Consider the following 72,089-nt stretch of genomic DNA (forward strand, 5'->3'; position numbering starts at 1 on the left):
AGCGGCTGTGGAGAGAGAACTTGGACAAGCATTGGTATGTTTAAGGTCAGATCGAGGAGGAGAGTATAACTCTAAGGAGTTTGAAACTTACTGCAAAGAAAAGGGAATCAAGAGACAACTAACAACTGCATACACACCACACCAAAATGGCATAGCAGAAAGGAAAAACAGAACAGTCATGAACATGACAAGGTGTATGCTTGTAGGTATGTCGGTACCAAGGAAGTTCTGGGCTGAAGCAGCTCAGTATGCTGTTCATATTCTGAACAGGAGTCCATCAAATGCACTAGGAGATGTGACACCAGAAGAACGATGGAGCGGTCACAAACCTTCAGTCGCTCACATCAGAACCTTCGGCTGCATTGTTTATGCAATGGTACCTTATGAGAGAAGGACCAAGTTAGATGAAAAAGGCATAAAATGTATCCTGCTGGGAGTAAGCAAGGAGTCAAAGGGTTATCGTCTCTACAATCCAGAGACACAGAAAGTTATAATAAGCAAAGATGTGAAGTTTGATGAAGATCATGGATGGGAATGGGAGGAGAATCAACAAGAGAATGGCTACGTATGGGAGAAACTAATGACTGAATCAGATGATGAAGAAGGTGAAACAAAAGCTACCCCACCTGAAGAGGAAGTGAATACTGAGACAGAGGTTTCAGATACGCTTAGACAAGAAGAAGAAAGTGAGCCTGAGCTAGGAGACACAAGTGGAACAGCTCAGAGAGATTCTAGTAGAAGAAGAAAGCAAGTCCCTGTTTGGATGAAGGATTATGTGGGGCTCTTTGTCGAGGAAGATGAGGAAGAATACGTTATGGTAGCCCACCCAGAGGATGAATACGTTATAGTAGCTCACCCGGAAGATCCTGAGAGCTTCAGAGAAGCAGTCAAGACAAAAGATGGAGAGAAGCGATGGAAACAGAGATAAAATCCACGAAGAAAATGACACATGGGAGTTGGTAGAACTACCTATGGGAGCCAAAGTGATTGGAGTAAAGTGGATCTTCAAGACGAAGTACAATGAAAAAGGAGAAGTAGACAAGCTTAAAGCAAGATTGGTGGCCAAAGGATATCATCAAAGACAAGGTATTGATTTTCATGAAGTGTTCGCACCAGTTGCGAGGTGGGACACGATACGTGTTATCTTGGCCATAGCAGCTCGAAGAGGTTGGGAGATGTTCCAGTTAGACGTAAAAAGTGCTTTCCTGCACGGTGAGTTAAGTGAAGACGTCTATGTAGATCAACCAGAAGGATTTAAAGATCAACAGGACACAAGGAAGGTCTTCAAGCTAAGGAAGGCTCTTTACGGCTTGAAACAAGCCCCTAGGGCCTGGTACACTCGCATTGAAGGCTATTTCTCAAGAGAGGGCTTTGAGAAGTGTTATTGTGAGCACACCCTGTTTGTGAAGCGGAATGGAGCAGAGATCTTGATAGTAAGCCTGTACGTTGATGATCTGATATACACTGGTAACTCAGCCACATTACGTGAAAGGTTCAAGGCGTCGATGATGGAGGAGTTCTCAATGACAGACCTTGGAAGAATGAGATACTTCCTAGGAGTTGAGGTGATTCAAGATCAAGAAGGAATCTTCATCAATCAACACAAACATGCTTTGGATGTCTTAAAAAGATTTGGAATGGAGAGCTGTAATCCAGTGATGAATCCAATTGTTCCAGGACAGAAACTATCTAAGGAAGGTGAAGGTGCTGCAGTTGATCCAACATTGTTCAAGCAGCTCATTGGGAGTCTCAGGTACCTCACTGTTACCAGACCTGACTTAACCTTTTCAGTAAATCTTGTGAGTAGATACATTGAAGAACCGAAGGAGATACATATGTTGGGGCTAAGCGAATCCTGAGGTATGTGCAAGGCACAAGAGAGTATGGAATTCAGTACAAGAAAGGAGGAGAAGATAAACTGATTGGCTATACAGACAGTGATTATGCGGGAGATGTAGACGATAGAAGAAGCACATCTGGCTATGTCTTCATGCTGAGTGGCGGAGCTGTCTCGTGGGCGTCAAAGAAACAGCCCATAGTAACCTTGTCAACAACTGAGGCTGAGTTTGTGGCTGCTGCGTATGGAGCTTGTCAGGGAGTATGGCTCAGGAACATTTTAGAAGAGATTGGAGTTAAACAAGCTGAAGGGACTGTAATGTTCTGTGACAACAGCTCAACCATCAAGCTGTCAAAGAACCTGGTGCTACATGGAAGGAGCAAGCATATACATGTCAGGTATCACTTCCTACGCGAGCTAGTGAATGATGGGATTATTCAACTTGAGTATTGTCCGACATTGGAGCAGCTCTCGGATTTCATGACCAAAGCAGTAAAACGAGACACATTTGAGAAACAAAGGAAGAGCCTGGGAATTGAAACTAAAGAAGGTTAAACTGGAAGGGAGGAGTTCCAGTTTAGGGGAAGAAATGAAGAATAAAACGGCTATGCATGAGAGGCAAGTCATCGAGTTAGATATAGTTTGTTGAAGCTTTCTTATCTTTAGGAGATTGAATAAGTCATTAGACTGAGTCAGTTTGTTGGCATCATTTTAGGAGTCAGTTTCGTTTGTGTTAGTTGTGCTTTCATGATCTATTTAAATGATCATTGTACGTCAGTTCAATAAGATATAAGAAATCTTCAGTACAGACTAGTGATCTTGTCTCTGATATACCAACAAGTTCGGGCTTGGTCTTTACCCATTTCGCTTAGAGCATCCACAGTGGGCGAGTATAACCAAAAATTTGGGATGAGATCGTAACACAGTGGGACGGAGTAAAGATCAAATCCCAACCAAAGATCAAATTCCAGACCAAATATGGTCATGACCAAATCCCAAATTCTAATATAGTCGGGCGTAAATTTAAAGTACACTTGTTGCTGGGCGTAAATTTAAAGTACGCTTGTTAACGGGCGGAGATTTAAATTACGCCCGATGAAAATTCAAATTAAATAAAAAAGAAAAAGAATGAGGCGGACTTTTAAGTCCGCCTGATGAAAGTTACGCCCGACTATAATAAAAAGAAAAAGATTTAAGTCCGCCTGATGAAAGTTACCAAAAATGGGGCGGACTTTTAAAGTCCGCCTGATGAAATTTTAATGGGGCGGACTTTTAAAGTCCGCCTGATGAAAGTTACAAAAAATGGGGCGGACTTTTAAAGTCCGCCTGATGAAATTTTACGAAAAAAAAAATGGGGCGGACTTTTAAAGTCCGCCTGACGAAATTTTAATCATGTACCGTTGCGTCACAACACGGACTAAACCCAAAATTTGATCTTTTTTTTAATCTTTGATCTTTGGTTTTGATCGCACCACTGCAGTTGCTCTTAGCTTTTACACCCATTTGGACTTGGTCTTTTTCACCCATTTGGGATTAGTATTTTACACCCATTTTGTTTGGGCTAAACCTTTTACTCACTTTTTGTTAACTAATTCCATAACCCCATAGGAGTGTTCCAGAAATGTATGGAATACTTCGCGGACAAGTCTCCAACTACCAGAAAATCAACCTATTGCTACACTATGTATTATCATACCTTCAGTATATATATGTGTTGTAAAAGAAATTTTCTAATCACGATATTTTTCTGGTGCAGCTAAAAGGTATAATTTATTGTTGAAAATGAAACTTTTGTCACACAACTGTAGCAACAATATAAAAAGAGTGTAGCAAAAAAAGTATAATCTCTTGCTGCAACAATAGAGAGTGGGTGCAGCAATAGACGTCTTGCTACATAGGTTATCCCGGCACTAGTAGGGGCTTATCCCACAACCATGGGGTGCTACAATAGGTTAAGTTTCTTGTAGTGCGCGCATGTAATATTCTGGAATGTTTCAGATGGCTTACCGAGAAAGATAACACATGCCATGTTTATCTCGGAATTAGGGTTGCAACCCTAATTTGAAACATATAAATACAGAGATTCACAATCCTTGAAGGTACGCAATCTTCTCTATATAATCTCCCGTGAAAAACTCTAGTTTACTTAAACATCAATGAATTTTTTGCAGATACCCTCCCAACACTGTTCACGTGGAGAGGAAGGTTGCAGTTTGATCAACAACTTAATTATCATCGGATTTGTGATTGAGATAAAAATATTTTACTATACAAAATATTGGCACCGTTCCAAGGGGATTCGAGAAAACAGATCGTGTTTTGCTGAATCGATATTATGGAAAAAGTGAAACAAACTTCACGAAAGGTCATTTCTGCTAGCAACACCCGGCAATCAAGGATTAAACAATATGAGGTCCAGTCAGCACCCGCAGTGCCTACTGGAAACAGACGGTATCGTGTTCGTGACAGTACCCCAGATCCATATAATCGGAGAAGCGGGAAATGACCGTTGATCGAGAATAAAGAAATGGCCGTTGATTCCATACCCGATGGAGAAAACCCGCCAGTTCGAGTAAACAAAGAACTTGCATTCGCCTTTTCCCCAAGGAGAAATGATGGTCGACATGATCTGATAGATGGAAGAACTGTGACTCCCAGTACTGAGACAGAACTATTGTGCTACCATCTGAACGAGATGGAGAAAGAGAAATCTCGCCTAAGATTAGAACGTGAGAACCAGTCTCGATCAAGGACTGTTGATATGAACATCCTAGATCGATCGACAAACTTTATTCGGAACCAGAAGGGTCGGTCTATGTTGGAGCACCTTGGAAGTGGAGTTAACCTACAAGGTGCTAACCACCCCACATAAATGATCGATCTAGATGAACCATAGAAAACCTATTAGGATATATATGACCAGGTGGTAACTGGAGATCTACTTAACCAAAAGCGTATCCGTGTTAGGCGAGCAGGCGTCCGAGCACAGCCAGCTGTAACTCAACTGAGTATGAACAGAACCACCTCGGCTCAAAATGCCCCAGGAATGAAGAAGACGTGGTTTGAGATTGGTATGATGAAAGAGAATTGTCGCATGAATACTACGCTCGTTTGGAGCGAAGAAGCAGAATCAGAAGTGAATCTACAGATCCTCAAAGAAAAAGAATAAAATCTAAAATTGATTTTCCAGAGGATCGGAAGTACGAGCGGAAAGATAATTCCTCTGACGGTGATGTTAAAGAGATAACCGATGCTCGTCTCTGCAAGATGATCAAGAAACTAATTTTGAAGAAGCACTTCGAAGAGGACAAGCTAGACATACTTTATCGATATGCATGAGTATGGAGTAAGATTATTTTATATCCGCTCAATAGGGTTTTCTTCCAAGTACTTCTTTAATGTTGCATCTTGTTTGGCTTCCCTCTTTTTATATTCGCTCCTTCCTTTATCTATCAACTTTCATGTCCCATCTGATATTTGAGATTTTGCTATTTTTTATTTTAGTCTTTGTTTTGCTTCAGCTTTTGATCTTCTGATTTCTTCCTCAACGAAAATCTGAAATTCCTTACTATCCAGTGGCAATTTCTTCAAAATTTCCATTCTTTGATTGAAATCGGCCAACTCGTCGTTACTGGCATCACAAGGAGCTGATGGGCCGATCTGTTTATCTTTCTCACTAGTCAACTTTTGTGAATCTTGTTTGTTTAGCTGTGTTGCATCCTGTTCTTCATTTGCCACCATCTCGCTGCTCACCCGTGCATGTTTCGCAGGTTTCCTCATCTTGTACAGAAAACGATTTCAGTTCTACTTTTGAAGAATTTGTTTGTTGAATTATGGGTATATATTGTGAAAAGGAACGTGGAGGGCAAGTAACAACCTTTGCTAAGAGCAGGCCCTTTGGGGTTTCCATATTCAATCAAATTCCAATTAGGAAACTCCAATTAAGAATCCGCTTTGCCCAGTGATTTTCTTGCTTTCCACCTCTCTCACAAACAGTTTCCAAACGATCTTGACTTGAGTGACGGCCTAAAACTAACGCGCATTTGATCTCTATTCCCTTGTCTATAAACCATTGCTTTGCATCATCCCTTTCTTTCCATTCCAAATCGGTGTAATAGTGGGCAGAGGTATCAACACCTACGGGTTTGGGCTGATCTTCGTCGAACGTCGCAACAATCTACAACAAGTATCAACAAGTTGAGGATTTAAAATCGGTTTATATGTTACAGTCGATACAACCGATTATATATAATCGGTTTATATGTGCAACTAGAAAGTCCGATTAAGGAATTAAGGAAAAAATTTCAAAGTCTACAATCAGTTCATGTCTCGTATCATGTAATCCGATTTTCGTTCACATTTTTCCTGTAACTTTTTTCCCATAATCGGATTACATATACACGTAAATAAACCGATTGTCAACTTCGGGTATTCTGCGTGATTATTCAAGTTAAAGAATCGGCATATGCACATCACCAACATAAACCGGTTTTGGTCACGTACTGATAGACGCATTTATGTGTCTATTTTGTTCTCAATGTTTTGTATTGTTAGTGCTCAATATTGTACTAATTATGGTTTTTTGTGTGTTTGTAGGTATTTTTGAGCAATAAACATTTTTGAAAAATTCGGCTCGAATAGTTATCTAAAGCACCCGGAGGAACGTGTTATTCAGACTCTCTCTTTTGGATAAGGGGCACTCCAGTTACTAAGGGGTGCCCAAATTGATATTCACACCCCAAGCAGCTGGATAAGGGGAAACCCATTCTTCTTCATTTGAATTTTCATGTTTTGGCGGGAATGAAATTTGCAGCGAGAACATCATTAGGGTTGGATTTTTGGGGTATCTCGAGAGTGATTCAATCGCTGGAATCCGTTTCGATCAACCTGTTTGGACTTAACAAGCTTGGTATGTCTCTTTGTTTCGACGAAAATTGGCTAGATGATCTAGTTAGAGATTAAACAGTCTCTCGGAGTTTTGGTTTGAAACAAGGAAAGATATGGACGAGATTTAGTTGGATTCTTTCTTGGATTTGGATTGGGTTCTATTGATTTTGTCTAAACAGGACTGTAAGTCCTTTGGATTCGATATTTCAGGGCTGAATACGTGGATTTGAAGAGACAGCAAAGCACGATAATATCTCGGATATTCTTCTGTCCCGTGTTTACTGTGTGACTTATGGAAGCTGGTGTGTGTTGACTGAATCAAGGGATGAGGTATCACGTGTAGAAGATAAATAAGAAGATTCCAAAGTAACAGGAGCGCGTGAAAGAGAAAGAAATTAAAATTATTTCTGTTTTTGGCAGCAGAAAATAAGAAGTGATTAATGAAGATTATATGGAGTTACTGTCGACTATTTTCGATTCTGAAGACTATATAAAGAGTTCTGAGGGTTTAGATAAGGGGATGGAGAGTTAGGGGACGAAATAGGGAGAGAAATCAGAGTTGCAGAGATGAACCAGTTCTGCTGGTGAAGAAGAACACGAAGAACATTAGAGAACAGAAGACATTCGTATTGCTACAGTGCCAGCGACACTTTATACCCATCGTTCCCTGTAACACTTTGGTTTGTAACAAATATAATTGTTACAAATCCGGTTTTAATTGTTTTTCTCCCATTCATTATTGTGAACACCTTTTGAGCAATAAAAATGAATTTCGAGTGTGTTTCCAACCTAATGAGCTAAACCCCAACATTATGACGACGGAGGAAGACAAATTTCATACATGGATAAAATTATTTAATTCTTTTTAAGACTTTTGCATTAGTTTTAATTGAAATATGATTTGAATTAATTGGTTGTCAATTAATTTGATGAAATATGCTTAGCTTAAATGTTTTGATACATCATGCTTAGGATTTACAACTAATCTTTTGCGAATCTACCTTGGAAAAATCAGAGTCCATATTAATTTTATTGAGCTTTAATTGTTGAGAATAAATAAATTGAACCCTATGTTATGAATTCGACGAAATCCTAGTCCCAGTAACTCTCTTCATCTTGTGACAATATTTTATATATATTTTTCTTTTATTATCGCTTATTAATCTAAAATCAATCTCATCAAGTCCGAGTGAACGACAACCTTTCTTACTACAACATCATTGAAAATAACCACCAATTTTTGGCGCCGCCGACGCGGACTTGTTTATAGATTTATTTTTAGGCTTTATTTTTAGGCTTTATTTTTGTGTTTTTTATGCGTTTTGGTATTTTTGTTTGCTTTCAGACTTGGAGCTAAGCTAAAGAAAAAGAGAAAAAGTACTGAAAAGAAAAGCAAAACCAAAGAAGGAAAGAAAATAGAGATCCAAAAGGAGTGAAGGAGAATATTTTTGTATACAATTATTTTATTTTTATTAGATTTTATTTCTTTTTATTTTTAGAAATTGTAAATAGGATTTTATTTTTGTAATTTTTTTTTTTTGGATTTTTTGGACTTTATTTTTGGGACATTATTTTGGAATTTATTATTTTAAACCCTAAGGAAGGGATGATTTAAATAAAACTGCTGCAGGGAAGGACGATAGTTACAATACTGTCTCGGCCCCTCGGGTTCGTACACGACATCGGAGTCGTGGCCCGAGTCGACTTCAACGGTTCATCCTCCGTCTGGCATAGGAGGTAAGTTCTTCTTAACACCCGCGAATACCCTGTCAGTGGGTTTATTTTGTGTTGAGAATGTCGAACTGGTATTACAATAGCCAGTACAACGAATATAAGACTGATTTTCAAAATGGACATTACTTTGACCATAGTGTGAATAATGGTTGGGAACGCCAATATTTTGAAGGTTATGGTTCATACCATGGTGATCCCAATTACTATCCACATGCCAACCGGTCATACGAGCAAAATTCCTCTCTACTAGAGTGTACACGTAAGTTAGCTGAGTCAACACGTAAGTTAGCAGAAATGAATAACTTAGTTATGGATGAAAGAAATGCAACGAGTGAACTTTCTTTTTTAGATTCAATCAGGAAGTCATGTGAGTCGACTCAAAATATTTTTTTAGAGGCCCAGAACATAACTACTCGAAATAATCTTAATTTCCAATATAGTATTTCCAATAGTACCTTTGAAAATGAAGATAGGTATTTACATAATCAAGATGACGAGGTTAGAATTGGTAACACTACTTGTTTAGATGAGGTTCAACCATTTTCATGTTATTATAATGATGATTATGATGAGGATAGTGTTGATGAAGAATCAGATGCATATATGCATGGTGATCAGGAATTTATTACTCCAATTGAGCTTTACAATGATAATATTATTTCTAGTTCGAATACAAATAATTTTAATAATTATTTACCTATTCAAAAGGAAGAGGATTTGACTAGAAATACCCCCATTTTAGACGATGCAGTATTTCCTTTTTACGAAGCCGATGATAGTTTTGAGGAACGAGTTTATTCTGAGAATATTGTTTTAGAGTCTAGCGATTTAGAAACATTAGACTTATAAAAAGAAAATGAACTCGTAGAGATGAGTGAGGATGAACCCGACATAGAAGAATCAATTGACCATTTTCAGGAAGCTGATGACCTAGAAATTAGGGAAGTTGTGACTAGTCTTCCTAGAGACACTGGAAACTCTAAGTTTGGGAGTGATTATCATTCTCCATGTGCTTCAACTCTTAGAAAGGTCCCTTACTTGGGACTTGACATATGTGCCTAAACCATTTTACAAGATTATCTTCATACACGTTTTCATGAACCTAATGATGTCCAAAAATAAGTTCAGTAGAAACCCATCCTATGGTTGATGTGGTTAGACCAGGCTATGATACCTCGATTGCCTTTGTTTTCCCACCAAAAACCTTCCTTCCAATTGTGGGAACTTATGAAATTCAAATGTGTCAGATATTAAGTTTTGAGACTAAACCTAAGTACTTTAGTTGGGTAGAATCGACACATTTGCTTAAGATTGACCACCACTTTTATCGTGGTCAATTGTGTGAGTCAAAAATGATTGGCTTTAAGGATCCGCAATTGTTTAGGTTATTATTATGTGCTTCTAAGTTTTTATTTGAGTTTGTCCAGACTCTAGAACCTGAACATTCAGATCCAACTTATGAGGAAATGCAACCATGAAAATGTTTTATCTAGACCCAGTTATAGAGCCTGAACCTGAACCACAACTAGATGTAGTTGTTTTAAACAGGAAACTAGACAAGGGTGTGCTTTATCTATTAATTTTCTTGGCATGTTGCAGATTCCTTTTACTTGTGATAGTCTTATTTGGTTTTGGTGATCCGCGGTTATTCCGGCTATTACTTTATGATTCTTTAAGGTGACTAATCCTTTCTTAGTCTGGCTGAAGACTTTAAACTTATCACTTCTTGGGAGGTAACCCATGCTCATGCAACACGGTAATATCTTTCCTTAACTATTTTCTTCAAGTGGTAACAATTTCTCTTTGTTTATGCTTTTAATTTCATCTTTAGAACATTGAGGACAATGTTAGATTTAAGTTTGGGGGTATGGAGAAACTTTTAGTTGCAGTATAAATAAATAAACTCCAGAACCTAGAAATTTATGCTTATTAAAGTTGGCACTAACCAATCTAAGTGGATGGGAACATCTTGGTTGTAGGAGTTGAGGAACCAATATGATTAGATGGAAACATCTATAGAGTCTATTCATAAAAGCACAGAGCTCAGGTGTTAGGAAAAAAAAACATGGTAGTTTTACCATATCTCTTTGAATCCTTTTCACCTTCTGTTTTTATTTTTATTTTCTTATAAGTGATTGGGTGAATTAGAGTGATTGAGATACGACCAAAAAAAAAATGAGACCGGGCCATCAGATCAACAAGAATAAATTCAATAAATTCGGCCGCTGGTTCCCTTGTATATACCAGTTGTGTTGACCTAGAGTTAGGATTATCGACCACTGGTCCCCCTGTATATGCCAGTTGTGTTGATATTAGTCAGACCGGTATCTCAATCCATTAGGATAGGTTCATCCTAGTCAACATCAAAACCATCTCTACTTCCATATTCTTAATCTTTCCATGTGATTGGTTGACTCCGGTTATGATGTCCAGAAACTATCTGAGTAGAGCTCTGTCACTTATATATGAATTTTAGTATGCTTGAGTGCAAACTCGTGTATAGTAATTGGAATTTCGCATAAGGGTACTTCCTCATGTAGTCAATGAGAGTATGCCAACCAAGGAGATTCTTTAGTGCCTTCCAAGGTTCTGCGTAGATAGCTAGGGCCTGGAGTAAAGGTTTTGTGGGTACACCTCTGGTAAACCCTCCCGAGACTATAACTCGGGTACTAGGGACACCTAGTGAGTTTCATTTTTTAGATTTAATTTGCTCGAGACTAGCTAATAATAAGTTTGAGGGTATTTGATAGACGCATTTATGTGTCTATTTTGTTCTCAATGTTCTGTATTGTTAGTGCTCGATATTGTACTAATTATGGTTTTTTGTGTGTTTGTAGGTATTTTTTAGCGATAAACAATTTTGGAAAATTCGGCTCGAATAGTTGTATAAAGCACCCGGAGGAACGTGTTATTCGGACTCTCTCTTTTGGATAAGGGGCACTCCAGTTACTAAGGGGTGCCCCAATTGATATTCACACCCCAAGCAGCTGGATAAGGGGAAACCTGTTCTTCTTCATTTGAATTTTCATGTTTTGGCGGGAATGAAGTTTGCAGCGAGAACATCATTAGGGTTGGATTTTTGGGGTATCTCGAGAGTGATTCAATCGCTGGAATCCCGTTTCGATCAACCTGTTTGGGCTTAACAAGCTTGGTATGTCTCTTTGTTTCGACGGAAATTGGCTAGATGATCTAGTTAGAGATTAAACAGTCTCTCGGAGTTTTGGTTTGAAACATGGAAAGATATGGACGAGATTTAGTTGGATTCTTTCTTGGATTTGGATTGGGTTCGATTGATTTCGTCTAAACAGGACTGTAAGTCCTTTGGATTCGATATTTCAGGGATGGATACGTGGATTTGAAGAGACAGCAAAGCACGGTAATATCTCGGATATTCTTCCGTCCCGTGTTTACTGTGTGACTTATGGAAGCTGGTGTGTGTTGACTGAATCAAGGGATGAGGTATCACGTGTAGAAGATAAATAAGAAGATTCCAAAGTAACATGAGCGTGTGAAAGAGAAAGAAATTAAAATTATTTCTGTTTTTGGCAGCAGAAAATAAGAAGTGATTAATGAAGATTATATGGAGTTACTGTCGACTATTTTCGATTCTGAAGACTATATAAAGGGTTCCGAGGGTTTTGAGAAGGGGATGGAGAGTTTGGGGACGAAATAGGGCGAGAAATCAGAGTTGCAGAGATGAACCAGTTCTGCTGGTGAAGAAGAACACGAAGAACATTAGACAACAGAAGACATTTGTATTGCTACAGTGCCAACGACACTTTATACCCATCGTTCCCTGTAACACTTTGGTTTGTAACAAATATAATTGTTACAAATCCGGTTTTAATAGTTTTTCTCCCATTCATTATTGTCAACACCTTTTGAGCAATAAAAATTAATTTCGAGTGTGTTTCCAACCTAATGAGCTAAACCCCAACACTGTGACGACGGAGGAAGACGAATTTCATACATGGGTAAAATTAATTAATTCTTTTTAAGACTTTTGCATTAGTTTTAATTGAAATATGATTTGAATTAATTGGTTGTCATTTAATTTGATGAAATATGCTTAGCTTAAATGTTTTGATACATCACGCTTAGGATTTACAACTAATCTTTTGCGAATATACCTTGGCAAAATCAGAGTCCATATTAATTTTATTGAGCTTTAATTGTTGAGAATAAATAAATTAACCCTATGTTATGAATTCGAAGAAATCCTAGTCCCAGTAACTCTCTTCATCTTGTGACAATATTTTGTATATATTTTTCTTTTATTATCGCTTATTAATCTAAAATCAATCTCATCAAGTCCGAGTGAACGACAACCTTTCTTACTACAACATCATTGAAAATAACCACCAATTTTTGGCGCCGCCGACGCGGGCTTGTTTATAGATTTATTTTTAGGCTTTATTTTTATTTTTATTATTTTTGTGCTTTTTTATGCGTTTTGGTATTTCTGTTTGCTTCCAGACTTGGAGCTAAGCTAAAGAAAAAGAGAAAAAGTACTGAAAAGAAAAGCAAAACCAAAGAAGGAAAGAAAATAGAGATCCAAAAGGAGTGAAGGAGAATATTTTTGTATACAGTTATTTTATTTTTATTAGATTTTATTTTTCTAGATTTTATTTCTTTTTATTTTTAGAAATTGTAAATAGAATTTTATTTTTGTAATTTTTATTTTTATTTTTGGACTTTTTGGACTTTATATTTGGGACGTTTTTTTGGACTTTTTTATTTTAAACCCTAAAGAAGGGATGATTTAAATAAAACTGCTGCAGGGAAGGACGACATTTACAATACTGTCTCGGCCCCTCGGGTTCGTACACGACATCAGAGTCGTGGCCCGAGTCGACTTCAACGGTTCATCCTCCGTCTGGAAAGGGAGGTAAGTTCTTATGAACACCCGAGAATCCCCTGTCAGTGGGTTTATTTTGTGTTGAGAATGTCGAACTGGTATTACAATATCCAGTACAACGAATATAAGACTGATTTTCAAAATGGACATTACTTTGACCATAGTGTGAATAGTGGTTGGGAACGCCAATATTTTGGAGGTTATGGTTCATACCATGGTGATCCCAATTACTATCCACATGCCAACCGGTCGTACGAGCAAAATTCCTCTCTACTAGAGTCTACACGTAAGTTAGCTGAGTCAACACGTAAGTTAGCAAAAATGAATAACTTAGTTATGGACGAAAGCAATGCAACGAGTGAACTTTCTTTCCTAGATTCAATCAGGAAGTCATGTGAGTCGACTCAAAATATTTTTTTAGAGGCCCAGAACATAACTACTCGAAATAATCTTAATTTCCAATATAGTGTTTCCAATAGTACCTTTGAAAATGAAGATAGGTATTCACATAATCAAGATGACGAGGTTAGAATTGGTAACACTACTTGTTTAGATGAGGTTCAACCATTTTCATGTTATTATAATGCTGATTATGGTGAGGATAGTGTTGATGAAGAATCAGATACATATATGCATAGTGATCAAGAATTTATTACTCCAATTGAGCTTTACAATGATAATATTATTTCTAGTTAGGATACAAATAATTTTAATAATTATTTACCTATTCAAAAGGAAGAGGATTTGACTAGAAATACCCCCGTTTTAGACGATGTAGTATTTCCTTTTTTCGAGGCCGATGATAGTTTTGAGGAACGAGTTTATTCTGAGAATATTGTTTTAGAGTCTAGCGATTTAGAAACATTAGACTTATAAAAAGAAAATGAACTCGTAGAGATGAGTGAGGATGAAACCGACATAGAAGAATCAATTGACCATTTTCAGGAAGTTGATGACCTAGAAATTAGGGAAGTGGTGACTAGTCTTCCTAGAGACACTGAAAACTCTAAGTTTGGGAGTGATTATCATTCTCCATGTGCTTTAACTCTTAGAAAGGTCCCTCTCTTGGGACTTGACATATGTGCCTCAACCATTTTACAAGATTATCTTCAAACACGTTTTCATGAACCTAATGATATCCAAAAAGAAGTTCAGTAGAAACCCATCCTCTGGTTGATGTGGTTAGACCAGGCTATGATACCTCGATTGACTTTGTTTTCCCACCAAAAACCTTCCTTCCAATTGTGGGAACTTATGAAATTCAAATGTGTCAGATATTAAGTTTTGAGACTAAACCTAAGTACTTTAGGAGGGTAGAATCGACACATTTGCTTAAGATTCACCACCACTTTTATCGTGGTCAATTGTGTGAGTCAAAACTGATTGGCTTTAAGGATCCGCAATTGTTTAGGTTATTATTATGTGCTTCTAAGTTTTTATTTGAGTTTTTCCAGACTCTAGAACCTGAACATTCAGATCCAACTTATGAGGAAATGCAACCATGAAAATGTTTATCTAGACCCAGTTATAGAGCCTGAACCTGAACCACAGCTAGATGTAGTTATTTTAAACAGGAAACTAGACAAGGGTGTGCTTTATCTATTAATTTTCTTGGCATGTTGCAGATTCCTTTTACTTGTGATAGTCTTATTTGGTTTTGGTGATCCGCGGTTATTCCGGCTATTACTTTATGATTCTTTAAGGTGACTAATCCTTTCTTAGTCTGGCTGAAGACTTTAAACTTATCACTTCTTGGGAGGTAACCCATGCTCATGCAACACGGTAATATCTTTCCTTAAGTCTTTTATTCAAGTGGTAACAATTTCTCTTCGTTTATGCTTTTAATTTCATCTTTAGAACATTGAGGACAATGTTAGATTTAAGTTTGGGGGCATGGAGAAACTTTTTAGTTGCAGTATAAATATATAAACTCCAGAACCTAGAAATTTATGCTTATTAAGGTTGGAACTAACCAATCTAAGTGGATGGGAACATCTTGGTTGTAGGAGTTGAGGAACCAATATGATTAGATGGAAACATCTATAGAGTCTATTCATAAAAGCACAGAGCTCGGGTGTTAGGAAAAAAAAACATGGTAGTTTTACCATATCTCGTTGAACCCTTTTCACCTTCTGTTTTTATTTTTATTTTCTTATAAGTGATTGGGTGAATTAGAGTGATTGAGATACGACCAAAAAAAAAATGAGACCGGGCCATCAGATCATTATAAATAAATTCAATAAATTCGGCCGCTGGTTCCCTTGTATATACCAGTTGTGTTGACCTAGAGTTAGGATTATCGACCACTGGTCCCCCTGTATATGCCAGTTGTGTTGATATTAGTCAGACCGGTATCTCAATCCATTAGGATAGGTTCATCCTAGTCAACATCAAAACCATCTCTACTTCCATATTCTTAATTCTTCCATGTGATTGGTTGACTCCGGTTATGATGTCCAGAAACTATCTGAGTAGAGCTCTGTCACTTATATATGAATTTTAGTATGCTTGAGTGCAAACTCGTGTATAGTAATTGGAATTTCGCATAAGGGTACTTCCTCATGTAGTCAATGAGAGTATGCCAACCAAGGAGATTCTTTAGTGCCTTCCAAGGTTCTGCGTAGATAGCTAGGGCCTGGAGTAAAGGTTTTGTGGGTACACCTCTGGTAAACCCTCCCGAGACTATAACTCGGTTACTAGGGACACCTAGTGAGTTTCATTTTTTAGATTTAATTTGCTCGAGACTAGCTAATAATAAGTTTGAGGGTATTTGATAGACGCATTTATGTGTCTATTTTGTTCTCAATGTTCTGTATTGTTAGTGCTCGATATTGTACTAATTATGGTTTTTTGTGTGTTTGTAGGTATTTTTTAGCGATAAACATTTTTGGAAAATTCGGCTCGAATAGTTGTATAAAGCACCCGGAGGAACGTGTTATTCGGAGTCTCTCTTTTGGATAAGGGGCACTCCAGTTACTAAGGGGTGCCCCAATTGATATTCACACCCCAAGCAGCTGGATAAGGGGAAACCCGTTCTTCTTCATTTGAATTTTCATGTTTTGGCGGGAATGAAGTTTGCAGCGAGAACATCATTAGGGTTGGATTTTTGGGGTATCTCGAGAGTGATTCAATCGCTGGAATCCCGTTTCGATCAACCTGTTTGGGCTTAACAAGCTTGGTATGTCTCTTTGTTTCGACGAAAATTGGCTAGATGATCTAGTTAGAGATTAAACAGTCTCTCGGAGTTTTGGTTTGAAACATGGAAAGATATGGACGAGATTTAGTTGGATTCTTTCTTGGATTTGGATTGGGTTCGATTGATTTCGTCTAAACAGGACTGTAAGTCCTTTGGATTCGATATTTCAGGGCTGGATACGTGGATTTGAAGAGACAACAAAGCACGGTAATATCTCGGATATTCTTCCGTCCCGTGTTTACTGTGTCACTTATGGAAGCTGGTGTGTGTTGACTGAATCAAGGGATGAGGTATCACGTGTAGAAGATAAATAAGAAGATTCCAAAGTAACAGGAGCGCGTGAAAGAGAAAGAAATTAAAATTATTTCTGTTTTTGGCAGCAGAAAATAAGAAGTGATTAATGAAGATTATATGGAGTTACTGTCGACTATTTTCGATTCTGAAGACTATATAAAGAGTTCCGAGGGTTTTGAGAAGGGGATGGAGAGTTAGGGGACGAAATAGGGCGAGAAATCAGAGTTGCAGAGATGAACCAGTTATGCTGGTGAAGAAGAACACGAAGAACATTAGACAACAGAAGACATTCGTATTGCGACAGTGCCAACGACACTTTATACCCATCGTTCCCTGTAACACTTTGGTTTGTAACAAATATAATTGTTACAAATCCGGTTTTAATTGTTTTTATCCCATTCATTATTGTGAACACCTTTGGAGCAATAAAAATGAATTTCGAGTGTGTTTTCAACCTAATGGGCTAAACCCCAACACTGTGACGACGGAAGAAGACGAATTTCATACATGGGTAAAATTATTTAATTCTTTTTAAGACTTTTCCATTAGTTTTAATTGAAATATGATTTGAATTAATTGGTTGTCATTTAATTTGATGAAATATGCTTAGCTTAAATGTTTTGATACATCACGCTTAGGATTTACAACTAATCTTTTGCGAATCTACCTTGGGAAAATCAGAGTCCATATTAATTTTATTGAGCTTTAATTGTTGAGAATAAATAAATTAACCCTATGTTATGAATTCGACGAAATCCTAGTCCCAGTAACTCTCTTCATCTTGTGACAATATTTTGTATATATTTTTCTTTTATTATCGCTTATTAATCTAAAATCAATCTCATCAAGTCCGAGTGAACGACAACCTTTCTTACTACAACATCATTGAAAATAACCACCAACTTTTGGCGCCGCCGACGCGGACTTGTTTATAGATTTATTTTTAGGTTTTATTTTTATTTTTATTATTTTTGTGCTTTTTTATGCGTTTTGGTATTTCTGTTTGCTTCCAGACTTGGAGCTAAGCTAAAGAAAAAGAGAAAAAGTACTGAAAAGAAAAGCAAAACCAAAGAAGGAAAGAAAATAGAGATCCAAAAGGACTGAAGGAGAATATTTTTGTATACAGTTATTTTATTTTTATTAGATTTTATTTTTCTAGATTTTATTTCTTTTTATTTTTAGAAATTGTAAATAGGATTTTATTTTTGTAATTTTTATTTTTATTTTTGGACTTTTTGGACTTTATTTTTGGGACATTTTTTTGGACTTTATTATTTTAAACCCTAAGGAAGGGATGATTTAAATAAAACTGCTGCAGGGAAGGACGACATTTACAATACTGTCTCGGCCCCTCGGGTTCGTACACGACATCAGAGTCGTGGCCGGAGTCGACTTCAACGGTTCATCCTCCGTCTGGAAAGGGAGGTAAGTTCTTCTGAACACCCGAGAATCCCCTGTCAGTGGGTTTATTTTGTGTTGAGAATGTCGAACTGGTATTATAATAGCCAGTACAACGAATATAAGACTGATTTTCAAAATGGACATTACTTTGACCATAGTGTGAATAGTGGTTGGGAACGCCAATATTTTGAAGGTTATGGTTCATACCATGGTGATCCCAATTACTATCCACATGCCAACCGGTCGTACGAGCAAAATTCCTCTCTACTAGAGTCTACACGTAAGTTAGCTGAGTCAACACGTAAGTTAGCAGAAATGAATAACTTAGTTATGGACGAAAGCAATGCAACGAGTGAACTTTCTTTCCTAGATTCAATCAGGAAGTCATGTGAGTCGACTCAAAATATTTTTTTAGAGGCCCAGAACATAACTACTCGAAATAATCTTAATTTCCAATATAGTGTTTCCAATAATACCTTTGAAAATGAAGATAGGTATTCACATAATCAAGATGACGAGGTTAGAATTGGTAACACTACTTGTTTAGATGAGGCTCAACCATTTTCATGTTATTATAATGATGATTATGGTGAGGATAGTGTTGATGAAGAATCAGATACATATATGCATAGTGATCAGGAATTTATTACTCCAATTGAGCTTTACAATGATAATATTATTTCTAGTTCGAATATAAATAATTTTAATAATTATTTACCTATTCAAAAGGAAGAGGATTTGACTAGAAATACCTCTGTTTTAGACGATGTAGTATTTCCTTTTTACGAAGCCGATGATAGTTTTGAGGAACGAGTTTATTCTGAGAATATTGTTTTAGAGTCTAGCGATTTAGAAACATTAGACTTATAAAAAGAAAATGAACTCGTAGAGATGAGTGAGGATGAACCCGACATAGAAGAATCAATTGACCATTTTCAGGAAGCTGATGACCTAGAAATTAGGGAAGTTGTGACTAGTCTTCCTAGAGACACTGAAAACTCTAAGTTTGGGAGTGATTATCATTCTCCATGTGCTTTAACTCTTAGAAAGGTCCCTCACTTGGGACTTGACATATGTTCCTCAACCATTTTACAAGATTATCTTCATACAAGTTTTCATGAACCTAATGATATCCAAAAAGAAGTTCAGTAGAAACCCATCCTATGGTTGATGTGGTTAGACCAGGCTATGATACCTCGATTGACTTTGTTTTCCCACCAAAAACCTTCCTTCCAATTGTGGGAACTTATGAAATTCAAATGTGTCAGATATTAAGTTTTGAGACTAAACCTAAGTACTTTAGGAGGGTAGAATCGACACATTTGCTTAATATTGACCACCACTTTTATCGTGGTCAATTGTGTGAGTCAAAACTGATTGGCTTTAAGGATCCGCAATTGTTTAGGTTATTATTATGTGCTTCTAAGTTTTTATTTGAGTTTTTCCAGACTCTATAACCTGAACATTCAGATCCAACTTATGAGGAAATGCAACCATGAAAATGTTTTATCTAGACCCAGTTATAGAGCCTGAACCTGAACCACAGCTAGATGTAGTTGTTTTAAACAGGAAACTAGACAAGGGTGTGCTTTATCTATTAATTTTCTTGGTATGTTGCAGATTCCTTTTACTTGTGATAGTCTTATTTGGTTTTGGTGATCCGCGGTTATTCCGGCTATTACTTTATGATTCTTTAAGGTGACTAATCCTTTCTTAGTCTGGCTGAAGACTTTAAACTTATCACTTCTTGGGAGGTAACCCATGCTCATGCAACACGGTAATATCTTTCCTTAACTCTTTTCTTCAAGTGGTAACAATTTCTCTTTGTTTATGCTTTTAATTTCATCTTTAGAATATTGAGGACAATGTTAGATTTAAGTTTGGGGGTATGGAGAAACTTTTTAGTTGCAGTATAAATAAATAAACTCCAGAACCTAGAAATTTATGCTTATTAAGGTTGGCACTAACCAATCTAAGTGGATGGGAACCTCTTGGTTGTAGGAGTTGAGGAACCAATATGATTAGATGGAAACATCTATAGAGTCTATTCATAAAAGCACAGAGCTCAGGTGTTAGGAAAAAAAAAACATGGTAGTTTTACCATATCTCGTTGAATCCTTTTCACCTTCTGTTTTTATTTTTATTTTCTTATAAGTGATTGGGTGAATTAGAGTGATTGAGATACGACAAAAAAAAAATGAGACCGGGCCATCAGATCAACCAGAATAAATTCAATAAATTCGGCCGCTGGTTCCCTTGTATATACCAGTTGTGTTGACCTAGAGTTAGGATTATCGACCACTGGTCCCCCTGTATATGCCAGTTGTGTTGATATTAGTCAGACCGGTATCTCAATCCATTAGGATAGGTTCATCCTAGTCAACATCAAAACCATATCTACTTCCATATTCTTAATCTTTCCATGTGATTGGTTGACTCCGGTTATGATGTCCAAAAACTATCTGAGTAGAGCTCTGTCACTTATATATGAATTTTAGTATGCTTGAGTGCAAACTCGTATATAGTAATTGGAATTTCGCATAATGGTACTTCCTCCTGTAGTCAATGAGAGTATGCCAACTAAGGAGATTCTTTAGTGCCTTCCAAGGTTCTGCGTAGATAGTTAGGGCATGGAGTAAAGGTTTTGTGGGTACACCTCTGGAAAACCCTCCCGAGACTATAACTCGGTTACTAGGGACACCTAGTGAGTTTCATTTTTTAGATTTAATTTGCTCGAGACTAGCTAATAATAAGTTTGAGGGTATTTGATAGACGCATTTATGTGTCTATTTTGTTCTCAATGTTCTGTATTGTTAGTGCTCGATATTGTACTAATTATGGTTTTTTGTGTGTTTGTAGGTATTTTTGAGCAATAAACATTTTTGGAAAATTCGGCTCGAATAGTTGTATAAAGCACCCGGAGGAACGTGTTATTCGGACTCTCTCTTTTGGATAAGGGGCACTCCAGTTACTAAGGGGTGCCCCAATTGATATTCACACCCCAAGCAGCTGGATAAGGGGAAACCCGTTCTTCTTCATTTGAATTTTCATGTTTTGGCGGGAATGAAGTTTGCAGCGAGAACATCATTAGGGTTGGATTTTTGGGGTATCTCGAGAGTGATTCAATCGCTGGAATCCGTTTCGATCAACCTGTTTGGTATTAACAAGCTTGGTATGTCTCTTTGTTTCGACGGAAATTGGCTAGATGATCCAGTTAGAGATTAAACAGTCTCTCGGAGTTTTGGTTTGAAACAGGGAAAGATATGGACGAGATTTAGTTGGATTATTTCTTGGATTTGGATTGGGTTCGATTGATATCGTCTAAACAGGACTATAAGTCCTTTGGATTCGATATTTCAGGGATGGATACGTGGATTTGAAGAGACAGCAAAGCACGGTAATATCTCGGATATTCTTCTGTCCCGTGTTTACTGTGTGACTTATGGAAGCTGGTGTGTGTTGACTGAATCAAGGGATGAGGTATCACGTGTAGAAGATAAATAAGAAGATTCGAAAGTAACAGGAGCGCGTGAAAGAGAAAGAAATAAAAGTTATTTTCGTTTTTGGCATCAGAAAATAAGAAGTGATTAATGAAGATTATATGGAGTTACTGTCGAGTATTTTCGATTATGAAGATTATATGGATAGCATTGGGCTGGACTTCGGTGGAGGATTGGCATCAAAGCAAAGTTCAGGGAGTTGAAAGTGGTGCTTGGCCGGACTTGAGAACGAGTTTGGCAGTTGAACTCGAGCCTGGAATGGAGAATATGAAGATGGATTGTCCTGAAGTGATCTCGATGGGGTCGTGGTTAGCGGAAACAGTTCTTCGTTGCTTTTTGTTTGTTATTTATCGAGCATGTAATTGCAGGAAGTGGCAGGAGTGGTTGCAGTCGGATATTGACCGGAACAAGAATGGATGGACTGATGTCGTGGTGAGCAACTCTGATGGGTTTTTACTGTGTAGAAGATGATGGAGCTCGAGCAGATGCGTGAACTGTAAATGGGAGTTAAGACGTTGGCTGGTGATAATGTTCGAAGGAGAAGAACTAGAGCTCGATGCTGGAAAGAGTTCCAAGAAGCTGCCGTTACCAAATCTTCACGGTGTTGGTCCGTGAAACTGCTGTGACAGATTAATGGTGGTGTAGCCGAGATGAAGAGCAAACCAGCTGGGAGGAACGAAGGTGCTGGAGCTCAGTAAGAAGAGGAGTTCGAAGTTGAGCTTTCTGTGATCGAAGCTGTGGTGAAAAAGACAAGTCGTACTCTGCAGTCAGGGGCTGTGTATGCGAAACAAAGACAAGGAACTGTGGTAGGTGGTGTCTACAGGTACCTACAATGGGTTTTGCTGGCTGAAAGAGAGAAGGTTTGGACAGCTGAGAATGACGAGACCGTGACGTTCAGTTGGTCAGAGAGAAAGCATTGAAAGCGATCGGAGGTGTGGAAGAAGATAGCACAAAGTGAGGCATCCAGAATCATTGAATTGGAGATGTGCGTTGGCAAGGAATGGGCTGCGTTGTTGGAGTTGGATATCGATGGTACTGGACTGGGCCTTGGCTGCTGCTAGGTCTGACTTTTAGACTCTTGGAAGCACTATATAAACGAAGAGAGACGAAAAAGAAAAGGAGGAAGCCGGCTAGAGAGCTGCGGCTACAGACGGAAACCGGAGTAGGGTTTGCATTTCTAATTTCCAATTCCGTTTCGATTTGTTTTGATTTGCTAGTGATTTTCTCTTATTTGTTTATGGATTTTGAGAAAGCCATGTATTGTTAAACTTTGTAACTAAGGTTTATGGTATAAACCACCTTGAGCATAAGAACTATTCGATTTGAAATAGTTATGTTTTGGAGGCTATTATGAATTGAATAAGATTAGTTCTTGGTATTGTTTATTGATTTATTGAAATACGAGTTGTTGCTTCACCGGTTTTGTTTAACCTTTGTGCATAATTTTATAGGATAGCAAATATATTTGTCTACTTATTCGATATTTCATGCTTGGCTTAAATCCTTTGATGGGGTATGTGATGTGATTTTCAATTGAGTTGTAGTAAAAAGTTCGTTGAGACTTGTGGAAGCAAAAGATTTTAGATTTAATGAAATTTAAAAACAAACAAAACTTAATTCAAGATTATTAGGAATAACCAAGACACTGATTCCACTATCACACATGAATAAATTATGGCAAATAATCCAAAACTGCATTCTCAAAAATTCTAATGTTGTCATTCTTGAAATTTCCCCTGACTTCAATTTCATGTTCAGGTGGCCGACAAAAATTCCTCGAAGTAACCTTCAAACTCATCCTTAGGATGTGTTCTTATAATTGGAGTATGAAGATGTGTTTGTATGATCAGACAACCACTAATATGTAATAATCTTCTAAATTAACTCATTTTGTAATAATTTATTTTATTTAGTAGCTTTGAGATCGAGAAAGATGAAAAGTGAGGGTTTCTTAGAAGTAAATGAGATGGGATTTGGTTATATCGATTTATGAATATGTGAGTAAAGTGTTTCCTAGGGTTTCTTAGAAGTAAAATTTGTTGATTGTCTGTAGGTCAATTAAAATTCATGAATATGTGAGTAAAGTGTAATAGTACCGACTCATTGAAATTGATTATGATTCACTCGCTGTGAATCTATAATTTTTCTTATTTTGTCGATTAAATAAAATAAACTTGTTATTCTTTTATTTATCTTTTCAAATGTTAGACATCGAATTAAAAAACCAAGAAAATTCAAACTTTAAACTATGGGAGATACTCTGCAATGTTTGTTGGCCTTATCTCAGGGATATGCTTCCAACTACTTTATTATAAGTTATTTTTATTTTCACTTTTGCATGAACTTCAAATCGTGAGAATAATATTTTTTTTTCTGGACTAGATGTATGTGTAAGTCACAACTTATTACATACTTCAGGTGTTGTTTGTGTAAAAATTTTAATATCTTAGATTATTATTAGAAGCTTATAAGTTGTTTCTGAATATTAAAAAACTACTAGCCGTTTACTCGTTAAATGGCCAATGATGAAATTAGGATCATAAAATAAAAGTATTCCAATTCAATATGATTAGAGGGTGTTTGGGTACCTTTGGTATAAGTTATCTTCAATTTCACTTTCGTATAAGCTTCAAATAGTGAGGAGAATATGTTTCTTTTCTTTTTTGACTAGGTATATATGTAAGTCAAAAATTATTACGTACTTGAGGTGTGTGTAATAATTTACTATCTCGGATTATCATTAAAAGTAGTTGGTTCTTAATATTAAAAAAAAAACACTTGTCACTAACTAGTCAAATGGTCACTCATGAAATTAGGATTAAAAATAAAAGTGTTCCAACATTTCAATATAAATAGAGTGTGCTTGGTACCTAAATCAAAAGTAAACCCAAAAATTCAGAAGTAACGAAAGTTTGATCACAAAAGGATAATTATTTTGCTTTCAGAAGCCAATTTCAAATGTTGTTGTCAACCTAACTTCTGACTTTTTTACTTGTAGAAGTTGAAAAAACATCTTTTAAAAGTGTATCCATGTACCCTTTGGAGGTTGTTTGGATGCCAGAAGTAGAAGTCAGAAGCAAAAACCATTTGTTTTACAAAAGTTAACTTTATTGCATCTAAAAGTCATTCTAAAATGTCTTGCCAAACTGACATCTGATTTTTTTTCTTCTAGAAGTCGAAAAGCAATTTCTTATACTATATCCAAACAAGCTATTAGTCTTTTGCTGTTAGTTCTCCGAATTTGGTGTAGAGTTTACTTTCATGTTATTGATAGCTTTCAAAACCACAATGAAAGGCTATTAAATCCCTAAAAAGACTAGAGAGGAAGCCTAAACGAGTTCAATTGTCCATTATTTAATTGTAAAATTTGAGTTCCACGTTTCAATCCATTTCATCTTTATTTTGATTTACACTTATGTGTTGTTGACACACTCTATAGATTTACAATTATATGTTGAGGATTTATTTCTATTCGATTCACTATTTAATCATACATAAAAAATATGAATCCATTCGGTAGAACTTCAAAGTCAAGACAAACTTCCTCTATGTAGATTAAACTCGATCTTACATAACATAAAACCTCTATATAAGAATGTCCTAGGGATCATAAAATAATATTCTTATATGGAGGTCTACCTTGAACATATCAAAGTAAAAAAATCTATAAATGTACTATGAAAAATACGTACATATGCTTAGAAGAAACATATCTAGGTAAATACAAATCCTATTTAAATGGGGATTTTGTTTTACATGTATGTATAAATATGAAATTTCTTATAACACAATCCACATAAAACTTAACTATGACATCGGAAATTGACAAATGAAATCATATGCATGAGTAGTACATGATATTTGTATTAAGTTGTGCGCAAAAAATCAAAGAATCCACTTTGAAACTATGATCGTGTGAAATGATTAAAAGAATCTTTTCGTCTTAAACTTCGATGTACGACGAGACCTATCTTATTTATATTATAGTGTAGTTATTCTTATTCTAATATGAAGTTTATTCTTAAACATAACTGACCCAAATCGGGACCAATTCTTTTTATTCTTATATAAAGTTTATTCCTATATACAGTATTCTTCGGGAGAGGTTTTACTGTAGTGATAATACATCGATACTCATACAATAGTTATCAAATTTCTACCGTACACAAGTACATGCAAAAAAATCTCTGGTACCAAATTATGGTCGTTGGCGTCCATATTTGTGGATTATGAGTTATCGCTGGAAGATCCATCATTCATATTTGAAGCCGATTCGTAACTCATAACCTAAAAGTTTCTCGATTATATTCTTCTTGAGTCCGTAGATTATTGTGAAAAAATTTAAGAGATTTATCCGTATCATATGATATTCATCATTTTGCCGTTCCGAATATGTGATATTTTGAGGGTTCATTTAATTTTTTGCAAATCCAGGAGACAAAATAAAAGAAGAAAAATGTTATCAAAAACCTAATCTCACCTATCTCTTGAGACTAAATCTACAATATAACAAAATTATTACCGAAACGCGAAAATTATCTTAAAACCCCAAAAAATACGATGCAATTCAAATTTTGTCGTTGTCACCAAAAATTTACCACGTGACTCAAAATCTATATGCATATGTCCCTATAGATAAATTTGTTAACATAAATTTTATGGCTTGACCTAGAATATGTCATTACGACCAAATGGACATTGAGACCCAAAACTTTTCATGTGATCCACTAAAATTACTCGTAATTCAAAATTTACTATTATATTGTATAATTCATTCCCGAATTTACACCTTGTTTGTTTGGATCTAACTCCGCGTGGATCATATATTAAATCGTTCATTTTTCCATCTTTTTCCGGTGTCTGTCTAGAGATCTAACTCAACTCATATATCTGATTCGGGATTATTTGAGTCAGGCGTCATTTTATACGTGACTCGGGGAGCACATATCTGATTGGATTCCAAAAAAACAAAAAACAATTATGACTTTATTAGTTAATAATTTTTGAGACAAACATAAAAACTCAGATTTATTGCGTCTGGAAAAAAAAAAAAAAAAGCCTACCTTTTCTAGACCCCAAATTTCTTGAATCTAACCTCAAGAAATAAAATATGTATTATAATGAAAAATCAGCCAATCTACCCTTGTAAAATAAAAAAATTGCCAAGCTCCCCCTGTACCTACAAAGTAAGCCCTACTATAGCCTTATTTCGTTCAGCCCATGTAAAAGGCACGGCCTCCTGTCCATCAACGGCAACTCAGTAAATCTCCTCTTTACACAGTTAAAATCCAATGGTTAATATTAGCTAGGGTTTGCTCCCTCGCCCATCCTTTTAACTATTTATAGTTATCTCAGTTCATCTATTCCACCACATCTTCAATTTTGCCAGTTTCAAAACCGCCGCATGTACTCTTAGGTTGACCTTCATTTTCAAACTCGTGATGGATCTCAAAACACCGAGTTTCAATCTCTTCAAATCTAATTGGATTGGTTGGTTCTCAAAAGATTGAGTTTCAATTTTTAGGGTTTCTTGTTTCTGTTTTAACGATTTAAAGTTTATAACTGTGGTTTTGATTTCTAAACAGTATTGTGTGTGGATGATGAGAATATGAAATTTACAGTTATCCCTGTCTGAGTAAAGCAGTGCTGATTTTTCCAAATCTCTGACACCAATTTTACTGTGATTTTGATTGTCTTAATCTAATAGCCGGTGATGATAGTTTTAATATGGTTGACAGAAATGCAATATGTTCAGAAAATCATGAACTAGGACGGTCTGAGGCTTTGATTTATTGATGCATTATTCTTTTATCGATTTGATTTGATTGAATAATTTTGATTTGAGATCTTCCCTCTGTGATGAACTATACATAATTAAGTTTCAGCCTTGTCTGAATAAACAATAATGTTGAAATCTAGTATTTGTTCTGAGGGTGAATGAACTGAATCATATACCGATTGATTGAGTTTTACTGTATTGTTTGATCTGTATATTCCACCTTGTTTGATTTATATGGAAGATAGTGCTTTCCTTGTTTGATTATCGATGTTTTATAATGACAATTAAGGTTTTGAGATGCTAAGGAGACGGTGAAAATAGAAATTTTCTAATGTTGGGGAAGAAACTGCACTTGTGATAGAAAGTAATCTGAGGTTAAATTTTGAGATTTGCATTGGCAATTCATAGAGACCCTCCGCAAAGCTGGTTGTGAAGGATTAGCATGAAGCAATGATGTTTGTATTCATAATCTTGTTTTCTTTTTCCTAGACAAAATCTTGATTTATATGGTAATTGTAAATTGGGTTTGCATATTGATGTGTATTTTGTTGGGAAAGAGTAAACAAGTTTGCGAGTATAAACGAAAGAGAAGAAGGCGATACATTTTGATTTAAAATCATGACTAGTTTGATAGACGAGTTTTGTTAATTTTATGTCATGAATCACAGTTCCGTTGTTAATTTTATTTCATTTGCAAAAGATTTCGGATGACTCTCAAAGCCTTCAGATTTCTGTAGAATTTGTTGCTTTAAAATCTATTCTTTTTTTACATTCGACTAGCATTCGACCATCGGCCTCCCTACTAGTGCACAGTGCAGACTTCCCGTAATTGAATTTTCCGTTCCTGGGACTTGAGCTTACTCGTAGTGTAATTTGTCGAAAAAGGACATGACCATCTTGTCTATTTCCCTCTATGTAATGAACCCCCCAGTCATAGGTTAAAAACTTTTGCCACATCGTTTTCTCCGCCAGAAAATTCAAGAAAAATAAAATCTCCGCACCAAAAAAAGAAAAAACTCACTGAAGAAGAAGAAGAGTAAAGCAAGCAGGTAATTTTCAATTTTTGTTCAGTCGCGTTATATACATTTTGATATCAGCCGATTCAAACATGAAATCAGTGACTGTACTAGTAGTTCGATCGGAACCTAAATGGAGTAAACTGAGTCTAGATGCTTCAATTAGGTTTTCATTCTTATGATTGCCTCTTTATAATCTACATTTTTGTTCATCACATTATAGTAGTAGTACATTTCATATCAACTGAAATTAGTTAGTGTTGTTGTTCTGATTGAAACCTAAATAGAGTAAAATGAGTATAGTCGCTTCAATTGATAGTACCAGTACCAAACAATTAGATTCCAATACAGACTTATATGATCTATCAATTATTTTTGATTTTTTTGAGCTCAGTACTGAGATTATTTTGTTTTTTGTTTTCCTTCTGTGAAGGAAATGGAAGAATCTGTCACTAGAGCATTAATGGAGTCTGATTTTGTGGAAACTAAAGTATTAGAAGTGTTGATTGGTGCGTTTAGTTCAACATTCCCTCTTAGGGAGATAGCTTCTGCGTATTGCGAGGCTGGCCGTAATCCAGACATGGCAGCTCAGATTCTTTATGATGGTGCTGGAAAGTTGAAGAAGAACTACTCTAATGCTGCATCTGTCGTTAGTACAACTCAGTGTGAAACAAGTTGTGCAGAGTATAGGAACTCTAAGGCATCAAAGATGGCTGTTTCAATTGGCAGTGTTTCCAGTGTTATTGGTAAGGGGCATGTGATGTCCAACACACCTGTTTCGGGTCCCAGGAGCTGCATATTGTGTGAGAATGTTGCTAACAAGCCAGATTGGGGTGCAAACAAGGGATCGAAACCGAAAAACCTGGCCTTGTCTGTTGGTAGTGCTTCTAGTGAGGTGTGTGCGATGCCCAATACACTTGCCTATGGTCCCGTGACCACAACTGAACCGTTGGAATTGTGTATGAAGGACCTTCGCTTTGATGAACTCATAGATGAAGATGTTTCATCAGATTCAACAGCAAAGGAGGGCCAAATGCATACAGGTATGCGGTATTTCCTTTCTAAATACGGTTCAAGATAGTCTGGTAAACTTAGCTTTGCTTTATCATGTTTATATTGGGTTTATGCTGCTTCGTAAGTTCCTAATTTACAATTTATTTAAGCCAGGACTTGTACCGGTCATTGGAAGTTGATTTCTTGCTAAGATAAGAGGTGCATTTTGTAATTTAACATATAGTATCAGGAACAAGTAAATGATAGGCGCTGAAATGCCCTGTTTCTAATCTATTTTTTGCCTGCTTTACTGTTAATTACAAAATGCACCTCCTAGTTGTGGCATTTTGTCTTACAGTCGGTCAATGCGGCCAAGGTGATGTTTGTTTCTACTGCTTCATCCAATATACCTAGCCTTGGATAATGTGAACTTCTAGAAAGTGACACGAGAGATTTTAGTTGCATAAATAGAATGGTAAAGCAAATACAAGGCAAGAGGGGTAGTCATATTACTAATATACGGTATTTAGAAATCTTCTCTTTCATTGTTCGGTGCCGTGGCTTGTTTATGATAAAGATTTGATTTCTACTGTGATATGCTCATTTCCTGCTTAGTTAATATGTCAAAAAGCTGTTTTTCGCATGTTTTAGTTAAAATGGTCTTCTCTTTTAGGCTAGTCATCAACAAAGGAGTCCCACTCTGGTTAATGTCATTCAGATCTGTGGGATGATTAATAAACATTTCGTAGTCGTCCTTACTGGTTTAGCTAGGATTTTCTGCTCTCAACTCTCAACATAACACACTTGCAGATGCATTGCTATTACAACCTGTCTCAAGAATCAAGTTTTTACGGTGAATCTTATATATATCAGAATTTAGATTATGTATGCGATTAGCTTTCTTACTGTACCAGTTTGTTCATTTAATGTTATTCTGCGACGTCGTATCTTTTGTGTCTTAAACATTATATTATTTTTTCTTGCATTCCTTGTGCGCCAGATGTATCTTCATACCATATGCTATAACTTTTGACATCATAAATTTGCGTTTTTGAATATGGTAAAGTTTTGTCAGGTAACAGCCACTAAATTGAATTTGCAGGTGATTGCTGCCATGATTCGGAATGGTGAAGTAGCTGTTTTCCTTTTAACAAGATCTTCGTAACCTTTCTTGACAACTTCGAAAAATGCTTTTAGAAAAAGTACACGACTTCCTTGTGAAGAGTTTATATGCTTTTAGAAAAATGTACATACCCTCACTTGAAATTTTGTGATTCTACCGTAATATTGGTGTTATGTTAATTGTAATGCCTTATGGTCCCTTGGATCTGAGAGAAACCAAAACTATGACATAGGTAATGGCAGATAGTACTACTACTTTTGGAATCTTTAATGTGCAGTTTGAACACTTTAGTTTTTACCCGTCTTCTTGAGATATTCTTCTTCTCTTCTCTCCCTGTTTCCTTGTTCTAGTGCGCATGAAAATTCGGGCTTCTAGCCAACATTCAAGGTCCTCTCATGCTATTGATGTACCTGATTCCGTATCCACGTCCGCTCATGCTACGCAGGTTTATTGTTGATTTTGCTATCTCAAATCTAGTGCGCATCGATTCCGCATTCGGCCTTGCCAAAACTTCCAATTTCTAAAATCTTCCCTTGTAGTTGAAGTTATTCATGGCAGTTTAGTAGCTCCCGTTTTTGTTTACATTACGGCGGCCAATTCCAGCTATTGCTTTACTAAGTGCATAAGAATGAAATAAAAAAACCAGCACCGGGAATGTAAAAGAGCTACTCCAAATAGATTTTATTGTAAACCAGCCTTACTAACTCAGTTTCTGTTAATTTCACTACTAGCAACTTTATTTTCTGTGAGACATTTCTTCGAACACAAACTATTCACCTATTTCTTTCTTTCTAGATAACACTTTTCCATGTAGTATTAGTAATCCTAATCCCCTTTCTATGACTTGACAATATACCTTCTTCAATCCAAATTACCATCTCTACTGCCTGCTTAATTACGTCTTCGATTAGTCGCCATGGTTTTGGTGCGTTTTGGCTTCGCAGTTGGGCTCTTGAGTGGATTGCTGCTGCTGGGCTGTTTCACTGTCGAGTCTTTCTCTTCCTCTTCTTTGCTGCTGCAGCTGCGCTGTTTCGCTGTTGAGTCGTCTTCTTCTTTTGGTTCTTTCATCAAACAAGTGACGTCAATTGAAATGACACAAGTATCATCAACAATATAGCCTTTAGTACGGTCGTGTAGTTCAACCAGAGGCATGAAAAAAGTCCAACCAAACCCCTGGCTTGTCCCTTCATGGAAATTGTGTTTCAGTTCTGCAAATCAATTAATCAATTAAATTAATCAAAACAACAACAAATCTGTCTATCAATCTGTCCATATATTATTATCAAAATCTTCAATCGTAGATCTGTGTATATATATACCAAATTTGAGAGTGTTGTTTCGATCCTTTTGACTAATAATCGCAAAACTGAACTGGGTGTCGACGGATTTCGTCAAATCGGAACTAGAAATAGTGATATGTGGTCGTACACTTCCTCCCTTCTCTTTGGACAAATACATGCTTTCCTGGATAATCACACAGGAGATTAGATTAATAATCAAAATCTGAAGAAGAAGAAATGAATCGAACTAATAGTATTAAAGATTATATTAAATCAAAATCCATTACCATTTGAAACCATTAACAGAGAAAACATCACTGTAAGTAGACATGGATGTAAATTTCGAAAATTTGTTGATCTTCCAAGTGAATTTTGAGGATGGAGAGGAAGAAGAGATTTTTTCAAGTTCAGTTGTCGCCATTTTTGAGTTCTTTCAGGTTCTCTTCTTCTCTTCGTCTTCTTCTGGTCTTGTTTTATTTGACTTGGTCCAAGAGTACAGTAATAAAGATGGGAGATGCTATTCGACAGGTGGCGTCGCTTCATCTGACACAAAGTATGGCTTAATTTGAATTTTGAATTCCTTAAAAAGGCGCGGGAAATAAAGTTTGTATTTCAACCCCAGATTTGTCCCACCTATCTGTAGGCACCCAAAAATAAAAAGAAAAAAAGGCCTCTTTCCATCCAGGCGAGATCGGGGTAATACCCAGATTTATATGGATATAGTGCCCTTATTAAGGAGAGGCCAAATACGGATGAAGTTGTAATACTACCCTTATCCTTTATAATTCTAATTACCCTAAATCAGTTTTCTTTTATACCATTTCATCTTCTTCTCTTCTTCTTCTCCTCCACCTCTACCTTGCCGGCTCTTCCTTCCTCGCCATTGAAAACTCGTCGATTAATTCGTCGTAATCGTCGGTTCAAAAATTTCGATTAATCTTTAACCATGGAACTGCCGAGGGCTAGTAAGATGAAAAAAACAAATAGAAAGCGCAATGAATTCAACCTTGGAATTCCAAGTTTAGTTCAAAGGAAAGTGAAGAAAAAAACCGTCGAAGAGGAAGAGATCAATGCCGCTGAAACCGAAGAAATGACGCGATTAAGAAAGTTTGGGCCTACTTAAACTCACTGCAGTACTTCAATTTCATGTTCGCATGTCAAATTAGGTCAGAGAAATCGTGTTTTTAAATTTGCAGTTATTTAGCCGGCAAGGTGTTTGTTCCACGACCTTGCCGACTTTTCATATTTAAGGTTGGTCGGCAAGCACTTTGGTTGAAGATCTTGCCGGCTGTTTAGTATCTGTAACTGTTAGTTACAGCGTCGCAAGTTATTCAACCTAGGACCTTGCCGGCGTCAGTTTTTTTAAGCCGGGTCGGTCATAAATTTTTACTCTGCCGGCTGTATATCAATTTTTTGTATCTCCTGATGCCTTGAATTATGAAAGTCAGAATGGTATTTGGATAAAACCATGTCGGCTGTTTGTTAGCCGGCAATGTATGGGTAATGGACCTTGCCGACTGATTATATGGAAAATCCTTGTATCTTCTGTGTTCATATTTGTTATTAGCCGACAAGTTATGTGAATAATACCCTGCCGGTTACAGTTTAGCCGGCATGCATGTTTTAGTCGACCCTTACGACTTTTGTGTAGCCGGCTAGGTTATATTTGCCGACTTATGAATTTTTTCTTAATTTTTTCTTGTTTAGGTCGCTTAAGGGAAAAAAGAAAAATGTTACTCCTCATTCAAGATCTCCTCGCGTAGGCGTCAAACTCTTGACTGCAACACATCGAGGGGCAGTAGTTGAATCGGGGACGCTCAAGATCCGTGTACGGATGATTCTCAACCACCACCGGAACCTAGTGATTCAGACGAGACTCCAGATGAAGACCAAGGGAGTCCATCTGGTAGAAGAGGTAATGATGATGATGATGATGTTGAAAGAACTCCGCTGCTGGAGGAGGCAACAATGATGATGATGATGGTGATCAAGACATGCCACATGTTGGAGGAGGTAATGATGATGATGATGATGATGGTAATGGAGATAAGGATAAGGATAGAGAATATGAAATTATTCAAGAGGAAGAGGAACAGGAAGAGGAACAAGAAGAAGAAGAAGAAGGAGGAGCTGGAGAACAAACTCAAGCTAGTTTTCAACAAACCCAAGCTTCAACTTCAGCTAAAACCGGAAGACCGAAGAGGGTTATCACTAAACCAGCTAATTTCCACATGCCTTCCCCTCACTTGATGGTTAGACTGAAACCAGGTGATCCTCCAAAGGGGACCCCAGCAGATGGTGGAAATGTTCTTTTTGGATACAAAGACTCATGGGCATGTCAAATCCATAATAATGTCCTAAGTAATCTCAATCCGTCTTGGTTTTTATTTAAGTGTATCTATCTTAAATTTGCGTCAAGTGTTTGTATTTCTTTTCATTTTTTTTTTGTATTTAGGATCACAAGCATGCCATCCGTCTCATGAGGCGCCAAGCTTCATGTTCAGTGACTAAGAATTGGGATCTTGAGGATGAATGTGAAGAGGTGAAAGTGATTGTCAAGAACTCCGGGTTGTGGCCTGCGGTGGAGAGTTCGAATATTTAGCATGATAGAGTTACCGTATCTGCATTCTGTGAGAGGTTCTTTGGAGAGACTGATACAATGTTATTCCCATTTGGTGAGATGGCGATAACTCCCGATGATGCTCATCAAATTCTAGGTCTCGAGGTTGAGGGAAAAGGAGTCAGTGACGGGTTCGATAGTAAAATTTCTTGGGAGAAGATCTTTAATTGACCAGAGATTTGTTCGGTTGGAATCAGGTTCGGACGGAGTTTGTACTTGAGATGAAGGATGGTCATCTAGTCAAGAAGTTTAATCTGAGGAAGTTGAAGGCTGTATTATCTGGGACCAAGAAAATCTTTGATGAGGAAGGAAGGGTGGACTTGGTGCAAATCAATGTTACCGCAACAGGTTATTTTCTATACGTCCTGGGAAAATGTATCTTCCCCAACAGTTCCGGAAGCTCGGTCGATGGTAGGTATGTTCAACTATTGCATCCCTTAAACGAGATGCATGAGTATTCTTGGGGTACTGCGGTGGTCGCCTTCTTGAACAATGAGTTGACAAAGGATTCCAGGGCACTCACTGCGCAAGTCAACGGAAATATATGTCTCTTCCAGGTAATTTCATTGTGTAAATCGTTTATATTCGGAAAATGATTGTAAGATAAGATCCCTACTAAAATTCGTGTTTGCATAGGTTTGGATATATGAGCACTTCCCTTTTTTGGTGAAAGCCAACTCCTACATCAAAGTGAATGAGAATGTAGCGATTAATAGGCCAAGAGGACAGAGATACAGTTTTAAGGGTGGTCAAGATAAGGAAATTCCGCAACAGCTTATCAAACTCCGAATCTCCATTGACAATTTGACTGCGGATGAGGTAACATTTGATCCGTATCGAGATGATAGAAATCAAGGTTTAATCCAAAAGAGAGATGATGCTGCATTATACTACGGTCCCTTGATGATCACCTATGGATATCCAATGTACGATCCACATCGGGTTATTTCCAAGAAGAACACCATTTCGATGCTGAGGCGTCTTCTACAGTGCTAAGGGAGGACTGCACCACGTCCCAAAAAACTATTAACGTCGCTAACACTCCAGCTCCAGCTACCGAACATTGGGACGATAGACGTGGCCGTAAAATCGATACGAGTCTTTTGGAGGAGGTGACAGAAGCGCATGAAGCTCATGAGAGATACATGCCGTGGTACTTGGGTTGGGCTCGTCCTACTATGATTAGGGAAATGACTGCTGAAGAACTGGCTCGTAAGAGGAAGATGGCATCGAAAGACCCAGCAACAAGTTTTAAGTTCTTCGTAAGTATTTTAGAGTTTCTCTTATTGTTTTAACATTACATTATCGAATCATTCTATTAATTGTTTGTTGTTTAATTGAAAATAGAAGGAGCATTTGAAGAGCCTTGTGAGGGTGATGTGTTGCGCGAGAGAAAGAGGAGAACCTTTATCGATTGAGGAGCAAAGCAAGCACATTGACTATGCGACCAATGTTGATAATGAGGATGCCTATGAATTGTTCAAGCAAGCTGATGCTGAAGTAAAGAGGGAAGAAAAATCCAGGAGGGAAGCACAAGTCAAGATGAATGCTGACAAAAAGAGGGCTCGTAGTGGTCGTGGTGGTGAAGGTAGTAGTAGTGGTGGTGCTCCTAAACGGGGCCGTGGTCGTGGTGGTGAATGAATGCATTCCTAGTTTATTTCTTTATGTTGTGGTAGATAAATGTTAATGTTTTTTTAAGGTTTACGGGACATGTTTTCGTATTTTGGACAAAAAGTGTTGGATTTCTAGTTATTGAATGAATGGTTTGTTTAGCTACGTAAAGTTTCAATACTTATGCCGGCATGATTTTTTTAAGTTACATTGCCGACTACACCAGGGACGGAAAGGTTGTGAACTGTCAGACTGCCGGATCTGACAACAAAAATTATTTGCATACCAGGGTCGGCAAGGTAATCAGATCAATACCTAGCCGGCTGTTGTACAACCGACAGGGTATTATATTATCGACCCTGCCGGCTATGTGTTGCAGAAAATACCTTCTCCTGATGCCTAAAATCATCATAAGGTCGGCACGGTTATAATTTACGATCTTTCCGACTATATCATAGCCGCCACGCAAGTGACCAAATACCGTTCCGGCGGTTAAACAGAAGAAAATGAACTCTTGATACCTAAAATCATCATAAGGTCGGCACGGTAACAAAATTTCGACCTTGCCGACTTTACCGTAGCCGGCATGCTAATGACCAAATACCTTTCTGGCGGTTACACAAAAGAAAATGAACTCCTGATCCCTAAAATCATCATAAGGTCGGCATGGTAACAGAATTTCGACCTTGCTATAGTCGGCATACTGGGGAAACAAAAGCCTCGCAGGCGAATTCAAAATTCAAATTTTTGGCAAGTAAAATTGCATTGATTGACTTGTACTTAGGCACCATAACGGCCAAATTTGGGTACCATCCTATAAATACACTACTTCTCTCTAGAAAACAACACACAACTATTTGCGTATACTCTCCTAAGCTCATATCATCATACACTCCATTTAACTCACCCAATAGCTCTCTACATAAACAATAGCATCATTTGATTCAAATGAAGATTTGTCAATCACACCAAAGCTTGGTACGCGGAAACTCGAGTTAGACATCAGTCCTCCGTAAGGGTGGATGCCGTAACCTTTTGGACTACGGTACACAACAAATTTAGGCAAGAGTTTGGGAATCCTAATGGAAGAAGTGTTCAACAAGTCCTTGATAAGCACCTAGTCATCGAAAATTCAATACTCTATTTTTTAGCTCTCCAACCCCGGATTTTCAACGCTACCAACTTCAACTTGTCCATTGAACAATTTGTAAGTATGTTTGTGGTTTATTTTATGTGATCCATGTTATTTGATCCATGTTATTTGGTCTTCCAACTAAACACCAATAACAAAGTAAGTTTGTGTTTTGTTTTTGTAGCATGAAGTTGTCAAAGCGCGCTACTTGGAAGAAAAGGGGGAAGCATTCTCATTCGATCCAAGCTATGAATTCATGGTCTCCAAAATCCCGGAGTATACCCCGGACTTCATGCAGGCCAGAGATGAATGGGATTCCTCCAATGAAGATTGATGGTTTTAATGTAGGTTTTGTGGGTAGATCTCTATGTAAACCCTCACGAGACTATAGCTCGTCCACTAGGGTCGCCTAGGGGTTCAAAGGCTTGATGCACATGCTAAGTGCATTCGTTTTTCCGTCGACAAGGAGTTAGGTTTTATGTTTCAATCAATGTAGTAACCAAAATTGCATGAATAAAGTGAGTTACATCTTCCCATATTCTGTTTTATGTTGGGTATAACTACAGGCCGGCAATGTTAGAAATCATTAACATGCCGACTATAGGCCAGCCGGAAGTGTTTTAAATTATGTGCATGCCGACAATATGATAGCTGGCATGGTAGGAAATATTTACATGCCGACCGTAAGATTGCTGGCCCAAGATAGTCGGCATATTCTTCATTCAAAGACCCTTCCGGCCTAAAAATGGTCGGCGTGTTATTCGTTCGCGGACCATGCCGGATATACTTAGTCGGTATCCTATTCAAAGGTCGACCAAGCCGGCGGATCTTGGTCGACACCTTATTCAAACCTGGACCTTGCCGACCTTTCATATTTTCAGAACTAAATTTTTTGATCGAAATCGAACTCATAAGACATATAAAAGGTTTAATCCACTGAATTCTCATTTTCAAAATTTTAATCTAAACTCAATTAATTAACCTAATCAGAATTTTTAGTGTTAATTAAACAAGGGCATATTAGCCATTTAGAAAATACAAGATTAAGGGGTGGCTTCTTTTACTTCAAGATGTCTTGGGTTTTGTCTCATTAGATATATCCCAATTAATTTGGGTATACCCCAATCATGCCAGGCTTTCCATTTCAGGAAAAGTGAAACTTTCATTATTTTTTTTCTGCTTTTTATTATAATTTAGCCTGTTTTCAGTTAGAAATGAAAATACTGAAATGAAGGTAGCAACCCCTGCTCGTAATCCAAAAACATAAACCACGGAAAATGTCTTGAATCCAAAGGAACTTTGTTAACTTTGCACATCTGAGTTAAGAAAATGTTAATTACAAATGACATTCATATGCCGCATCATGCTAGCAGGTCAGCTCAATATATACACAACAGCAAGAACTACAGCAAGAGACACTGTGGAAAAAGTAATTAAAACCTATAAAAAACATTATGGTACACTTACAACAAGAAATTAGACTAGAAGCAGCTTCCAGGAGTGGGTCGTCCTACTGATAACGATGTTCCGAGTTGTCCCGCTGATGATGTTCCGAGGGCGCTGAAACAAAAGGACTTGGCAGGTTGCTTTGAATAAGTGAGATTAACATTGGATAATTTGATTCCATCGCACGGGGTAGTTGCACTACAATGGAAGCTAATGGCAATTGGTGTTGCTGATGTTCCACTTACATTTAAGTACGTTACACCACTGATCTTGAGTCCAGAATTCTGATAAAAAAACAAGTTCAAAAACTTATTCATTTTAAGAATTGAAATCAGAATCTACATCTACCATAACTGAAAATTTCTACTTAAATATTAACATAAAAATTTCAAGCCAATCAATTTAACTAGTTCTTACCTGGTCAGAGCAACCATTGGTACCGGGGCAGTAAATCTGATCAATAATGATAGGATTCCGAACATTATTCATAATGATATTTTGATAAAGAACGTTCTTAACGAAACTATCACTTGGTTTCGGCCATGTTTTAATCCGTAATCCATTATCCGATCCAGTGAAGGTTACATCCTTTACTTTAATTCCTTCCACCCCTGCTTCATTTGGACTTCTAGCCAAGCTTCCAATGCTGCATTCATGAACACTCACTAAGTCAGTTAAGAACAATGACGCATGTGTTTGATTGAATATGTATAATGCTAAACATGCATATTGACATACCTAATTCCGTGTCCAGGTCCACATACTACACGCTGAACCAATAAACTTTTTGTGCCAGGACCTATTGCAATACAATCATCACCTGTTCTGATGCTTGAATCAAGGATTTTTATACCAGTTGATGATTGTATGTCTATACCATCAGTATTGGGGCTTTGAGCAGGTGCAATAAGAGTCACTTTTCTAATCTTCATGCTTTTGCAACCATTGATAGCCATGTGAGCCTTTTGGCTATCAAAAGATACGATACCACTGACTATGCCGTTTTTAACATTGTTGAACGACAGCGACTGCATGTATAAACACCGAAAAAACAAGTCAAGTTTTCTGCACATCATATTCAAATTCGTGACCACTTAATCGAGAATTTTTTGGTACATACCGTAGCGCCTTGCGGGCAATAAGCACTAGCTCTCCTACAAATCCAAAACGGAGATCCGCGTGCATCTAGAATCCCACCGTTAATGGTTAAGCCATTGATGCCTTGAAACAAAATCCAAGTCCCATAATTCCCAATTTCCCAATAACTGCTAGGAGGCGCCTGAATTTTACCATCAATTCGAACTGTGACTCTTGCACTTTTACAAGGACCACTAAAAACTATTGTGTTGACCAAATAAGTTCCACGGGGTATAAACATCATCGCAGGTGCTATAGAACTGCAAGCTAAAGACCATGCTTGCAAGAAAGCTTTGGTCGAATCCGTTCCATTATTTGGTTTTGCTCCAAAATTTTGAACATTATAAATAACTGCGTTTGCGCATAATGGAAATATAGTGAAGAAAACTACGAAATTAAGAGAAAATAAGATGATTGTCTTAGACATTTTGGGTTATACTAAGATTTCAGAGAGAATAGAAGGAGAGAGTGAGTTTGATTTGATGATTGAAGCAGATGAAAGTACTTGTCAATATAGTTAAAGACCGTTGGAAATACTTATATATATCGTTTGTAGAAAGGCATATTTATATAATATATATATATATATATCGTTGGTGAATAGGTTGGTCAGAGTTGAGACATATAACAAATACTAATAATTGTCCCGAACAGATCATGTGGAAGCCGAGAGTATAACTACCATATGAAATGCAATAACAATAACCAAATGCCCTCATCTCCTAGAGTACAACCACCAAATGGTTTCAAGATGCCTGCGATATAGTATTAGAAAGTGACTAATCCATATCTTAGTTCAAGCTAACGTCATTGAACCTATATCAAAGCACTAATTAACGAGCGTTAATTCAGAATTCAGTTGCAGACAGAAAAACCTATTAATTTTACCACTTGAGCTGCGCTATCAAAGGGCATGTCAACTATGTTCTTTTGTCCTGTAACGTAACCTAAGTACCTAACACATGGATAACAGACAATGTAACAACAATGTCAACAAAATAGATAATGTTTTATGGATTCCAACTGAAATTTCTAACAAAATCATTTAAAAAGAAAAATAATAAAGAAAGAAATCTAACAAAGAATGATTATATATCTAGTATTTATCAATCATTGGACTCCTTTCACGGCCCATCTGGTTGTACGTCGACAAAGGTGATAAGGAAACATGATCAGCACATGGCCAAGTGGCTAAACGAGTTTGGTAGTTTTACAAGAAAAAGAACATAAGATTATCGATTACGTGCAGATATGTCTGTAAGTTATGAGTAACACATATCTTGCTAGAGTTTCTCCTAACTACAGTGAATGGATGATGAATGATTCATTTCGTACGTACCTTGCTAGACTGAATGACCGATGATTAACCATAAACTATCACTTCGGAATTGTTGCCAAAAGAAGTCAAGTTATAAGTTTAAACCAGCATCACCTGGAATTTTGACACCGTCAAATGCAACTGTTGAACTGCGGCAAATTGGACAGTTGAACTGCTCAAGTTGGTGGATTTGCAAGAGTGTACTTTTTTTTTTCCTCAACATGTTTCCAGTAGGGGTTGGTGAGACTAAGAGCAAGTACCACTATTGGTTGTCCCGAACAGATCATGTGGAAGTTGAAAGTACAACCACCAGATAGCCTGTTGTTGATAATGGAAATATGAAATGTTAAAACAATCATTAAGAAATCTAACAAACATTCATGAATCGTTATAGGATAACATATCTAGTACTACTACTTATCAGTGATTGGAATCCTTTCATGATTCATTTGGTTGTACGTTGACAAAGGTGATAAGAAAAGTCTACCTATGCACATGATCAGCACATGGTTTAGTGGCTAAACAACTTCGGTAGTTCTACAAGAAAAAGAACATAAGATCTACTATTACGGGCATAACACAAAAAATTATCTTGCTAGACTATGTTCTACGTGCAGTGACTGATATGTCTATTTGAAATAAAAACGTTTGATGGAAGATTCATTTCGTACGTACCTTACTTGACTGAACGCTGGTGGCTCATCGATCTTTGTTTACCAGTCTAACATGAGTGGTGGTGCTGCGCCCACCCATAAACCTGATCTTCAGAGTTGTTGCCCAAAAAGTTCTACGAAGAAATACATAAATTAGTTTAATCGCTTAAAATGGTGACCAAAAACCAAGAATGTCAACAGCCCTATAACATTAAACCAGAGGATCACCTGGAGTTTTGAAACGGTCAGGAGGGCAAATTCGTTGGCATTGGCAGTTTCAGTGTGACTTTTAGACTGGGGAATTGGACAGTTGAACTACTCTTAAGAGCGTATATTTTCTTTCTTCTCAACATGTTATGCGGTAGGGGTACTTGTGGTGGTTTACATATTCCAGGTTGGTTAGAATCAATAATTGTTTTCGAGTATTATGCTTATATGATGAATATATTGTTGGGAATAACAATTAAAGATTGATCAAACAACTAAATAATATAAGAGGCATTTATCTGATTTTTTGTGTCTTCTCCTTAGTCAATTGTTGATGTCTTGAACATCCTGCTAAACACCATAAAAAGAAGAAACCAGTAATGGTGGATTGAGGCGCATGTTCAACATACTGTCCTTAAGACAAGAATGCCCTGCTACACTCCAAAAAAGGATGTTGCTATAGCTCTACTGGACTTCTGCCTCCAAGATACAACAATCTCAATAAAGTTTGAAGAGCACACTCAAACCTTATTTTATCTAGAACTTGGCAGCGGAAAACTCACGAATCGTTAGCACTTAAAACCCTTGTGTCAAACATAGAAAAACGAAAAAGAAGTACTCAACACAGGGGGATATGAGAGAGGTTTTTCTATATATATTAAAACCCTAGTGCAAATCCAAATATATATAAGCTAAACTTACCCCATAAAAACAAGAGATAATTTTGGAAGTTCTTTTAATTATTTTGAAACACCGTTTTATAATAACTTTTTATTCACATAAAACCGTATTTTTCCAACAATCCCCCACATGAATAAAAATACGATAAAACACGGAAAACAGGAAATATCATGAATAGGCATAGGTGTCCATAAGGTCTTTAACCTTTGCTTAGTGAGAGGTTACCTGAATTACTTATTAGTCAGTGTCCATAAGGTCTTGAACTGTCTAACATTTGGTGTAACTCGCGATAAAAACCACACATGATATCTCCAAGGTTGCTGCCAAGCTCCGCCGTTGCGTCCATTTTGGCCCTGGACGTATCTTGTTTCTCAGAATGCTCTAGAGAATTAGCTCATATTCTCATAGGAAGCGACCCACTTCCTCATTCAGATAGGTGAGTTCCATCAAGAGTGTTCACTGCTACAGCCCACTTCAATCTTAAATTGAAACTATGGAACTCATTAAGACTTATTAAAAGTCATCCTTCACATGCAGTCACACTATCACATCTACACCATAGGGAAGGGACAGAGAATATAATTCTCTGATAGTGTTTACCTTTACCCGCCATAAATTAGTTGTCTCATATGAAACCTTGATCTTGAGATCTCCAGTCATCAAGGTTGAGTATCCTTCATGACAAGTTTATTTTATATGAGCTTAAGTCCCATTCCCCCTCGATGTATAATTACAAACTATCTCTTTAGAAAATCCTTTCGTCAAAGGACCACTAATTTTTCTGTTGACTTCCCTAAGTCTGTGAGGTTCTCTTTTGACTTTACATGTCTACTGAGACCTATTTTTGACTTCACGAATCAACTAAAATTACTTCATTAAAGAGTATAGTTGTCTTACCTTCTCCGAGTATGTCTATACTTTGTCATTGCTCATTTACTTTAGACTCACATAGTTAATTGAGTTTCTGCAATGATGGCCACAGGCTTCGTTCACAGAGGAATATCTTCTAAGAATCATCTTAGTAATCATTCGTATTCCTCTTATGCTTGAATTAAAGCACACGAACTTTGATTTCTTCAATATACAAGTTCATCTTGTCTGTTTTAAGGACTTCCTTAGACAGACACTCCTTAAGAGGATACACACATAGGCTAAGATTTTTCATAGACTGAAACAACAACATCTCTTAAGGTCAGTACAATATGTATTACATACACAATTTAAGATGTACCTCAAGTATGACAAGTCATATCGCAAGTCTCTGATCAGATTATCCCACTCTTTTGAGATACTTGTGTATTTGTATACACTTGATATACTGCACATTTACAACACACATTAAACGCATCGAGTTTGACAAAGACCATTTTCTTCAGAATTTCATCTGGTTCCCTTCGATCCTTTAGATCATATCAGCCAACTTGCTTTTTTCAGTCAAATCGTAAATATCACATATTTCATAGGTGGTTGTAAAGCATATAAAAAATACATGTACTATTCAGTAGTACATTCTTTACATCTTCCTCAAGATTAAGGTTAGTGCAATATATATCACATAATTGAAATTAAAATTAAAATATATACCTCATGCATTCCAATCTCTGATCCTTCAGTCAGAGCATCCCTGGGATTTCTCAGAATAAACGCGGATATGCAAATCTGTTTTACAACACATACTAAACACTTTAGACAGAAACTATTTCCTCAAAATTTCTTTTGGTTACCTATTGATCCTTTAGACCACGTCAACCGCATATTAGTTTCCTGTCAAAATCTTAAACAACACTGAGTTATTAGTAGATGTAAAACATGTTTATGATACCACAAGATATTTCATAATAAAGGCATTCTACAAGACTAAATATCTAAGCTTATACATTTATATGTAAAATAAGGTTGCATCAGGTATACTTCATTTTATCCAAACCTTGTAGTTTGTCCCGCATCTGATTAACCTTTTACGAATACTACCACAACCTCTACTTATGTATCGTTACACAGCGACACATACTTAATGCATAAAGTAACATGATCTTACTGAATTATGAAAACATGCTTAGTAATCTCCGTATTACTTATTTTTCTGGACCATGACTACCTGAAATAGTCCATAAACACATATCTACTGTCCAGAACTCACTCTACATGAGCTTATGAAGTCCCAAAATGAATCTAAAGTTCGACTTCAACGATATTCTCTACATAAAATCTTAAATATCAACTTCCTCTCTTCTTTAAAAATACAAAAGAGAGCCAAAACAGGGTTTTCCTGGGGAAACATCTAGGTTTCTCTTGTAAGATCGACACGTTCTCAAAATCTGTTGACAACAAAATGTTGTTAACTCCAAAACCTCCCCTGGATGAGGTGCACCAACTAAAGAACATAGATCTTATCCCCCACATTTAAATACTTCTCTTAAGAATTATTTAAAACTTAGCTCTTGGTTTGAGCAAGTGCAAACCGACAGCAAGTACAAGAATTAAGCATGATTAGATGATGCTTTTCCCCTGTAGTGGAGACTCTCAACACAAATTTAGAATGTTAATGTTCTAAAGAGTATTGTATAAAAGGAATAAAACCTAAATGGTTTTCAACGACAGTTACATACACGACTTGTATTTAGGACTTTTGACCTTAAGTTACTTACTCCAAGAAGAGACTTACACAATATCAAAATAAACATGCAATCACAGACATATATCTAGATGGGGGTTTATACCTGGAACGAGTTCCACTGTACCTTTGCATGATTATTCTAAAGAATGGGCAAATTAACTTGCTCATACGGATGAGTACCGTAGTACCTTTGCATGATTTTATTGGTGGAGAACACACTTTGATTCGCACAATATAGTGTTCCTCAGTTCCCGCATCCACCGTCTCATCCTACCTGTAAGCTGCATATATCGAATATGAGAGTTGACAAACCATTAACATGATATTGATTAGCATTAACTTATACAGGCTCTTGAACATGGGTTGAGCGCCATATGCAAAAATACTTCTGAAGTACGGAACTGGGAAAGGATAAGCTGGTCCCACAGCAAGTCCAACTTCATAGTGAGGAGGCATCATATACTCCATCAAGGATGATGCCACGCCAGGATGTAAGATTCCAGGTGCTTGGGGCTGTTGTTGGTAATGAATTTCAGACTGTTGTTGCTGCATCAGAATGAGCTGACTGATCACGTCCCGAAGAAGTCATGATTCTTTCCTTCCGGCTCTACCTGTCCTACCAACACGATGGATGTAGTCTTCATATTGGTTTGGGACATGGAAGTTGATGACCAGTTCAAGCTCCTTCACATCTAATCCCCTAGCAGCAACGCTTGTGGCAATCAATATCTTACTGACATCATTCCTGAAATCCTTCTCGTACCATTTTCCAAGGAGCTCCAATAACCTTAGAAACCATTCACTCTCTGGTATCACCTCAACCAACTGGATTATATCCTTGTTCACTACGTTCCTTCCTCCTACCTGTATCTCGACAGGCTTAGTCAGTATCTGGAGTGTCAGTTGCTCAACTGTACGCGGAAATGTGGCAGAGAAGAGCATAATCTGGCGACCAGGTCGTGTACTTTGAACAATGTGAGTTATTTGAGGTTCAAAACCCATGTCAAACATTCTATCAGCCTCATCCAAAACAAGATAAGTAACCTTATGAAGGTTTATCATTCTCCCATTATTTTTACATAGAAAGTCGATCATCCTACCCGGAGTACAAATAACAATCTCGGCTCCATTCTTTAAGGCATTGATCTGTTTGTTGGTTTGTGAGCCTCCATTAACGGGAACAGACCGGATACCCAACACTTTAGCAAACTTCATGATATCCTTGTGAATCTGCTGCACTAGTTCTCTAGTAGGCGCAATATTTAGCGCAATTGGCCCATGAAAGTTGATATGCTTGTGAATGTACTAGACACGCGATATCTTTCAGCTGACCACAAGAATCAAACACCAGTAAATCAAGTGTAAAAACGAAACAAACATCTCAGATTAACTAAATTATTTAGTAATCCACATAGTGAGTTCAAAGACCAATCAGAAATTCGACTCACGAGCTTTATTGTCCAAAGTGAATAAGAGACACAATAAAATTGCATTTAAATGGAAAAGCATTGTGTCCTACCAATTTTTTTCAATTTCTCAAAGGTAAGATATCAAACAGTAGATATACAGGACAAAAAGTTTTAGTTTTCACTTCATCAATACACACTTTTGAAAAACGTTTAGATATCTGTCAAACTTCCCATCAATGATGAGGTACTAATTAACCACTGCATATATATAGATACGTGGTGAGGATTTTTTCTTCATAGGTTCAGAAATTCAGATTTAAAAGAAAAATCACAAGACCAGCTCTTCACTAATTAAAATTCTGCAGTTTTAATTGTTATTATGAAAAACATCGTGTCTTAAGATTGTTGGGAATAACAATTAAAGATTGATCAAACAACTAAATAATATAAGAGGCACTTATCTGATTTTTTGTGTCTTCTCCTTAGTCAACTGTTGATGTCTTGAACATTCTGCTAAACACCATAAAAAGAAGAAACCAGTAATGGTGGATTGAGGCGCATGTTCAACATACTGTCCTTAAGACAAGAATGCCCCGCTACACTCCAAAAAAGGATGTTGCTATAGCCCTATTGGACATCTGCCTCCAAGATACAACAATCTCAATAAAGTTTGAAGAGCACACTCAAACCTTATTCTATCTAGAACTTGGCAGCGGAAAACTCACGAATCGTTAGCACTTGAAACCCTTGTATCAAACATAGAAAAACGAAGAAGAAGTACTCAACACAGGGGGATATGAGAGAGGTTTTTCTATATATATTAAAACCCTAGTGCAAATCCAAATATATATAAGCTAAGCTTACCCCATAAAAACAAGAGATAATTTTGGAAGGTGTTTTAATTATTTTGAAAAACTGTTTTATAATAACTTTTTATTCACATAAAACCGTATTTTTCCAACATATATTATGTTAGTGCAATTGGTTGTTGATGTTGGTGGCAGCTTGAGAATCTGAAGCCCACAGGTTATGCCACCCTTTGTTTGCCCATCAATACCAAGAATTAATGCAACCACTTCCTTAGTGAAACTAGTGGCGTCCCTCACTCAGGGAAGGTGCTTATCAGAAATGCCTATGGCTCATCTATATGTCGCGCAACAAGATTCTACATGAAACTTTCAGTGACTACTGCAAATATGAAACAACCTGGTTTGCGTCAAACTACATTTATTAATCTATATGCTTCATCAAAATGAGTAGTAAACTGAGAAACAGAACAGGAACATCTAAGATATTTGGATAATACAAATACTTGGTAATAGATGAGATGACTGCGTTGCACTTGGCGAACAACTAGCATTGAGCAACTTGAGCTTCAGTTGGGAAGTTCTGACTTTCAACACTCTGGCTCCATTCATTGTGATGCGAATTAAACAACCACTGAATAAGGTAACCTTCAGGTTATCAGGGATTAAAAATTCAGATCTTTCTTGCCAGATTGATAATTATAAGCACCAGATAGAAATACTAAAACTTTCAGGTGGCAATGGCATATACTTATGCCCATTATTCTCACCAAGATCACTACTTAATCTGATATATAAAACAACTAAATTAACAACATTTCCAAATTCTAAAAATACCGAGAAATTTTTTGATGAGGGCGTTTTTTGAAGGGGGCATGGGGACCAATGATATGTTGACACATGCACTTGATATTAATGAATTATGTTTCCAAAAATACCAACACCAGTTAAGAAAACAAATTTTCTATACAAAAATACATTTCTTTTATATTTTTGGAAACATAATTCATTAATATCAATTGCATGTGTCAACATATCATTGGTCCCCCATGCCCCCTTCAAAAAACGCCCCCATCAAAAATTTTCTCAAAAATACCACCAACATTTAGATACAAATCAAACGATAACAACAAATACCCAAAATTTAGGGGTTCAGATCAAAATATCATATTACTGTTTAGAAGCTCAGTATTACATATCAATCGAATAAAATTTAACTATACAACAAAGACAACATAATTGAATCTGGAAACTCAATGGTTGCATTACATTGATATACAATTTCACCGTGTCCGGAGAGTCTGAATATTCGGTTAGATTTGCAATCCACCTCTTGTAACATCGAGATAAGCAGACAACAACTTATCTTATGCAATCTTTCACTTAGCTTTCTATTTAGAGACAAGCAAACCAAGAAAAAATCATGATGCTATGAATGTTGATGTGAGGAGGTTGTTCCCAGTAATCCATTTCGTAGTGCTCAAAGAGCAAATCAAAATGAAAAAAAGAAGAAGAAGAAGAGCTTCTTGTTCTTCTGGATGGATTTTAGAGACCCAGAACCAGAGAGGCACAAATGGCGTAGTTGGAGTTTGGTTCAATGAGACCGAGATAGAAGTTAAGAGCGTAGCCAGTGTGGTTTATAAATAAAACCATAGAGTGTGCCCCTTATATATCCTTATCAATATCAAGGATTCAAGGGTAAGAACTTAACTGCAGCACACTGGTGACTAGCATTACAAGTCTACAAGAGGCCTAAGGAATCAGCCCACTCGACGGAAACCAAAACTAACATTCACCCAACTAAGGCTATAACTTATAAGAGCATCTCCAACAGAAGGGGCAAAAAATCCTAAGTGGATTTTTTATTTAGTCCTTTTATTTATGGGGTCTACACATAGAGTAAATGTAGGACCTCATATCTAAAAGCCATCTCCAACAATAGAAAATTTTAATAAAAAATTAATGAAAACTATGACGTGGAGGTGGAGCCGGAGGTGTAGATCTTGAACACTTTCATAATTAGTAACTGATCCCTCCTAGTTTATAGGACCTAAAATCTTACGTGTCGCTAGAAAAAAAGAAGATTCATCCTCTGTTGGAGATGTTCTAATCCTTGATTGTTTAATCCTAACAATAGATGTGAGTGTTATAAAACCGCTTTTAAGAGGAAAAATCATGATGATATGAGTGTTGATGTGAGGAGGTTGCTCCTAATAATCTATGTCGTAGCGTTGGAAAAGCAAATTAAAAAAAAAAAAGAAAAAAAAAAGAGAGCGTTTTCTTCTGAATTATTTTGGAGATTCAAAACGAGAGATGAAAACGACGTATTTGGATTTTGGTTATGTGAGGGTGAGATAACTTATTAAGGTTAAGAAGGTAATTGTAGCAAACTGGTGATCAGCACTACAAGAGGCCTAAGGAATAAACCCATTTGACAGAAACCAAGACATAATTTGCGTAAGGGGTGTGCAAGAACACCGAAATCAACGGATTTTATCCAAATCATTTTGGCGGGTGGAAACCTAACCCTTTTCTAGGCAGACTGGATGTGGGAGAATTTTTGAAACCAATCATTTTGACGGGTATGAAACATCACCCATTTGATGGGCACTAAACCCTAAGGATAGTGTTAGTATTAAATTAATAGATATTCCAAAATTACCAATTTTGATAGATCGGAGGCCTTCAGATCAGTAAATATTATCATTTTGGTTGTTCGAAAAGCATTGTTACTCTTGTTATGTTAATTACTCATATTTTAGTAACCTAAGTTTTAAAACTAAGTTATGTTACTCATGTTCAACGTTTTTCCGTTTCCACTTATAATCTTTTTAGATCCGCAAATTTATCCACGTCCAATCCGCTCATCCACTTACCCGTGGGTGTCACATCCAACAGATAATGTTTTGGAAGTGAGTGAAAATTTCAAATCCTTAATTTAGATGGATTGGACGTGGTTGATACCAAATCCGCATCCATACTCATCCATAACTTTCGCCCATCTAATACAAGAAGAAATTTCATCAGTTATTTTAAGATTCTTTTGAATTTAGATTGCGAATATGATTGATTGGTAAATATCGATGTTTTTAAATTCAAGTCTAAAGAACCATCATGCCACCAAGAAGTTTGTCACATAAATGTTAATTGACTCACATTCCTTCTGCCAACTCAAAATTAATCTTATTTTGCCCGTATTGTGCAGCTGTGCAGGCCGAAACTCGAATTTTGCAAGCTAAAGACCAAGAAAGATTTCGTCGAATCCATTCCATTATTTGGTTTTGCTCCATAATTTTGAACATTATAAATAACCTCATTTGTGCATAACGGAAATATTGTGAGGAACACTGATCAACTTTGTGACCTTCCTCTTTACAAAATTGAAACAAACATTTGTAATGAAATAAAAACACAAAGATAACACAAGCCAACACAACTACAGAGATAACAAATAATTATTGTATTATTCAGGTGGTAAACAAAAAACCAATGTTCAGGAAGAAAAATAAACCCATCCTTCTTACTTGAGTCTTCTTCTACTCGTAAGAATACAATACCATTTTTATGTTTTCTGATAGATAACTTCTATCTCCTCTTTTCCCTTTTCTTATCCCCCTTTTTTCCTAACTGCAAGGAAAATTTGAAAGAAAAGAAGAAGGGTGTAACCATCTAACTGTCTATTGCAGTTAGACTACTTACAGGTGTTATATAGGAAACCATAAGGCAGATCAAACCTTCGCCATATGAAGGCTTTTGGTCCCTCAAAAGCTTAAGGCGATGCACTGTAAGCAATACATTCATTGCTGCTTCTGCCACCATCTTTGTAAGGACTTCCACTCAGTACGGGTTCAATAGCTATATTTCCAGTTGAAAACTGAGAATAAATCATAGAATTCTTAACATCACTGAAACGAGACGAACGATTGGTACTGTAGCTTCCTGTGTTTTTCATATTTACCGCAGCAGGTTTTTGTCTCATTTTCTTCTAGATGAATGACTTTTGATCCACGTCGTCGTTGCTGGCATTCTCCTGTCTCTGGAGATGAGGAAAAGCTATCATGAACTACATCAAAATAATTATTCTTTTCTTCTTTAACACCGGATATGGCGTCTTCCGCGAAGCATTGTGACTGTACCCTTGCAGATGGTAATTGCTGCAGGTCCAATGCCGTCTGAATTGACTGCAATAAATTACGCCGCTTATGTAGAGTGGGTTGAGATAGTTTTCTATGAAAACTGGTAACAAATTTCTTTGTTTTATTACTTGGACATTATCTTCCACTTATGGTCGCATTATAAGAAACGCAATCTTCCAGCTAGCATTAACTAAGTGCTTTGTTCGTTGGACGGTCATGAGTTGTAACTTCTTCTTCTCTTTCGAAGCTAAGATACAAAACCCTTTACCATCTTTTGCCAATCTCCATACATTCTCCCTTCTATGGAAAACAACATCTCTACCGCACAAATATGGGCTGCCGAAAACAACTTGACATGAATCCGACGGTACAACATCAAAGGTAATTTCATCTTTGAACTTCTCGCTAATGGCGAACTTGAACTTGCACTGCATCTTGACTTGTAACTGTACATCTTTCTACAACCACCTCAATGGATATGGTGTAGGATGTGGAGATGTGCTTAAGCGCAATTCCTTCACCAACTGTTCAGAAACCAAATTCCGTTGCGAGCCACTATCGAACAAAGTAATAACTGGAGTCGTCCCAATCTGAGCATATACCCAAAACATTTCTTCTTTGATTTCTTCGGAAACTATGCCCCTTTTACCAGCCATACACACCAACTTCTCATTTGGCTGCGAAGAACCCTCAATCACTTCGTCTTCAGAGCATACATCTACTTCTTTAATGCATACATTAGCAATCTTTTTATCCTTATTCTTCCACCACGATGGTTGTAATTCAGGATGCAACTTCCAACACTTTTCCTTGGAATACCTATCTGTTTCACAATGATCACAATGCATTTTTCCTTTGTTGGCCACAACATGAGTCTTCTTTGTCTCTCCTTTTCGAAACCCATTTTCTTTGTTGGATCCTTCCGAAGAAAATTCAGTCTTGTTTCCATAAGAACGAGTTTTCATCTCTATGTACATGGCTTTCTTACAAGCATCATCAATATTATTAACTCCAAAAAGTTATAGTTTTGATCGTAAATGAAAAAAAAAAGACCTGCTTTGTACTTGTCCAGCACTTCCGGATTCCGAAAATTCACACCCAATGATACTGCTTGCTTCCGAAACTTAGTAGTGTATTCTTGTACCGTTTGCCCTTTAGTTTGACATAGGAATTTCCATCATTCTTTAAGCCTTTCTCTATGTCCAATAGGGTAAAACTGATTGCGTAACGCAACATAACTTACAGGAGGTTCATTGTTTGATGCTAGCCCTGAAGTGTGTGCTTCCCACCATGTTAGAGCGTGACCTTCGAGCTTTAATCTTGCAAAACTAACCTTTTGAAATTCAGTTTAAGTCTTTGCAGTTTAGTAAACTTCCATGGTATTTAACCAACCATCTAACTTTTCAGGATCCAATTCTCCATCATATGAGGGTATTTGGAAGTTTGCTTGTAGTTTGAAAGGTGTTTCAACATCAATTCTTGCATTAGAATGACTGTTTGATCCCTCTTCTTCAGTGATTTGATGTTGGTTGTCTTGATATTTTGATGGTGGAATCGTTCCTTTCATCATTTCCATCATCATCTTCATGTTCTTTCTTATCTCTTGGACGTCTTCTGCAATCTTTTTGAGTGATAAGGTAGGTTCTTCTTCTGAATTTATCATTGTTCTTCTCTTCCTGTCGATGTCGAGATCAATTGGTACTACTGCTTCCCCTTTAGACCTCGACCCTTGCATACACACTAGAATCGAAACACTGCGCTGATACCAAAAACTTGATCAACTTTGTGACCTTCTTCTTTGCGGAATTGAAACAACCATTTGTAATGAAATAAAAACACAAAAATAACACAATCCAACACAACTACGGAGATAACAAATAACAATTGTATTATTCAGATAGTAAACAAAAACCCAATGTTCAGGGAGAAAAATAAACCCATCCTTCTTACTTGAGTTTTCTTCTACTCGTAAGAATACAATACCATTCTATGTTTTCTGATAAATAACTTTTGTTTCCTCTTTCCCTTTTCTTATCCCCCTTTATCCCTAACTGCAAGGAAAATTTGAACGAAAACAAGAAGGGTATAACTGGCACTGCCTATTTTTTTTTTGAATGAACGAGGGGCTTGAAAGAGCCCCTAAGATTTATTTATCAGACTACCTCATTCAAATTGAGGTTTGAAGGATTACACAGAAGAGGTGGTAGATAGACACACCCTCTTGTTTCATCATTATACATGTAGTGACACAACAATTGTATAATGAATTTTACATTTTTTGAGATTACATAAAACCAAATAACATTGAAGAAACAAATAGAAGTTTTGATCCTGCAGAGAAATGATGTTCCAAAGAATATCTTGATGATTCTATAAACTGACTTGTTGATCGTTGATTGTATCCTCCTGAATTATCACAGAAGTATGATTAAGATTTTTCTTCAATTGAAATTCCAAAGCACATACCTTTGTCTCATCTTTTAGTGAAGAAGTTGTGTCAAAAAATCAGTCTGGGATCCCATTTGTTTTACCAAAAGATCATGAATAAACTTCATGAAAAAACAAAAGAGTTTCGTCCAATACGACATATCTTCTCTTTTTTTTTCGTTCCACTGATATGATATGGACAGTTGAAGTTCTTGAGATAAGTTCTGAAGAAAAAAACTTGTTGTAACAATTCCATTTTTGATTATATGACAAAATCCCATTAAAAAGCCCCAAGGGCTATGATAAACCGCTATATAAGCATAATGAAAGAACACACGACATGTAATAGCCATTGGAATCAAACAAGAAAAGAAATGAAAAACCTAAACCTAATATTGCATAAACGCAATATTTTTATTGAAAGAGAAAAGATAATAACAGACTAATATATCCTAAATTTTGTCGGTAGATCTGAAATCTCGGATCTAAATCCGAGTAAATCTGGATTAGAGAGTAAGATTAGGAGAAAAAATTTAGAATTTTTTTTTTCTTATGGAAAAACGGTTTCTTGATTTTATCAATTCTTTTACGTTTCTTGAAAACCAGGCTAACTGCCTATTGCAGATCAAACACTACGATGAGTTTGAGAGAAAATAAGATGATTATCTTAGCCATATTGGGTTAGACTTGGATATAAAGAGAAATAGGAGAAAGTGAGGTTTAGCTAATGAGAGAAACAGATGAAAGTACTTGTGAATGTAGTTAAAGACCGTTGGAAGTACTTATATATATATATCGTTGGTAGAAAGGCATATACACATATTATAATATATATTGTTGGTGAGAGTTATAGCAAGTACTATATTGGTTTTCCCAAACAGATTATCTGGAAGTCGAAAGTGGAACCACCGTATGGTTGTTGATAACAGAAATAAGAATTATTCTCACAACAGCCAAATGAATCTCAGGGTGTGAATGTAACTAATAATCCTACTTTTCCCTGGCAGAGGTTGTGGAAGGTTAAATTGCCACCAAAAATCCATCATCTTCTATGGAAATGCTTACATAATTGTGTTCCCACGAGAGAAAAGCTTTCTAGATATGTTGATAGCATACCTAGTAACGGTCTTCTTTGTGATAACCATGTAGAAACAATGCATCATTTGTTTATAGATTGCCCTGTCTCTACTAGTATTTGGAATGCAATAGATAATAACCTAATCAGTACTTGCAGAAATGGAGATTTTCAAATCTGGCTTGAGAATCTGTTTAAATCTAATAATTTCTTTGTGGCAGATATCCGGAAACAGGTAAGGTTAATTGGCTACATATTGTGGCATATAGGGAGATTACGATACTCAGTAGTTTTTGACAATGCACAAATCAGAATTATTGAATATGTCAATACTGTAAAACTGTTCATATCTGAATGGGAGAATTCTCTAAATGTTACTCAAGTAGCTAATCAGGTGGCTCAAGAACACAAATGGAATGCTCCAAAAGTGAATGATTTGAAAGTGAACTTTGATGTTTCCTATATAGATGAACACACACCTATTGGAATCGGACTAATTATGCGTGATTCTGCAGGTCAATTCATGGGAGCCAAAGGGGAATGTTCAAAGTCAATAAATGAAGAACAAGGTGAAGCAGTAGCAGCACTAGAAGCTATCAAATGGGCAAAGGAAAATGTAGTTCTTAATCTTCACCTAGAAGGAGACAATAGAAATGTAGTATCAACGATAAATGCAGCCATTGGAAGTATCCAGTGGACAACAAATAGTACAATCCAGGAATGTAGGCATCTTTTAAATTCCTTTTATTTTTGGACTTGTTCCCATGTCAAAAGGGAAGCTAATGGAATAGCAGATGTAATGACAAAAAATGCCAGAATTAATGGTGGTTCAATTTGGAACTCAAATCCAGCTGATTTCCTTCTAAACTATATTCAGAAGGATCAAAACTGTAACCTGGTTTAATTAGTAATGAATTTTCTTTCTTAGCAAAAAAAAAAAAAAAAAAAAGAAAACAATATGGTTTTACGATGCCTGCAATATAGTATCAGAAAGTGACTTATCCATATCTAAGAATTGCTTTGGATATGTGGAAATTTTCTATATCCTAATGCTTACTCTTAGTTCAGGCGAAATTCATCGAACCTACATCAAAGCACTAATTAAAGAGCGTTTATCCCGATTTCAGTTGCAGAAATCTATGCTAATAATTTTAACACTTTGCGGTATCAGAGGGCATGTCAACTATGTAAAAAGTGCATTATTCCAAGTACCTTAATCAGCAATGTCGACAAATTAGATAGTGTTTTATGGATTCCAACTGAAATTTCTAACAAAATTATTTAAACAGAAAAAGAATAAACAAATCAAGAAATCTAACAAACAGTCACTATATATCTAGTATTTATCAATCATTGGAATCCTTTCATGATCCATTTGGTTGTACGTCGACAAAGGTGATAAGAGAAGCCAACTTATGCACATGGCCAAGTGGCTAAACGGCTTTGGTAGTTTTTTACGAAGAAAAGGGACATAAAGTTCACCGTTACGTGCAGATGTCTATGTGATATCAAGAAGGACAGATGGACATAAGGTGCACCTTTGGTTTGTAGCGTACTAGACTGAACGTCAATGGGGGACCTTTGTCATGAATGGTCGTGCCGTGCTCATCTATAAACCTGGAATTGTTGCCCAAATTTCCTTTGAATACAAGGACACAAGAACACAAATACATAAATTAGTTTAATCGTTAAAAGTTAAAACTCGTTCGCCAGAAACCAAGAATATCAACAAATAATCTTATATTAACTTTAAATCAGAGTATCACCTGGAGTTTTGAAACGGTCACATGCAGGAGGCAAATTCCTTTGCATTGACAGTTTCATTGCGGAATTTGAGAGTTGAACTACTCCAAGTTGGTGGATTTGTAGGTTTTATTTCTTCTCAACATGTTTGCAGTACGGGTGCTTGTGGTGGTTTCACATATTTTTAAGGTTGGTCAGAATCAATAATTCGTTTTTAGTAAATTAGTTATATGGATATATTACGTTAATGCAAGTGGTTGTTGATGTTGGTGGCATCCTGAGAATCTGAAGCCCACAGGTTATGCCACCCTTTGCCTACTGCACATTCAATACCAAGAATTATTGCAACCACCTCTGCAATGAAATTAATGCTATCCCCCAAACCTGTAGCTAGTGTTGTTTGATAACTCATGTGCCTAACAGCTGACTCTCGGGCCTGTTCTAACATTAGTCAGACTCAGATGTTGGACTGATTTGTCTGTGACATCTAGCTAGATCAGGTCATATCGGATTCAATGTCATCTGGTCTGGTTCTTAACAAAATGCGATGCATAAACTCTCAGAAAAAGGATACAGAGTCATTTGGCCTGGTTTGCATCTAACTACATTCATCAATCTATATGCTTCATGAAAGTGTGTAAAACTTTAGGAACAATGGAGCAAAACACAAAAATTTAAAATTGGTACAATGGAGCAAAGTTTTGGAGGAGCTTACAGTTGGGATCTTCTGTTTCTGATATATATATATATATATATATATATATATATATATATATATATATATATATATATATATATATATATATATATATAAGAGCTGGGAACAATCTTCTAGCAAAAGATTGTCTTGTTACTCTTGTAGCATTGCTTCAGCTCAGAATTTATTTTATAGATCGTTAATTAGGGTCGTTGAACTTCATGATAATCACATAATCAAATACACAAAGATTAGTTTATACGGAATACCTGATAGCGTTAATCCATCTCACGCCGATCATCTTTGGAGCAGCGGTAATACCTTGTGGAGTTCTTGATTTCTCCTTCTTGACCTCATAAGTTATGAATAGTTAAATTCTCGAACACAATACCGATGGCTATTGTGTTCCTCTTATAGGCAGAAGGAGGACCAAGTTCCTAGGGTTTAGTTAATAGCATTAGATCTCGACCGTCCATCAAAGAAGAGATATTAGGAATAATAATCTCATAAAGGAAACCGAATATAAGTATAGCAATAATCTATTACCAAGATTATTACATGGGCCCAAGGGAATATTTCTAGTCATACAAAATATTCTTACGTTCTCCCACTGGTCCATGTGATAATCGACTTAATGGTTAATCATAGAAAATATAAGCGCGCATAATTGCTAAACAAAATTTAATGGTTAAACATAATACCTTGATCAAGAAAACTACTCATGCGGGTCATGGCGGTTGCACATTGTCCTGTTATCAACATGTTCCCTTCCATGTACCACAACACAAATAGCTTACTTAACTAGGCCTTAAATTGGGATATCATAATGGTCCAGTAATGTCTTCAAAAGAAAGACTATTTCTGTTAACATTCATCCATTCACATAAGTTTATACTAAACATGGATACAGAAATAATTCAGAATGACGTTAATAAGAGCTCAATAAGTGTTCATAAATAAGCACATAAATTAGCTGAATTCAATAATCAATTACTCCCACATACCTAAGATTTTAATCTTTTCTTAATAGGTCTTAAAAGGTAATTGTTCAATAAGTGCATCTCCAAATGCAATTGTGCTTAAGTGTTACATGAACATGTATTGTTTCTGAATTGGTTAATTCACGCATATATACCCACGGTTCATGTGTTTTGTTGCTTTTGTATCATATCGTGCTCTAATGTTGCGAAGCTAAGACGATAATTTTCAGCAATGTAGAGACAAACCTTAAGTCTCTAAGTATCGCAGTAATAAGTATTCAAACTCAATTGTGGGACTACTGTTAATGGGTTCTTCCTTTATAAAATCCATACATCCACAAAAATTGAAGTCTGGAAACCCAATCAACTTTTGTTGGGTTTGCTAACTAATTATAAGACATAAGTTAAAATAGTATCTCAAAATTCTTGATAGCTTTCCTGTAATTTGTTCTTCGATTCTTTAGGCATTTAGTTAACATATCAACAACTTGTTATAAGTTTCGTATCATAATTAAGACGTAATGAAGATTAAATTTATATCTTCTATCCAACATGAAATAAAATCTGTTAAATATGTTATTATCTCAAAATTCCTTGAACATTCGATATATGCCTTATATGAGAGATTTAGTAATCCATATGATATTACTATCACATGGTAAGCTTCATTAATATCATTTGTTTCAAAAAATATAGAGATATGCATAAAGTCAAGATCACTACTTGTAGGTAGTATGTCTTAACATACAAGACCAAGAGTATGAATTTCTCCCACTGATCTTGAGGTATATGCATAAATCTGTAATAATTTCATCCAAAACTTGAAACATTTATAGTTTTGTTGAATTTCATATACCATTATGGGAGGATGCTTAAATTTCATATTTTGATTTCTAAAATTTGTAGACTAAAATTTATCATTAATAAAGGCTATTTTCACATTTAAGTAATGCAACTCTTAGGTCATACTGAGCTACTAATAATACTTATGATAATTCTGAATAAGTCTTTCTTTGACATGAGAGAAAAACTTATTTATAATCAATGCATCGTTTGGCAATAAGTCTTGCTTTATACCGTTTAAAATTGCTATTACAGTCGTATTAGGTCAGAAAGACCCACTTTCATATACAACTGATTTGTGTCTTTCGAGCAATTGAACAATATCCGAGACTTGAATTTCAACCAATGATTTTTTCTCACATAGCATCAATCCATTAATCAAAATAATTACACATAATATTTGTGAACCTAAAACCGAGTCTTTGCCATTCCATATCAAAATGTAATAAATTCTTGTAAGAAAATCATTGAAACAACATGAATAACTTTCTTTCAATCTCTGTTGAGACCTTCTTAATGCTGGTTCATGTTGTTATCAAAAAATTTCTTTATTGGCAGTAGTTATATTATGGAGTATCGGATCACTAATTTGTGGTCTTTCATTATCTAACATTCTGATAATGAGAAGATTCACAATATAATAAAGGGATCATTATCATGATTTCTTGAACAGATATATGCACGTACTCCCACTGATTATGCTATCATTAACGAATTTACATTTTCGGTTTCAATAAGTCTCATACTACGGTTAGAATGTTAAAGAATACCATTTGGATTATTTAGGAAAACCAATGAACTAATCATAGTTTCCAAATCCAATTTTCGTTTTTTGGAATGTAAGCCCTCACCTCCAACTGAACAGCCATAATTTAAAGGTGATTTAAACTAGGTTTTCAGCCATTCTAGTCCAAAGTGTGTCTTTGAAACTTCTTTACTCGGAAATCTATTTAAATTACACAGTTGTTGAAAGAACATACATTCACTGATATGTGGTCATTATGCATAACTCATCATGCTTCTAACCATTTTCATAAAAGTATGATTTTGCCTTTTGTTATACACCATTATGCCAAGGATAATTTGGCTTTGTGTATTGAAAAAAAATTCCAAATTTTTGAAGATACTATGCAAAAGATTTAGGATATTATCCTGTTTTGTAATACCTTTCACAATATTCACCACCTTTGTCAGACTTTATGATTTTCACTTTATCTATAATTGCCTCTCAAATTCAATCATGAATGTTCAAGAAAACATCCATAGATTGGGATTCATAATGCAATCGATAGATTTACACAGTAACGCGAAAAATTGTCGGGTGATAAACAATTTTATCTTCCAAAAATTGGACCATTAAAAGTCTACAAAATAATCATAATCAACAATTAATAAGAACAAAAGCTGAAATTTATAATAGAGATAAATGACAATTAAGCTTACAGTAGTTACATACCTTCAATAAGATTCTCCTGTGAGTAAAACCTTATCAAGGAACAATGTGAGACATGAAAAACATCAGTACATATTTTACATTCTCATAATTCAACATTACGTTTGTTAAATACTACAACTAGAATTACCTGTGGGAAACTCACGTCCTAAAATGTATTAACAAACTCGAATAATTCTAAATATGTTCATCCTAATGTAATGTGAATTGTAGTCACCTGTGGGTGGATATTATTTCACATGTATATGAAACATTTGGGTAACCTTAATGCTTGTTTAAACGTGTGAACCAAAACTACTTGTGAGCAGCATTGTTCTAATCGTTAAATCAAACTAAAAATGACTCAAAATACACAATAGTTACAAGATAAGAGTTTAGTATCACTGTGGTGATAACTAAACTATCCAGCAAATATGTACAATTGCAAATATCACACTAACTTTTCTTGTGATATTGCACAATCCCACTCAATAATATGGACATGCTTGATCTGATCATAAAATTAGTCGATTATAAACAATTATGAGTAGCCCTAAAACATTAATCACAAAAATTAATCCAAAAAGCATGTCATATAGAAAATATGAAAACATTAACCCCTTCATAGGAAAAATATCCAAACATGGTGAACATTTCTTAACCCAAAATTGAGCATTAAGCAAGTCTATAAGTATATTTCTATAATGAATTTCATTGAAGAAAAATTCTTTGATGCATCACTAGTTTAATTTGATGCAAGTTTGAAAAATCATGATGAATAACACATATAATGTAGATTAAAGGTGTCAGAATAGGCAATGAACATCATATATTTTCACAAATATGAAGGAATTTATCCAAAAATAAACCTTAATTTCTATAGAATATGCAACAAGTTTTGGATAAAACAACATAATAAAAATACATATAAATTTAAAAATCCATAATAGGGTACTCAACTCGATAATGAGTTAATTAACGTAAATTTTATTTTATGCTTTTTTATAAGAAATGATGAAAACTTAAGCATAATTTACTTAATCATGATCTTTACTGTTATGTCTAGTAAATGCAGTCTAAATTGGCACTCAAGGTAGAAAATGTGGAGAAATGATACTAGACACTCATTAAGACGAAAAAATGATTCAGATCCATAATGTATAACCAAAAATCATATCCTTAAGTGTCTTCTTAAACATGTGAACTCGAATCACCTGTGGGTAATTGGCGTTCTCATACATTTAAGCAAAACAATATAGTAAGCACTTGACAATATAATGATTATGGCCAAAGAAATTGTTTGAAATCACTGTGGTGATCGCCAAACAATCTTAACAATAATGCCATTATCATAATAATTCCATAGTCGCTAAACCTCACCTTTACGGTTTGGCGAATTCCTGCTTACAATGACAATATGATTATTCCTTAAGATAAAAACACTCCAGTATACTGTGGTGATACTAAAGAGTCTCGTCATAATGATCTTGCGTACAATAATCTCGTTTAATAACAAAAAATAACGTCGGGAGAAAAAATCCTACCATGATGCACATACACATAAACCATATCATAATACACGCTCAAATCTAATAGTGTGAAAAATGGTTTCATTATAAAATCATTCGATAAAAATCAACTTAAATTGTGCATTAATATTATCGACAAAGCGGAAGCATATTGGTCGGTTCATATATTTCTGTAAGTAAGACCCCTACATAATTTTTTAGGCTTCATAGAATTTAGTTTTCGCTATAAACTGTTCCATTTATAATTTTGATTCTATAATGATCAAATTTAAACCATACTAAGTTTGAACCAGAGAACCAATAGAACGATTCTTTCATTCTTCTTTTTTTTTTTTTTTTTATATTGATATCCAATTCTCTGAAAGTCAAAATGAACGGTACACAATAAGATTCAAAGGTCTATTTTACTATTAACTTGCATGTAAAATTAGACCCCAAACAAAACTGGACAGTATTTAGTATCATAATGAATACAAGCCAGGTAACCTTAGAAAAAATAACAAACACGTTCATTTTTAAGTTGCAGACTTGCAGTTGAAAAATGCATATACATGATTATTGGGCTAGGCCCAATAGATAGTCGGTCAGTTGATTTTAATTTGTGCTTTTGACATGTACATAACCAGTACATACACAAAGAGATTTCTCATTTCTTACGAGGTGATTTCTCAAGGATAAGACCCTACTCGGATCTGCTTAATCGTTGGATGGGATAAGTTGAGGCAGCTAAGAAGAATCGGTTACATTTTCAATCAATATGGAGAGAATTTAACGTAAGGAGGCCGTCACTTATTTGTATTTTAAATACCCAACTTAATGTGTAATAGTGGGTGCGTTTATGTGCGGACCCATTAATGTTTTTACTTTTAAACTTTATCACACAATAAACCACACAGGCCCGGAACGTTAGGTTAACTTAATCAACTCCGAATTTGATATTTTTCAAAAATTAACAACAAAAAAATTAAACCCTAATCGGCCATTCGCTCATCAAGCCTAGGCACACAACGCACTATTGGAATCAAAGTTAAAGAATCTTCTTTTGAGTGTTCGTGATTCAGAGAACATGATTTTGCACTTATATTTTAAAGATATTCCATCAATATGCATATTTTCTCTGTATGTTTAATTTCGATTTAAGTTTCAAGAACGGACAATCATAACAACATCTTGACCCTAAAATATATAGAACTGGATGTGAATGTAGTCGCAGAAAAAAAACAAACAAGTCATTGTATATTATCAATGGACGATCATGAGTTCTAAACATAAGTTCTAGATGCCAACTATAAGAATTTATTTTATAGATCGTTAATTAGGATCGTTGAACTTCATGATAATCATACAATCAAATACACAAAGATTAGTTTATACGGAATACCTGATAGCGTTAATCCATCTCACGCCGATCATCTTTTGCAGCGGTAATACCTTGTGGAGTTCTTGGTTTCTCCTTCTTGACCTCATACGTTATGAATAGTTAAATTCTCGAACACAATACCGATGGCTATTGTGTTTCTCTTATAGGCAGAAGGAGGACCAAATTCCTAGGGTTTAGTTAATAGCATTAGATCTCGACCGTCCATCAAAAAAGAGATATTAGGAATAATAATCTCGTAAAGGAAACCGAATATAAGTATAACAATAATGTATTACCAAAATTATTACATGGGCCCAAAAAAATATTTCTAGTCATACAAAATATTCTTACAATTTTCACTTCCAGCCTGCAAAGAGTTTTTCACTCTTACTGAAGGGGAACTTTTGATGATTACAAGCAAGAAGAGAGAAATAGCTAAATTTAGTATAGTTCTTATTCTCATCAGCACCAAGATCACCACTTAAATCTTATAAATAAAACCACTACTGCATAACAACATTCCCAAAATCTAACAAATCTGACAATGACAACAGATACCCAAAAATTGGGGATTCAGATCAAAAAAATCATATTATTTAGAAATTTGGTATTAAATCTGGAAACTCAATCGTTTGAAAATCCAAAATTTAAATCTCGTTTCCTAACTAATTTCTGGTTACATTCCTGAATTTAATTTAAAAATTACAAAATTTGGTTAAATTGATAGAAAATTCCACCCACGCGAAAGTCTGAATCTTTACTTAGATTTGTAATCCACGCTCTCACGGCAGAAGGATACTGGTTAGCTTATGCAATCTTTCGATAGCTTTCCATACGGAGACAAGCTAGGTTATGAAGTCGATGGATAAAGAAGGATCATGCAGCACAAGAACACCAACAGACCAGATTAATCTTGCGACCCCATTTCCGACTTACTTTGAGAGGAGAGATCTTTAGAAGTAGGTTGATGTTCCCGATAGAGAGTGTAGCTAGTTTATAAAGAAAAACCCTAAAGTGCGCCCTTATCCTTCTCAAGGGCACTAAAACCTCAACGCAGTGAAACGAGAGGCCCGCCGGTTTGGCCGATGTTCATCTATAATTTGATTCCATCGATCAGCACAATATCGCCAAGTGGTTAACTAAACGAGTTTGGTAATTTAATAAAACATAAGATACTCGATCGCGTGAAAATTCAAGCTTTACATAACACCAAAATTAATATTATCTTGGTAGCCCTTTCTTACCTCCGCTTAATGATATGTATATGATATGTCTGGTATCCCTTTTATAAATCGTGGGTTTTATATTAATGGTGATATGATGCTCGTCCATAAACCGTTTCTTTTTTTTTTGGAATTGTTGCCCAAATGATTACCAGTGTCATACTTTTTCATGCTAAAAAGAAATTGTTGCCCAAATGATTACCATTTTTTTTCTGAAATTGTTGCCCAAATGAAAAAGAAATTGTTTCCCATATTTTTTATGAGCACTAGTTAGTTTAATCATTAAACCAAAAACCTAGAAGTCAACTTATTAGTTTAAACGGGAGGTTTGAGACGGTCATTTGCTGGATGGTAAATTCGTTGGCATTGTTTGGTCAATCTGGCTGTATAAAATCTGATATCAAAGACTTAATGAACACAAACGTAACTCAAACAAATCTCTTCTATTGATATAAATATACTCATGGCTTAATAGCTTATTTATATTTTAACAAACTTGACTCTCAAGCAAAGAATCTTTCTTAACATATGAAACTCTAAATAAAGATACTTCTAGAATATTCTAAACTCTATACGTAACCAAACTTCTAATACTGGTAAACTAGTTTCTCAAGTTTACTATACGTTTACAATAACTGGTGTCAACTTCTACTGGTTGCATACACGTACGACTTCAACTCATGTTGGTTGCTTCCACTTAATACTTTACTCAGACGGCATCAACTACTCCTAGTTGCTTCCATAATACCGCATCAACTTCACTTAGTTCCTTCCATATAACAACATCAACTTCTTCTTGTTTCTTCACTAAAACATCATCAACTACGTTTAGTTGCTTCCACCAACTATATCTTGGTTTAATCTTCAACATACTCCTTTAAATCAAGATATTTTTTACTAATCATTCCAAGTTTTCCACGCAAATAGATGAAGGTATTAGACTTCAAAGACTTTGTAAAAATGTCAGCCACTTGATTTTTACTTTCACAAAATTCTACAGCTATCTCCTTATTGTTGACAAGCTCTCTGATGTAAGGACATTTAATATCAATGTGCTTACTCCTTCCATGAAGCACTGGATTCTCTGTTAACAAGATTGAAGACTTATTATCACATATTATTGTTGTAGGTGTAATCCGCTCATTGAAAAGAGACTTCAGGATCATCCTCAGCCAAACATCTTGTGTGGCACAATTGCCAGAAGCTATGTATTCAGCTTCTGTTGTAGACAAGGAAACAACTTGTTGCTTCTTTGATGACCAAGAAAAGAATCTTGTTCCTAAATGGAATGCATACCCTTATGTCCTCTTCCCTCCTTCAGTATCTCCAACCCAATCACTATCTGTATAACCAACTAACTTAGGATTTTCTGAAACTGTGTAAAAAATTCCCAAACTAGTTGTTCCTCTGACATACTTCAAAATTCGTTTTGCAGCTTGTAAATGTGATTGTCTTGGTAACTCCATAAACCTACTAACTAACCCAACAACATACATAATGTCTGGTCTTGTAGCAGTTAAGTATCTGAGACATCTAATAAGACTTTTAAAGTCTGTTGAATTCACAAGTTCTCCTGATTCATCTTTTGTTAGCTTCAACCTCTCTTCTATTGGATTGCAATTATCCATCTTGAAACGCTTAAGAATTCCTCTGCATATCTCTGCTGATTAATAAAGACGCCTCTTTCTGTTTGTTGTACTTCAATTCCCAGAAAGTATGACATTAACCCAAGATCTGTCATCTCAAATTCTTTCACCATATCCTCCCTGAATTCCTTGATCATCTCTGGGCTATTCCCAGTAAAAATAAGATCATATACATATAAACAAACTATAATATGCTTTCCAAGTGAATCAACTTTCAAATATAGTGTATGCTCATGTGGACATCTTGTGAAACCTTTCTCAATGAAGTATGAATCTGTTCTTGTAACCAAGCACGTGGAGCTTGTTTTGAATCATACAAAGCTTTATTTAGCTTGTACACTTGATTCTCATTCCCCTCCATAACATAACCTGCTGGTTGCTCAATATATACTTCTTCTTCTAGTACACCATTCAAGAATGCACTCTTCACATCCATCTGAAATTTTTTCCAATGCTTCTGAGCAACTAGATAAATGATCATCCTAACTGTATCAAGTCTTGCAACTGGTGCAAAGACTTCAGAATAATTTATTCCTTGTTTTTTCTTATATCCTTAAGCAATTAACCTTTCTTTCAATTTATCAACTTCACCATCTGATTTATACTTTGTCTTGTAAACCCATTTAACTCCTATTGCTTTCTTTCCTTGTGGAAGTTCAGTAAGTTCCCATGTATTGTTCTTCTCTATTGAGTTTATATCAGCTTCCACTGCTTGTACCCATCCATTATTTTTAGAGGCTTCTTCATAAACAACAGGATCACAATCTCCATATAAAGCAAAATTAATCTCTTCCTGATCAGTATCATCATTATCTGTTGATATCACATAATCCTTCAATCTTGCTGGTATGACATATTTTCTTGTTGGTCTTGCATTCTCTTGTTGTGGTGTTACATCAGTTCTTACCTCTTCAGTTCTTGCTTCTTCAGTTCTTCTTTCTACTTGTTGTTCAATAACTTCATCTTGAGTATTTATTTGTTCTTCAACTACTATTGGAACTGTTCTGACATTTTCTCTTGTTGAGATGGTTGCATTCCAATTCCACTGAGAATCTTCATCAAATATTACATCTCTACTAATAACTATTTTCCCTGTTACAGGATTGAAAAGTTTATATCCTTTGGTTACTGAACTATAACCAACAAGAATACAGTTTTCACTCTTATCATCTAATTTCTTCTTGAGTTCTTTAGGTATATGTGCATAAGCAATACACCCAAAAACTCTCAGATGTCTTACACTTGGTTTTGCACCTCTCCAAGCTTCTTCTGGTGTTTTATTATTCAGAGTATTTGTTAGACATCTGTTAAGTAAATAGATTGTTGTATCAACTGCGTAACTCCAGAAGTTCTTTGGCAATTTTTTTGTTCTTCTTATAGTTCTTGCCATCTCCATTATAGTTTTATTCTTTCTCTCTGCAACATCATTTTGTTGAGGTGTATATCTAGCTGTTAACTAATGTAGAATACCATGTTCTTCCATAAAACTATAAATAACTGTATATTTTGTTCCTCTATCAGTTCTTAATATGTTGATGCTCTTTCCAATCTGCTTCTCAACATATGCTTTAAAGCTTATATAAGCATGAAAAGCATCACTCTTTTGTCTAAGAAGATATACCCAAGCCTTTTTACTAAAATCATCAATAAAGGTTATGAAATAGTTATTACCTCCATGTGATGTGACTTTAATAGGACCACAAAGATCACTATGTACAATCTCCAACTGTTGTTCTGCTCTTCTAGCTTTGTTCATTGGGAATGGATATCTGTGTTGCTTTCCAAAAATAGAATTCTCACACCTTGATTCTGGAAGCTCTATAGCAGGTAGACCTGACACCATCTCCTTTTTAGATAAAGTTTGCAAACTGTTAAAGTTTACATGACCCATTCTATTGTGCCACAACCAACTTTGATTGTTTTCATGAGTACCATAAGAATTTGTACTACGATATTGAATATTCAAAGAAAACAATCTGTTCTTAGTCATCTGCACTCTTGCAATAAGTCTTCTATATCTATCTCATATTGAACATACTTCATTGAATATGTTCATAGAATAACCTCTCTCTGATAGATGTCCCATGCTCAACAAGTTCTGATGCAGACCTGGTACATAAAATACATCCATGACGTATGTTTTTGAACCATTTTAAAGAATTATTCCAATTCTTCCTTTTCCCATAACTGGTATGGTAGAATTATTACCAAACTTAACAATTGATCTTACAGATTCATCAAGATTATCAAACAATTCTTTTCTTCCACACATGTGATTGCTGCACCCTGTATCTAAATACCACTTCTGATGAAGTTGTTCTTCAGCTGTGTGACAAGCTAGCAACAAATTCTCATCTTGCACTTCTTCTTCTTCTTCTTCTTGTGCTATGTTTGCCTTGAAGTTTAACTTATATTTGTTAGCAATTGTTTTTCTAGGTTTTGTACATGCAGTGGCAAAGTGTCCAAAAATCCCACAATTATAACACTTCACCTTTGATATATCTGTTGGTTTTCTACCTTGATAGCTTTCATTATTAAGTCTTCCTCCAGTGTTGTTTCTTCCTTGATAACCTCCATTGCTAGGTCTTCCTCCAGAACTTGAATTTCCTTATTTGTTATTCCATGTGACTTGACTTTGTAGTGATTCTTCTACTGTTTGTGCAGCAGTTGTTTTTTCAAGTAGTCTCTGCTCATAAGCTTGTAACGAACCTAATAGCTCATTAAGAGTCATAGTTGCAGCAGTATTACACTCTTCTATGGAAGTTACTTTTTCTTCAAACTTCTCAGGCAAGCTTCTTAATCTTTTCAACAACTGCTCAATCTTCTACAGTATCACCATTAGACTTCATCTCATTGACAAGATTCAATGTCTTTGAGAAAAATTCTGATATTTTTTCAGTAGCTTCCATCTGCAATAATTCATACTTTCTTTTTAGGGTTTGTAATATAACCTTCTTCACCTTGTCAGACCCTGTGTAATAGCTAACCAAACCATCCCATGCTGCTTTAGCTTGTTTAATATAAATAACTCTGTCCATAAGAGATTCATGAACACCTTGATGAAGAATATAGGTTGCTTTCGAGTTATTCTTCCTATTTGCTGTTAAAGCAGTTTGTTGTTCTGCTGTTAAAGCAACTCCTTCTACTAGTTCAACATAACCATCTTTCACAATCTCCCATACCTCTTGGTATCTGAAAATATTCTCCATTTGTAACCTCCAATGTTCAAAGTTATTTCCTTCAAACACTGGCACCTTGATTGAACTTAAACTCGTCATCTTTTTCAACGTAACTTCTCATACCCATAGCCTTAGAGTTTGGTACCAGTGCTCTGATACCAGATGTAGAAAATCTGATATCAAAGACTTAATGAACACAAACGTAACTCAAACAAATCTCTTCTATTGATATAAATAAACTCATGGCTTAACAGCCTATTTATAGTTTAACAAACTTGACTCTCAAGCAAAGACTCTTTCCTAATATATCAAACTCTAAATAAAGATACTTATAGAATATTCTAAACTCTATACATGAATTTTATACATAACCAAACTTCTAATACTGGTAAACTTGTTTCTCAAATTTACTATACGTTCACAATAACCGGAGTCAACTTGTACTGGTTGCCTCCACGTACGACTTCAACTCCTGTTGGTTGCTTCCACTTAATACTTTACTCAGACGGCATCAACTACTCCTAGTTGTTTCCATAATACCGCATCAACTTCACTTAGTTGCTTCCATGTAACAGCATCAACTTCTTCTTGTTTCTTTACTAAAACAACATCAACTACGTTTAGTTGCTTCCACCAACTATATCTTGGTTTAATCTTCAACACTGGCTGAAGAACGATGGCAAAGAAAAGAGGTTGGTCGAAAGAAATGATCATAATTGAGATCAAGAGATACATTTTTCAATGGGGTTCAGTTCTTAAGTGGTTAACAGGGATCAATCTCAATGACCTGATTTTCAATTGGGAAGCAATTTTTGTATAAAGCAGTAACCTTGGCTGTTAGACTGTAGTATGGGTTTGAGCTGTAGCGTGGATTTGGGATGAATCCATTGGAGCTCAAGTTGTAATTTTCTTTTTTCCTTTTCTTTTAATAAAATTTTACCCCTTTCGTCTAAAAAAAAAAAAATCGTTGGCATTGACAGTTTCAGGTGCGACTTTTGAACGGTGGAATTGTGACATTTGAACTACTCCAGGTTGGTGGATTTACTTTCCTTTATTCTCAATATATTTGCAATACGGGTGCTTGTGGTGGTTCACATGTTCTTCTAGGTTGGTTATTAGCATTAATTTGTTGTATGTGTACGTGAAGATATACATGTTACGTTCAAGGAAGTGGTAGTTTTATGTTGCAAATGGATGTGTACACTCGAGCAACAACACATTAACACAATTTTTTTTGACTAGAAACAACTTCCAGGAGAAGGTCGTCCTACTGATAATAACGACGTTCCAAGTCCTACTGATAAGGATGCACCAAGTTGTCCCACTGAAGATGTTCCAAGGGCGCTGAAACAAAAGGTCTTGGCAGGTTGTTTTGAATAGGTGAGATTGACATTGTGTAATTTGATTCGGTTGCACGGGGTAGTTGCACTACAATGAAATCTAATGGCAATTGGTGTTGCCGATGTTCCACTTATATTTAAGTATGTCACCCCACTGATCTTGACTCCAGAATTCTGATACAAGACAAGTTAAAACACAAGTTAGGTGAATTCATTTTATGACCGGACATTTCAAGCCAAGCAATTTAACTAGTAGTTCTTACCTGGTCAGAGCAGCCCTTGGTACCGGGGCAATAAATCTGATCAATAATGATAGGGTTCCTAACATTATTCATAATGATGTTTTGATAAAGAACGTTTTTTACGAAACCATCACTTGGTTTCGGCCATGTTTTGATCCGTAATCCATTATCCGATCCAGTGAAGGTTACATCTTTTACTGTAATTCCTTCCACCCCTGCTTCGTTCGGATTTCTGGCCAAACTTCCTATACTGCACATACAACCATGCATGAATGAAACTCACCAAGTCAGTTAAGAAAAATGACGCAAGTGTAAACATGCATATTGACGTACGTACCTAATTCCATGTCCAGGTCCACATGCTACGCGTTGAACCAGTACATTTTTGGTGCCAGGACCAATCGCAATACAATCATCACCTGTTCTGATGCTTGAATCAATGATTGTTACACCAGTTGATGATTGTATATCTATACCATCTGTGTTAGGGCTTTGATCAGGTGCAATAAGAATCACCTTTTTAACCTTCATATTATTGCAACCATTGATAGCTATATGAGCCCTTTGGCTATCAACAGATACAATACCACTGACTCTGCCATTTTTGATACTGTTGAACGTCAGCGACTGTATATACAGACATTGAAAAACCATGTCAAATGCGTGAACACCTAATTGGACTGGATATTGTTAAGAATTTAT

At 36.0% G+C, this 72,089-nt stretch overlaps 6 protein-coding genes and 2 non-coding genes across 9 annotated transcripts in view; 4 read left to right on the top strand and 4 right to left on the bottom strand.

The window, feature by feature from the left end:
- The first annotated feature begins 27,103 nt into the window (after positions 1-27,103).
- On the top strand, positions 27,104-30,915 carry LOC113329418 (putative nuclear RNA export factor SDE5). 2 transcript variants are annotated; one of them, XM_026576294.1, is made up of 3 exons: positions 27,104-28,535; positions 28,936-29,545; positions 30,598-30,915. In XM_026576294.1, the coding sequence occupies exons 2-3, from the start codon at positions 28,939-28,941 to the stop codon at positions 30,624-30,626; spliced, it is 636 nt and encodes a 211-aa protein (XP_026432079.1). In that variant the 5' UTR covers positions 27,104-28,535; positions 28,936-28,938; the 3' UTR covers positions 30,627-30,915. The 2 variants fall into 2 exon arrangements, with proteins under 2 accessions (XP_026432079.1, XP_026432078.1); XM_026576293.1 differs by having other exon boundaries at positions 28,936-30,915.
- LOC113330278 lies at positions 27,297-27,381 on the top strand. Its single transcript, XR_003350147.1, has one exon. It is a non-coding gene; the product is annotated as a small nucleolar RNA R38 (small nucleolar RNA).
- Positions 27,414-27,490, top strand: LOC113330285. The gene has a single exon (XR_003350154.1). It is a non-coding gene; the product is annotated as a small nucleolar RNA snoR20a (small nucleolar RNA).
- Positions 30,916-31,280: 365 nt separating the features above from the next.
- Positions 31,281-32,309, bottom strand: LOC113329915. Its single transcript, XM_026576753.1, has 3 exons — positions 32,186-32,309; positions 31,938-32,082; positions 31,281-31,826 (listed from the first exon to the last, which is right to left on the bottom strand). The coding sequence occupies exons 1-3, from the start codon at positions 32,186-32,188 to the stop codon at positions 31,510-31,512; spliced, it is 465 nt and encodes a 154-aa protein (XP_026432538.1). The 5' UTR covers positions 32,189-32,309; the 3' UTR covers positions 31,281-31,509.
- A 6,231-nt stretch (positions 32,310-38,540) lies between these two features.
- Positions 38,541-40,343, bottom strand: LOC113330230 (polygalacturonase-like). Its single transcript, XM_026577092.1, has 4 exons — positions 39,828-40,343; positions 39,446-39,735; positions 39,125-39,353; positions 38,541-38,991 (listed from the first exon to the last, which is right to left on the bottom strand). Exons 1-4 carry the CDS (start codon positions 40,269-40,271, stop codon positions 38,743-38,745), a joined length of 1,212 nt encoding a protein of 403 aa, XP_026432877.1. The 5' UTR covers positions 40,272-40,343; the 3' UTR covers positions 38,541-38,742.
- Positions 40,344-45,905: 5,562 nt separating this feature from the next.
- Positions 45,906-46,535, bottom strand: LOC113329817 (DEAD-box ATP-dependent RNA helicase 45-like). Its single transcript, XM_026576641.1, has one exon. It carries the CDS (start codon positions 46,533-46,535, stop codon positions 45,906-45,908), a length of 630 nt encoding a protein of 209 aa, XP_026432426.1.
- An 8,717-nt stretch (positions 46,536-55,252) lies between these two features.
- LOC113329818 lies at positions 55,253-56,077 on the top strand. The gene has a single exon (XM_026576642.1). The coding sequence runs from the start codon at positions 55,253-55,255 to the stop codon at positions 56,075-56,077; it is 825 nt and encodes a 274-aa protein (XP_026432427.1).
- A 14,966-nt stretch (positions 56,078-71,043) lies between these two features.
- Positions 71,044-72,089, bottom strand: part of LOC113329819 (polygalacturonase-like) — a 1,540-nt gene continuing 494 nt past the window's right edge. Inside the window, exons 2-4 of the mRNA XM_026576643.1 lie at positions 71,725-72,014; positions 71,409-71,637; positions 71,044-71,319 (exon numbers count right to left, since the gene is read on the bottom strand). Of these exons, the coding sequence (XP_026432428.1) occupies positions 71,044-71,319; positions 71,409-71,637; positions 71,725-72,014 (795 nt within the window). The remainder of the gene's footprint in view (positions 71,320-71,408; positions 71,638-71,724; positions 72,015-72,089) is intronic.

The sequence above is a fragment of the Papaver somniferum genome, unplaced genomic scaffold, assembly GCF_003573695.1.
Source record: "Papaver somniferum cultivar HN1 unplaced genomic scaffold, ASM357369v1 unplaced-scaffold_117, whole genome shotgun sequence".
In the NCBI taxonomy this organism is placed as follows: Eukaryota; Viridiplantae; Streptophyta; class Magnoliopsida; order Ranunculales; family Papaveraceae; genus Papaver; species Papaver somniferum.

What these genes read in the sequence shown, in the direction of transcription:
- LOC113329818 (XM_026576642.1), top strand. Translation starts at nt 55,253, where the DNA reads ATGCATCATTTGTTTATAGATTGCCCTGTCTCTACTAGTATTTGGAAT.
- LOC113329817 (XM_026576641.1), bottom strand. Translation starts at nt 46,535, where the DNA reads ATGAAGTTTGCTAAAGTGTTGGGTATCCGGTCTGTTCCCGTTAATGGA.
- LOC113329418 (XM_026576293.1), top strand. Translation starts at nt 28,939, where the DNA reads ATGGAAGAATCTGTCACTAGAGCATTAATGGAGTCTGATTTTGTGGAA.
- LOC113329915 (XM_026576753.1), bottom strand. An exon ending in AAACAACACTCTCAAATTTG is followed by an intron (nt 31,827 to 31,937) that starts GTATATATATAC and finishes ATTGATTTGCAG; the next exon opens with AACTGAAACACAATTTCCAT.
- LOC113330230 (XM_026577092.1), bottom strand. Translation starts at nt 40,271, where the DNA reads ATGTCTAAGACAATCATCTTATTTTCTCTTAATTTCGTAGTTTTCTTC. An exon ending in ATTGCCCGCAAGGCGCTACG is followed by an intron (nt 39,736 to 39,827) that starts GTATGTACCAAA and finishes TTATACATGCAG; the next exon opens with TCGCTGTCGTTCAACAATGT. An exon ending in CCAATGGTTGCTCTGACCAG is followed by an intron (nt 38,992 to 39,124) that starts GTAAGAACTAGT and finishes TTTTTTTATCAG; the next exon opens with AATTCTGGACTCAAGATCAG.